At 43.8% G+C, this 72,089-nt stretch overlaps 1 protein-coding gene across 1 annotated transcript; it reads right to left on the reverse strand.

Moving 5' to 3' along the window:
- Positions 1 to 2,521: 2,521 nt before the first annotated feature.
- Positions 2,522 to 10,074, reverse strand: LGALSL (galectin like). Its single transcript, XM_081101361.1, has 5 exons — positions 9,593 to 10,074; positions 8,732 to 8,803; positions 8,500 to 8,588; positions 7,688 to 7,865; positions 2,522 to 5,577 (listed from the first exon to the last, which is right to left on the reverse strand). Exons 1-5 carry the CDS (start codon positions 9,989 to 9,991, stop codon positions 5,434 to 5,436), a joined length of 882 nt encoding a protein of 293 aa, XP_080957487.1. The 5' UTR covers positions 9,992 to 10,074; the 3' UTR covers positions 2,522 to 5,433.
- Positions 10,075 to 72,089: the final 62,015 nt, after the last annotated feature.

Consider the following 72,089-nt stretch of genomic DNA (forward strand, 5'->3'; position numbering starts at 1 on the left):
AAACATCAATGATGAGAGAGAATCATTGATTGGCTGCCTCCTGCACACCCCCCACTGGGGATCAAGCCCACAACCCCGGCATGTGCCCTTGACCCAAATCGAACCCAGAACCTTTCAGTCCGCAGGCTGATGCTCTATCCGCTGAGCCAAACCAGCCAGGGCATATTTCTTAAAGATATACACTCCTGAGACCTACTGTAGGCTACTGAAACAGAATCTTCCAGGGTGAGGCTGGGCTTCTGCCCTGTAAGGAGACTTTCTGGGTGATTCTTAAGCACATAAGGTTTAAACCACCAAATATTGTTGTCTGCTTCACTCATTGATGTATCCAGGTGCCTAGAACGGCAATGGACACAGCTCAATAAATAGCTGTTGAATGAATGAAGGTCCCACGTGCCTGAGGCCTGTGGAGGCTACAGGTAGATATCTTCCACACCATCTAATCCAATGGATGTCATAAAACAAGTGTAATGTGAAGGAGACACCAAAGTTTTGTGCCCCAAAATATGCTTTTTTGGGATATTGACTTTTAAACTGGTTGTTAAGAAACAAAAGACTCAGAACCTTTGACCGTCTCCTTTAACTGCTTGGAACAACCTGCTTCAAGGACGGGAGCATCACTTAGTATCCAAGTATAAACTAAAGAAATCTAGCAAAGCTCGTTAGCTGTGTTTGCCTGTGTCCCATTGTTTCTGGGTGGTCCAGCAACAATTTGTTTACATGTTTTCTCTTTCCCCATCTACCTGTAAATGACCTGCTTTCCATCTGAAATCCCAGAGCCCTGCCTCCTTCTCCTCGGTCCAAAATGGCATATCAACCTCGACTGCTCAGTGCATCTTCCGGTCCCATTCTTATGGCACCCCCCAATGTACATTCATAGACTTTGTCTCCTGTTAATGTTAATCTGTGTCATGTTCATTTGGTTACAAGTCCTGCAGAATTTAGAAGGGGAGAGGAAAATTATTTTCTTCACAAATGTCATATCCCCCAAGGGACCTTCCTACCTAGACTAGGGGAGCGGGGGTGAGGGAAGCTCTCTTATCTCTGCCCAACAGCCTCAGCAAATTGTCTCCACCTTAACAGACCTCTCCCTGCCTGCACTTAACTGCAGAAGCTGTAAGACTAGCCTCACAGCCTTGCATCCTTAAAACTTTTTTTAAAAAAATAAAGGGATTTGCCGAACCGGTTTGGCTCAGTGGATAGAGCATCGGCTTTCGGACTCAGGGGTCCCAGGTTCAGTTCCGGTCAAGGGCATGCACCTTGGTTGTGGGCACATCCCCAGTAGGGGGTGTGCAGAAGGCAGCTGATCGATGTTTCTCTCTCATCGGTGTTTCTGGCTCTCTATCCCTCTCCTTCTCTGTAAAAAATCAATAATATATATATATTTTTTAAAAAACTAAAGGGATTAATAAAACTAATTAAGGAAAAAACAGGATCCTAGATCCCGCATGTAAATACTAGTATCTCTCTGCTCACCACCCAAAACTGAAGCTAGGCAAACTTCTCTAAGCCATATTTCACTTGCAGGTAGAACAGTCAAGAGATTGTATCCTTCACAATCATTCAAACCACAGGAGAGGACAAGCGAAATGCAGTCTTGCTTTTGCATATACTGTGCTAAGACTGCATTTTACTATTTATTAAGAACCCACTGTATCCTTAACAGGTAAGAGGTTTAAAAAACTGGTAAATCTATACAATGGAATGCGACTCCGTAATAACAAAGAAAAACCATTGATACACAAAACATGAATCTCAAATGCATTATGCTAATGGGAAAGTATGTAACCTCAAAAGATTACACATACTCTAGGATCCTCTTATGACATCCAGGAAAAGGCAAAACTAAAGGAAGGGGGAATGAATCAGTGGTTGTCTAATCAGGGTTAGGAGTAGGGGACAAGTTTTACTACAAAGATATAGCACAAGAGAATTTTGGGGGGTGATGGAACAATTCTGTATTCTGTTTGAGGTGGGAACTGCATGAACCTATGCATGTGTTAAAACTCATAGAACTGTACCCCACCCCAAACAGTTAATTTACTGAATGTAAATTATATTTAAAAAGAATCCGCCCAGCCCGCATGGCTCAGTGGTTGAGCTTCGACCTATCAGCCAGCAGGTTACGGTTTGATTCCTAGTCAGGGCATATGCCTGGGTTGTGGGTTCAATCCCCAGTAGGGGGTGTGCAGGAGGCAGCCAATTGATGATTCTCTCTCATCATTGATGTTTCCATCTCTCTCTCTCTCCCTGTCCCTTACTCTCTGAAATCAATAAAAATATATTATTTAAAAAAAAAGAAAAGAAAAAGAATCCCTAGCCTACACAACATAAACTCATTAGGTCTCTGAGGACCCTGAGACAATTTCCTTCCTTGATCAATCAGTTTGTCAATGTGGGACATACAGAAACACGTGGTCTTGGAGTATGAGTGTGAAACTGAGGGAACACTGTTATTCACATCTATGGTCAGTATATCACAACGGGAGCCAAATTTAGCATGTGACCAATTGGAAGCCACTTAGTAGAAAATTCCTTTATTATAGTGCAAATAACTTTCAGCAGTGACATAATAATGTAGGAACACATTTAGCACATTTTACACCACGCAGTAAATAAGAAAGTGTTTCTTTGAAAATAATTCATCAGAGGGACATTATTTCATTAATGCCAGAAAACGCCAAGGCTGTTTCCCTCTTTTTGGATATTTTCTTTTTAATACAAATGAAAGGATTTGCCACTTTAACAAATCGCCATCAATTCTAAGAGTGATTTTTGAATTGAGGCTGGCAAGATTTAAAATGGGGTTTCAAGTAAAAAAAAAACAACAAAAAAAAGAATTTTAAGACAATTTTGGGTTAGCCCAGTAGAAGTCATTTCTATTAACTTGTAAGTATATACAAACATTCACTCCAATTTTGATGCAGAAATGGACAGATTGTCTACAGCCTGCCTTTATTCCCCGAGAGCCTGATTGTTCATTACACTCCTTGGTTTTGGTCACATTGCGAAATGAGGACTCTGGTCAGAAATAACTCCTCGCATACCCAAGTGCTTTCGTGTGAAGCTTTAAATTGCACTTTCCATACTGAATTCCCACCTTGGGCCTCACATGGCCCTGAGAGAACATGAACAGTTTCCAGTTTACAGCTGGAGTAGGCCCCTGCTAATTTACCTACAGCTGAACCAAACTCTCACATCCTTTAGAGTAATTCCAATAGGCTTAACCAAAACCTCAGAGAGAAACGAAAGGTTAACAGCCTGTCTTTACATTACACTGCCTAAGGGCTTGGCTGCTAACCAGTTAGCCGACAGGTAGAGAGTACAGTGTCCACTCCAATCAGTTACACTCCCAACGCCTCTGGTTTCTGCTGAATTATGCAGTGGGTGGGAACGGATGGCCACTCAAAGGAAACCTCCCGTGGGTTCTTCCACCACAAGGAGAATAAAAACCCAACACATATCCTTCAGGACCATGAGAAATTAATCACAGGCTTGAAAATACCTGGAGCCACAGACAGCCCTCTTGGCTGATTAAGTCAGCTGGTCCATACAGCTTTTCAATGCTCAGCCAGTCTTGTTGGGTAAAGGATCTTCTTATATAACACAATGGAACTGTGCTACACCGTTTCAAAGGTTAGAAGAATCCAAATACATCGCCTATAAAAAAGTCACCATTTTAGTTTTCTTTTTCTTAGACTTTGGTACTGAAACACTGTCTACATTCTCGACACGTGGAAATGACGTGGCCACTTCAGTGCCTCTGCATGTTGTGTAAAAAAAACTCAAAAGCAAAGCAGGACAAGGACGTGTCATAACCAGACATGGTATGCTGTACAAACAAAACCTAAATTATACATAAATACACCCCCACCCTAGCACCCCTTCCCCCCCACCCCGTTCTACCTGACCAAGCAATGCCAAAGGTCCTTCTCTCCAGGGCCAATGGGGTTTGGGAAATTCAGCACCCAGGACGCCAACCATTCCTTGCCTCTCGATGACATTGATGGTAGTGCAGGCTCCTCCTGGAGAGGCACTGCTGTTTGATCAGTTCCACAAGTGCAGGGAGACTCCTACAGCTTAATTGGGAAGCATGCGTCCTATTGGTTGGACTCAAAGACCTGGAGTTCTGGGAGTTAACCTTTCAGATAAGCTAATTGGATCATTTCCTAATCTGGATCCTGTCTTATCCTAGTATCTCAGCAGAGCCAACAAAGCAGGAACCGTCCTCTACTCTGCAGCTACAAAGGCATTGCTTGGGGATGCTGGTGAGGGCCATGTAATAAAAGAGATGCAATGAGCTAATAGCTGTAGGTGATATAAATTATTTGCAAGTAAGTTATTTGGGGCCAGCGGCTCCTGCTTTACATTGCATTCCAGAATCATTTTCATATTATACCCTTAAAAGTTTATATAATAGTCATTTAAAAACTGTCTATGCAATCACCTCTTATATGTTGTCCATTAGTTTAATAGCAACTTAAGGAGCCATTATGTAAATCTAGGAAAAAGTAGCTAGTCAGTCTTAAGGAAGCCAATACTGTGTTAATTCACAGGAAGGAGAAAAAGCGATGTAAATAGAATTTTACATGAATTGTCAATAACTCCAAAACCAGTTTTACCAAAATGTTGCAGTCTTTCCAAAAGCACTTACAGCAATTTATATCAAGAGGTCCTAAATATAGGGGTCTGGAGGATATGACTCAATTGTTTAAGGTAGAAATTCACCTGTTACATGATTGTAATATGTATCGTTCCCCCCTTGGACCTAAAATGTTTGTACATTCAAAAGTTCCTAACTTGTTGTTCTTGAGATATTAATCATTTTCTAATACATATGTTGAGCATAAATAAATATGAGAAAGCTTTAAAAATCTGAATTAACATTATCCTGTGCAAAAAAACCAAAACAAAATTAAAAAAAACACAAAACCCCCCAAAACAAAAAAACAACCACACAAACCTTGAACAACCTACATTCTATGTTAATACCCTGACTAAAATGTTGGTTGTGCTACGCAATTCCACTTCAGTGCAGAAATGAGTTGATTTCGGTGTACCGTCTTTGTTGTTAAGTCTTTAGCACTTTTTGTTTCTAAACATCACCTTGCTTTGAAAAGATGAATAACTCGCTACCAAATCACAAATCATCACAAATCCATTTCAGTTTAGGTCTGAATAAAATCCAGCATAAATGTTATTACTTTGTTCTGGGAATAATGGCTCGGTGTCTTTGTTCCGACAGCTTCCTAAGGGCAAACCTTGGTTAAGTTGTCATTTGGGTTTCAACTGCAAAGAAGAGACAGTGAAGCTTGCCTTTTGCTTTTGTTTTCTTTTTAAGTCTCCAGATGTTGTTAAGACACTTCTTCCAGACCAACAGTCAGATAGTTGTGGCACCTGATTCGATTTGAAATGGAGGTGGTTGAAATAACATCAGCCAAGCTTAGTGATCTGGAGGTCCCCGTTTATCTTTATGGTGTCAATTGCAGATAACGTTTGAACTCGGTGGTAAAAATCAAAAAGTTGATGTCCATCCACAAACACTCTGAAACGTGGGTGCTCGCAGAGAATTTCCACCTGGAAGAAACAGAATAATCAATCTTAGTTCCCAATTTCAATGAATCCTGCTAGGGAAAACAAACAGACAGTCTTTCACTTTAGAGCAGTGGTTCTCAACTTTCCTAATGCTGCGACCCCTTAATACAGTTCCTTATGTTGTAGTGACCTCCGATTTCATTGTTACAAATTGAACATAATTAAAGCATAGTGATTAATCACAAAAACAATATGTAATTATATATGTGTTTTCTGATCGTCTTAGGCAACTCCTGTGAAAGGGTCGTTCGACCCCCAGATGGGTCGCGACCCACAGGTTGAGAACCGCTGCTTTAGAGCAAGAACGGCAACATCTTCAGTGGTTCTCACATGTTGTAGTGCATCGGAATATAATACAAAACGTTTGTTAGAACACAGATTGCTGGGCCTCACCTCCAAAATTTTAATTTTAGTAGGTCTAATGTGTTTTCTAAAAAAAATCTACATTTCCACCAAGTTCCAAGGGGATGCTGTTTTTGCTGGAAGGAGGAACACACTTTGTCAACCACTGCTCTACACTATGTAATATCCTTTAAAGATTTAAAATTGCTCATGCTTTAACACTCCAGAGAGCATAGCTTTATTGATATGGCACTGAATGCCTCCACTGTCCTCCCCCTGAACAATCTATCCCACCTTCAGAGGAGCCTCTCATAAGGCAGAACTGGTATGCATTAGTAGCATGTAATAATAGTCTAGAGTAGACACTCCAACCCAGTAAACACTAAAGCAAAGAGGTTACAGAGTAATTACCATTGGACCAAGGATGTATAATTAACAAGGCTTTGGTAAGACAAACAGAAATACTGATTCCATATGGTAAAAGGTTTTCTTCCTCTCTTCCTTAAGCAATTCACCATAGAATTTAATCATTGGTTCTATGCTATGTATTTATTAAAAGCAATGGTATTCACCATGCAAGGAGAGACTCCATATGTGATGTTAGTCACATTTAATTCGTATTATTACCAAACTTATGTCACCAAGGAGGGCCAACATCATTTCAATTTTGTTGTTGGGAAGCATTATATTCCTCTTGGCAGTCAGGAGCTTTGCTTACTCACACTCCTGAGCTATGCATTAAGATTCATAATTAAGAAACTGTCAGAATCACGAGTAGCCGAAGGGGTCATTACCATTTTAGAGAAAGGGAAGGGCAGGGATCATGGGTGGGGGTGCCTTTCCCAGACTATGATTAGAAGGCAACAATCTCAATGCGACCACTGATATGAAAAGTCTTGGATTCTTATGTTTCCCCCCAGAACATAACTACTTCTTCATAAGGCCCTTATAAATTTCTAGATGAAGAGCAAAGGTAGGTAGTTCTGCTTTGTTAGGAGTATATGCCACATAGAGCTTTCAACTGAGTTGTCATTATTGTGATTTTTGTTAACAAGGTATAATGGGGACAACTTCATCAGCAGGTCTCACATTTTAGTAAGTCCTTTCTTGACACATTACTGACTTGCATCTCTTGGTGTTGTCCTTCATAGAGGAAGGTGCTGCTAATGCATCTTAATTGGATGGGAAGTTAGGGCTGAGCTTCCGGCTTGCTAGATAGTGAGGAGCAAATCTATACTCATCCAGCTCCAAGGGAAAGATTTGTCAGTCACACAGCCTGTGACAAAGACACGGACTGAGGCTACTTAACCCATAGGGGGAAACAAAGACATAGCCAGGCCTTGAAATTCCAACCACTATATTCTTTAGAGAGTTATAACTAATAAGATTTAGTGCTTCTTAAAGGTTGAGAAAAAAATGAGGACAACTCATATTTATTAATCAATCAACTATTTTTGGGACAGGTATCTATTATATACTTAATACTATGTGAAGCACTACATAGAAGAGTATTCTTAACAATCAGGACACATAAATATGGATTCACTTACTAAATGTATTAGCTAAGAGCTACCATGGCGAATATTAATTCAAATCAGCACACAGTTCTTTTGATCTTTTTTCACCATCGGGTGACAAATTTCCTGGACATGCAAAAATTCTGGCTGCTTAAAGCGTTCTTGGCAACACCAGAGGAGGAAAACATCCTCACCCTGCCAGGGGCTGGAGCTGGAGCACTCGAGGTACTCACCCTGAATGGCTGGTCTGGGATGAATGGAAAGTAAGGGATCGCTGATTGTTCCTCGCCCCTTTCGCCAGATATACAAGAATTTCTGAGTAGCTGCCGGTCTGTGAACACAGCTTTGAGTTCAATTGCCACATCAGCTGGAGGATCTTCTGAGTCACCACAGGTCAAGCTGATGGCAAAACTGGTAAGAAAATCGTCTCATTTATTCCAGGTTGGACATAACAACATTTAACAATGACCCAGGATCCCACATTTTCTCCTTCTTCTCGGGATTTGTCTGCTTTTCATGGGACACTACTCTTTTATCCAGGTGAGACTAGCTATCGAGAAGTAGGATTATAATGAAGCCAGTTATTTTGTTACATAAAGGAGGCTCTGGTGGAGTTGAAAATGATTCACATTGGGGATTTCAGATACCCCAAACCATTCACACATCTTTTATCTTAATCCATTTCAGAATTCTCAAACACAGCCCCCAAAACTGATCAGGGGAAATAATATCTTGTAAACTTGGTTCTCATTTATATTGATAGTTCTCACTCCAAGCACCATGTTTTAAAACTACAAAAAAACAAAGTCCTTTCTTTGCCTCCAAAAGGGTCAAAGAAAAAATGATGTGGGCCTATATTTATAATCTCTAGATATAAATAGCTGTCTGGAGAAATGATGGCTGGGATTCATACACATTCTTTTCATGGGAACATGGTACTTTCTTGGCACTTCCAACTAGCAACACTGGCCACAGGGAGAGGAAGAGGAGGAGCAGTGCATAGGAGGGGGCAGGGCCTTGTCACTGCCTGATAGCTCTGCCTTACCTCTCAGGGTTGAGGTCAACGATGCCCATCACTAACACCTTCTTGCCTGGTCTCATGCCACCTTTAATATGCCCACAAAATGGAACTATCTGCAAGGGGAAACAGGAAGTTTACAGCCTGCAAGGGAAGAGCCAAGCCCTCAGATCCTGAGGACCTGACCCATTAGAAAATGCAATTAGAAAGGAAGAGGGTACCGGCAGAGACACAGAGCCCAGAAAAAAAAATCATTTACCAGTCGTGGGAAGTACACGTCGGCTTGCACTGGAGAGCCCAAGGAGTTGTTTAAATGTCCATCATCTAGTTTCTAAAAATAGAAGCACATAGATTGGCTTTTTAAAGGCTCTTGTTTTGGGGAGTGGGAGTTCGGGAAGAACCTACACAAATCTGGAGGAATCCAGCAGCCCTTACAGAATACTGGCAGCGTCTGCAGATGCTGCCGCCTCACAGTCCATTGAATAACCGCATAAATCCTCGGAACAAAACCCGTTCTTTCCACCTGGTAGCTAAGCCTCTAAAGATCCCCGGACCCTTCAGATCTAGATCCAAATCAAGGTCGTGGCACACCGGGAAGCCAGAGCCCAGCCCCGGAGGAGGGTAGGCCCCTCTCTAACCCAGAACGCATCTGGACGCGCGGTCTCCCAGGCCTGTCCTCCCGGACGTGGCTGGAGCGCAGCAGCCGCGCTCAACTTCTCCCGGGAGCCACTGGCGCCGACCCATTTCCAAGGGGGAATCCCCGGTCGGGGGCGGACGCGGGGTGCGCGCGCCCCGATACACTCACGCACGCGCACCCTCACACGTGCAACGTGCACACACCTGGCCGGGGGCTGCACGGCACGGAGGGGGCTGTCGGTGACCCCCATCCCGCCGTCCGCCCAACACCCTCCCGGGTCCAGCGGCCCCCAGCCCGGGGCACCCCTGGCGCCCCCAAGCCGGCCGCGCACGGCGGCTCCTGCTAACAGGTACCGGGCACCTTCCCACGCCGGGGGCGCCGGGCTGGGCCCCAGCTCCTCTCCGCCGCAGCTCGGCGGGAGCGGGGGCGCGGCGTGGGGGGCCGCGGGAACGGGGCGCCTCGCGTGCGCCCCGCCACACTCACCACTACGGCATCACTGTCGGCCACCGATCCCGCCATCTTCTTGCAGAGCGCGGCGGGTGCGCGGCTGGAGGCCGGTGGCGGGGGACGTGGGCCGCGGCGCGCGGGCGGGGATCCCGGGGCGGTCCTGCGCCGGGCGGGGGCGCGGGTCCGAGGATGACTCGGGCGCGCACACCCACGCGGGCACGCGCGCGCACGCCGGGGCCCCCGCGCCGACCTGGCAGGCAGGCCCGGGCGGTGGGGGAGGGAAGGGAGAGGCGGCGCCGGCCCCGAGGTCGGAGGTGGCCGCGGCTGCCCGGACGGCGACTGGCCAGTCGAGCTGCTTTCTGCCTCCGGGTGCTGCTGTCGCTGCGCGAAGAGGAAAGGTGCCAAGAGCCGCACGGCGCCGGCCCTGGGCGGCATTTAAAGGCCGCCGGGGTCCGGCTCGGGAACCGGGAACAGGGCGGGGACCCGGCTGGGCTGCCACGGCTTGCTCAGCTTGCCCTGCCCCTTGGCCATTGGACAGTGGCAAGAGGCTGGGGCGGGAGGGACGGGCCTGTGCGTACCGGTTAGGGCTCGCGGGAGGGCCAGGGCCTGGTCGGCCCTCCCAGGAGTGAGGGTGGGTGGGGCTGGGGGCGATGGCGAAGTGAGGGGGCTTGCCAGGTGACAGGTGCTTGTGACATCCCGCCCCTCCCTTCCAGCCAGCCCCCTTCTTTCTCGGCCACGTCCTGGGGCAGGTGGGACAGTGGAGGCCAGGTCAAGGGAAGACTGGGTTTGGGGGTATTATTCCAGAACTCGAGATTTCTTTCAGAGAATTCCAAAGTGGGAGGAGAGAGCCCTTGGGCTCTCTGGGGTAGAAAGATAATGAAAGGTCTCCAGGTTTGCATACGTAAATATTGGGCCCGGAAGCCAGAGGCAGGAGGATTCTCAGTAGGCTCTTTATATCCCAGGAGATTAGCTACAGAGCAGGCCTCTCTCCTGGGGAACCTGGGGCTCTTTCAGGCCGGGGTCTGGCTCAGTTTTACCAAAAAGCCTCCATTGGGTCCTGTTTTTGTATGAGACACCTGCCCGGTCCAGGTTAGTACATTGTCACTGAAAATCTTTGTAGGAGTCATTTCCAGGGGGTGCATCCCTCTTTATTCTAAGGCACAAATTCCTTTATGGCATTTCCACATGAGTATGATTATGTAACTTCTCAGATTAAGCTGTATCAACATACCTCTATTAGGTGACATCTTGGTTTAAACATTCCATTGTGTGAATCATCAGGGTGTTGACACTAATAAGCTGAGAGCATGTGTGACCTGCTGCAATCCCAGAGGGGCCCTCACTGCTGCTGGCTGTGTGGCCTGGAACATCACTGCGGCTTTTGTGTCTTAGCTTTCCCTTTGCGGACCAGAGCTAATTGTGGTAATCTCAGCCCAGTCGGAAGAAGTACCTGCACACGCCTGTAAGCCACAGTCATCTGTGTGTTCTCTGAGTTAGACACTGAAGTGCTGCACCGTTGTGGCTTACATTTTTGCACTTGTTTACCAATCATATGTTATTGATTACTTTAAAATATTAGGCAGTAATAGAAAACTATTGACATTTTGAAAGCGGATTCAGTATATCTCAATTTCTGAGAGTCTGGTATCATTGAAGTTGTCCTTAGCTAAGCTAAGAGGGATCTAATACATCATGATGGGTAAAGAGTGCCCAGGTTCAAATCCTGGCTCTGCCAGTGACTAGCTGGGTGATTTTGGACAAGTTACTCAACTTCCCCATGACTCTGTTTCTTCATCTGTGAATCAGAGATGACAGTAATGGTGATGAAGATAGTGCCTATCTCGTTTATTGGGGAGATTAAATAAAGTGGTTCCTGTATCTTCCTTAGAGTAGTTAGTACCTGACACATAGTAAGCACTTGCTCCAAAAATATTGAGTGCCTGCATGTGCCAGGCACTGGGGATCCGGCAGGGACTTTTTTGTTGAGCTTACATTCTAGTGGGAAAGGCAGTCAATAAATAAATATATAATACATCAGCTGGTAAACATTTTAGAAAAAATAGTAAAGCAAGTAAGGTGGGAGAGAGAGAGATAGGAGGTGAGACATAGGGTTGTCAGGGAGGCCACCTATGGAAGAGTTTGAGAAGATTCCTAATGCTAAGGAGGGAATCATTTGGATGTCTGGAAGAAGTTGCTGGCATAGGGAACTATAAGGGCAAAGTCCCCAGGGTGATGTATATGGGTGCAGCTGGAGAGCAACGACTAAAGAGATAAGTAACTAGAAATGGACGAGGCCAGTGGTTCTCAACCTTCCTAATGCCGCGACCCTTGAATACAGTTCCTCATGTTGTGGTGACTCCCAACCATAAAATTATTTTCGTTGCTACTTCATAACTGTAATGTTGCTACTGTTATGAATCGTAATGTAAATATCTGATATGCAGGATGTATTTAGGCGACCCCTGTGAAAGGGTCGTTCGACCCCCAAAGGGGCCGCGATCCACAGGTTGAGAACCGCTGGACTAGGCCATGTAGACCATGTGAAGATGGCTTTTACTCAGGAGAGCTGGGAAGACATTGGAGAGGTTTCTCAGCAAAGGAGAGACATAGTTGGCCATCTGTTTAGATGCATCCCTCTTGGCTGTTGTGTGGAGTGACTAGTCTTTGTGGGAAGAGTGGTATGTGGGAGGCAGGGCAGACGCAGGCCTTAGAAGGCTCCTGCATCAGCCCAAGCGATTTACAATGCCGACTTTGACACGGAGGAAGTGGTGAAGATGTGAGAAGCCGTGCGCCCTTGCTAAGTCCTAGCTGTTGTCATTAGGTAGCACTGAGGGTTCATATCAACTCCTAAGCCTCAGTTTCCTCACCACAAAATTAAGGGGTTGGGCTCATTCATTATTCCTTCTTGGCTCTTACAAAATTCTGGTTTCTGAAATGCTGTGTAAGTAGCATCTACATTTACTAGTAAATGGGTGGAGAATGGGTGCTGCTGAGTAAAAATAACCTTGGGTTCAATCTTTTGATAAATGGTTTTGTGGGGGTGAAGAATAACCCTTTTATTTCTTTGGTAAAATAGAGTTGCCGATATTTGGATTGCTTCCGATGAGTTCCTTACATTTTGGGAATGTAAAGAATAGGAAAGTGCTGAACCTGCCCCGAATGGAAAAGTTTGAACATGGAAAATTGCCTTTTATTCCAAAAATACTCCATTCCTTCTCAGTCTATAGAACGGTTCATCTTGAATATGGAGAGCAGACAGGAAGCCTACATGAATATTTTGTTATAATTAAAGCTGAACAGAATGAAAGTACCCCTTACAGGGAAAAGTCATGAGCAGATTAATGAGTTATAGAACTTAACCTTTTTTTTTTTTTTTTTTTAGTTGTATAGTGAAGGCTAGACAAACTTTGTGCTTCAATTATAGGCATTTGTCTCTAAAAAGCATTCACCGAGATTGTGACTGTTTTTATGAAATGGACTGATTACTACTGGAAACTGCTAAAAAGGCTAAAGAAGGGGGAAGGCAGTCAAATAGATGAGATTAGCACTAAAAAGAAAGCATGAACAGGTTTTTCAAAATAGACTGCCAAATGACCTTCCCAGATAAAAAGAGGAGAGCACTTCCTTTTTCCTTCCTATTTAATATGTTTTATTCAAATGTATACATACAGAATGTCTTACATTGGGAGGAGAATACAGCACTGACATCAATTCAGCAGCCATTCTATGTATTGCTATGTGCTATGATACCATGGACCGAAAAGATATTTGGGGATATACAACACCGTCCTGGAGGAGTTTACAGCTCACTCTGGGGACCAGGGCAGAATGTAGTGGTGGGTCAGATAATAAAGGCTTCAGACCTGTAGCCGGAGCACTGGAGTGAGGGGTAGGGGTTGGAGGAGGTAGGGCAGTTGGAGGATTAAGGCCGAAGGCAGCTTTCTGGAGGAGACAGATATCTGTGACCACATGCATACCAGCATCTTCCACAGTCCCAGAGAAGCAAGTCTTCGAAGACCTCATTGTAGCTCATTGTCTGAATTCTGAACCTACTCCTTTCATATCCTGACCAGCATCTTCCACAGTCTCAGAGAAGCAAGTCTTCGAAGACCTCATTGTAGCTCATCGTCTGAATTCTGAACCTACTCCTTTCATATCCTGGCAACCGGCTGAACCCTGCTCCCAGAGACAGCTTTTTGTCTCTTGCCCTGGTCCAGGCAGACTTGTGCGTCCTTCCCTTGTCCTGGTCACTATGTTCTTAGGCTTCCACTGGGCCCCGATCTCCTAGACCTGACTTTGACCTTCAGACCACCCATTTTCTATCTCTGTGTATATACTGTATACACAGTGGCGAGAGCTGGGGTTCTCAACCTCAACACTATTGACACTGTAGGCTGGGGAATTCTTTGTTGTGGGCGGTGCCCTGTACATTATAGGATGTTGAGCAGTAGATGCCAGTAGTATCCCCCTTCCCAGTGTGACAACAAAAAAATGTCCTCAGACACTAACAAATGTCAGGGGAGAGGGGAGGCAGAGAACCAATTATCTAGAAGGTGCTTTAAATGCCCATTATTCACATTGATATGAGATATGAAACTCATCTATTCTAATCTAGAGTAGAAACTTGCACATCAGAAACACCTCCCTTTTTATTTGACATCTCCTTGTTTCCTGACACTGCAGGAGCACTTCACCAACCTTCCACAGAGAACCCCCCAAAGGAAGGAGGACCCCTGTGCATGCCATGTCTTTGTAATACCGAGACATTTGTGTGAATACTGCATCCTGTTCCACAGTATTGCCATGTTTATTTTTGGCATAAACATAATGTTCTCTCCACACCCTTGAATGCAGTAAAATGAAAGCATCCCAAACATTTACCTCCTTTATCCTGTGGTTTGATTCCCTCCCCACCCCAGGCCCCACAGGGTGGTTGCAGCACACGTTGAGGAATAGGGCGCTGCAGTTTTATAGGCCAGTTTCCATAATCGTTTTTGTCAGGCCTGTCTCTGCTCATGATAAATATTCATGTAGGCAGCAAAATATACAAACTCAGCACTCTAGTTAGGTAGGAGGGCAAACGTTTGTCAAGTGATTTTTCTGTCTTTCAATTCATGATTAAAGTCCTTAATTGTTTTGGGAACTATGGTCATGGTTATCAAATAATTATGTTGGACACACACAAAAATTTGTGTTGTAGCAAAGTAATTAGGGGGCAGCCATAAAACTTGGCAGACAATGCCAGTTCCTAACATTTCATTATTTTCAGTTTATTTATAAGGAAACTAGAACCAGCCTCCCGCTTGTGTTTTAATTACTCAGCACAGGCAGGATTGATTTCAGAAAACCTCCACACTAAAGAGTAATGAGCCCTTCCCAGGAGGAGTCCAGGCTTCAAAGGTATGCGCTGCTTCCGGCCCCAGGGACGCCCCTGTGGGCCCTTCAGTGTGACTGAGACAGCCATGGAGGGCACCCCGTCCTGAGAGAGCTCGCTCCTGTGAAAGGTGACAAGAGCCCTCGATGATGGGGAAGCAGAAAGGACACTGCTCCCAGCTTTTAGAACTGGTGACATGAGTGGAAGATATTTTAAGATTCTTTCAGAAGGGCTTTGTGCCTCTAATGAGAGCCAAGGACATACTTCTGCGCCTTCTCTCATCTTTAGGCAATTCCAACAGGCAGATCTGCTCTTCCACCAGCCCTTTACCAGTAAGGCATGGGACTGGCCTGGGTGGCGGTGCCCCAGGCCTAATTTCGCTTTTCTCATTATCCTTAACAGTTTCTGTTTTCATTTGCTGCTTCATAGTCCTCCTTTTTATTGTCTCTGTGATTTTATGTTCTTGTTGTCAAGTGGCATAAAGGATTTCTTAGTTTTGGAGTTTCATGGAAACTTGCTGGGTGGAAGGAGACCAAGATTTAGATCTAGCAGTCATTTGGAAATCCTGAGTAATGTGGAGGAAAACTCAGGAGGCCTGCTGCCAGGTGGTAATTTGATTTTTAGATGTACCACGTTTGGGTGACTTAAAAGGTGAATGACACAGAGTAGGGATTAGCACCGCACAGCTTCTGCACGAACCGCCAGCCAGGAGAGACCTGGGAACTTAAACTTGGCCTCCAAATGTGACTAACCAAAGTGATTGAGAGAAGACAAAGTTCATTTATTTATTTACTTTCTTAAAAAACAGCAACAGCCATACATACACTTGAACTTAAAGTACTTGCCCTCCATTAAGACATGAGTTTTTTAGGGGTATCTCTACCCTTCTCATATTATATTTTCCTCCCTGCACACTGCCTCTCCCATCTGACAATATTCAGAATGGGTCTAAGAGCTCCCCCACCAACATAGCAACATAGCCCAGAAAATAAAAATGACATGTTTTGAATTCAGAGGCTGGTTCCATACCACCTCCAATCAGATCACATGTTTTCTTATCTAAATTTAGTTTATCTGATCACATTGATTGTAGGCCTGAATTGTTCAAATGATGAACTTATCTAATAGAGAAAGATTACGTTAAAGAAATGTTTTAAATTGCAGAAGAAGTTCAAATTGGAAGTCTATATTAATTAGCGTCCTTACATTTCATTCATTCATAACTTGGCCTTGCTTGGCTCGGCGCTGCTTCCAAAGCTACCAATTAGTTGGAATTCTATAAATTCAGGAGGGTTTGGCTGGGCACGACTTTTCCAGATTGCCTGATATGTGTGTGTGTGTGTGTGTGTGTGTGTGTGTGTGTGAAGGCAGGGTAGAGTAGGGAGGGAGGGAAAAGCAATCCTCATTTTAATTACCAGGAATAAACAAAAGTAACTTGGGGAGAGGAAGCAAATTAGCTGCCGGTGCTTGTTTTTGATCCCATCGACTTAATGTCAGGGAAAACTCCATCAACAGGAGAGAAGAAGCTCTTACCTTTTTTTTGAGATGACTGAGGCAGAGATACAAGTATTAACTCTCCGTCCTTTAAAGCTTTCTCTGCTAACAGTTGCTCTCCTTGACACCAATTTGGAATCTTTCCACACTTAACTGGGTTCCTGGCCCATTCTGCCCACCTTACACATCAGTCCAATGGCACTTAACGTAATGATACCAGATAGCTCATTTCCCCCCGTAATCCCCGCTTTTCCCCTGGACAGGCTGGCCCCCTTCATTCCTGGCCCTTCAGACTCCTCCCTACTTCTTCCATTAGCTCTGCACTCTCCTCCACAGCTTGTCTTTGGTAAGTCAGTTCTCAGTCTGAAAGGGAAAATTAAAAACAAGCATGTCCCATTTACATATGGTTCTTTGGCAGGAGTTCCTGTCTTTGCTGAGGCCACCATTGACAGACTGATGCCACACCCAGGAGAGGCCAAAAAATGGTTCCCATTTCAAGCCAAAGTGATATAGCTACCAATTATTCTAGAGAAGCTATGACTAAGGGTTGGCTTAGAAGATTTATACAGATTATCCAATGCCAGGCGATAAGCTATAAATAGAAATAAGAAGGAATGAGCTTAGTGAGATGAGAGTAGGGGTACAATTTCTGAGTATGGGCAGAATGATGTTTTCTTCAGGTCTAGAGATGATTTTAATCAATGTTTATTCTTAGTGCCCTGAGAGCAACTCATTAAACCAGCCACAGGTTGGCCCAAAAGCCCTTAGACATGTTTACACAATGCTAACATAGAGCATCACCCAGGAATCTGAGAGTACCCACATATTTTAGTAAATTGTAATTCAGTTCCCTTCAATGTTGAGCTTGTGTTTAGTCAGTGTAATCTTTTAAGAACATGAATTGTGTAATGTCAACTCTCAAAATCATTTGGTTCTCATGGTAGTTAGAATGAAGCCCTAATTTATTCCATGGCTTTTAAGGCCCTCCAGAATCGGGCCCCATCTCTCAACTTCACCTGGGTACCACATTCTCCCTGGCTTACTACTGTTCAGCCCAGACTGGCCTCCCTGGCGTTCTTACAACAGCCAAGCACACTCATTTCATTTGCTGTTCCACATGCCTGAAACTTGCTTCCCCAGGCACTTTTCTGGTTTCTCACCTTTAATTTCTTAAATCAAGTGTCTTGCGAGAGGCCTTCCTTAATATAGGCCCTAGCCAGGGCTCTTTACTGTGTGGTCATCTTCTCCACAGTATTTACCTCATCTCTAATTGTCTCATTTATTACCTGGTGTGGCCTTTCCACACCAGAGAGTAAGAGCCCCGAGAGCAGGATCTTGTCTTTCTTCTTTGTGACTGTGAGAAGTGAAGATTTATTGACTGAATGAAGGAGTTGATGAATAATGCTCAGCCACAGATCTGCAGGTGAAGAGCTGTGGAGGACTCCAGGGTCCCAAGGCCACTCGTTTTCCTCCTGTGACACAGCCTGAGACCAGGCAATCCTTGGGTTGACATGGGAAGACTCTGAGAAGTCTGGATTCTAGATGCTGTAGGGGTTATATGTGCGTTCTCATTAGACATTAGCCAAAGTTGTTGAACCTAAATTTAAAATGTTAGAAAACGCCCTTGTTAGTGATGAGAAATTGAATTGGTGAGATCAAGCACAGAAAAGATGAAAGTGAGGGGGAAAGCCCAAAGCACAAGCACAGCAATACAGTGGCTGCATTAGTGGTATTACTGTTTCCTCATCCCGATTAGTAGAGTCAGAGACTCTTTAAAGTAACCCAATATTGAACATTAGCTAGAATATCTTCTCTAAGTGGGATGAGTAATGAAGGTGCTGTCTTTCTAGATTACCTATTTAATCGTATTTAACAAGATTTACATAGTGTTCACTGTGCTCCAGGTACTTCTCCAAATAGTTGACAGTGCCTTCGCAGGTTAAGGTCTCGGCAAGCAGTAGTTGGGACAGACCTTGGGGTATGTAGTAGGGACTACCACCTTTGAAGAGAAGGGAGAGAAAGCAGTGAGAAGTCCAACTGCGATGCAGGCTCAACGAAGTCTCTGCCGACCTGGCAGGAAGCCTGAGGGGAGCGCTGCCTGTCAGCGTGTTCTGCACCAGACCCGAATCGCTCGCCTTCACACACCCACCTTGCTCAGTCACAAACCTGGGCTTCCCCAGGAAGGGCTTGGCCTCAGGCAGCAAGTTCGCCCTTGAAGGGGAGTCAGGGCAGTGCACCTCTCTGTCTACTCAAATATTAACTCACCCAACCCTCATGACAACCTTATGAGGCAAGTCCTTTTAAGTCCATTTTACAGAGTAGGAAACTGGCATAGAGAAATTGGGTAATTTGCTAATACTAGGTCATAGGAGAGCTGAGATCTGACCCAGGCAGTGTGGCTCCAGGATGAGAGCTCTTCACTCGGCAGTTATGCTGTGTTGGCTATTACTTCATAGAGAGGGTTGAGGATAGCCTGATAATAATAATAAAAAAAAACAATATTGGCTTTGCACTTTGACATTGTAAAGTGCTTTCACATGAGTGTTTTAGTTTTTTATTTGGTGCATGCGTGTGTGTGTGTGTGTGTGTGTGTGTGTGTGTGGTGTGCATGCCTCACTTTGTGTTGGTGCCTTTATTAAGAATAACATCAAAAGGTGATAATTTGGGATTGTCTACTGCATTCAAATATTAATCCTGCCTGTAAAAATGTAAGAATCAGGAGTAGATGCTAAGGGGCAATGACTAGGCTTGAATTCCTGCACATGACGAAAGAAGGGCTCCTTCGGAGTTTAGGGCAAGGAGCTAGTAGGTGGAAGAAAGGCTATAAAATGTAGGACAAGGCCAACCAGTCCTGTGCTCTGCCTGTCACAGGACTGAGATGTTAAATAAAAGGGCCCAAGGGAAAAGCAGGAGGCACCATGGAAAGAAGGGAAAGGAGGGAGAAGAGGGTTCATCAGTGTGAGCAGGGTGGCCCTGGACACTCTTCCGAGGGTCTCTAAGATAGCACGACACCGAGGGACCAGAGGGCACAAGAGGAGGTAAAAGGTAGGGGCCCAGCCTTCTCCTCAGAGGGGGATGGGTGGATGGGTGGACTTGGACAGAAGTGGGGAGGAAGGAGGAAATCCAGTGAGAGCAGAACATTTTTTCATCACTATTTCTGGAACTATACATTTTTTAAAATATTTTTTATTGATTTTTTACAGAGAGGAAGGGAGAGGGACAGAGAGTTAGAAACATTGATGAGAGAGAAACATCGATCAGCTGCCTCCTGCACACCTCCCACTGGGGATGTGCCCACAACCAAGGTACATGCCCTTGACCGGAATCGAACCTGGGACCTTTCAGTCCGCAGGCTGATGCTCTATCCACTGAGCCAAACCGGTGCTGGCTGGAACTATACATTTAAAAAATCTTTAAAGATACCTTAAAACCGCTTCCTATATTATGGAATTAGACTTCTTATTTCTAAAGATCAGGCTTAGGTAAGGAGGAAATCCAAGGATGGCAAGTTTTATTTTGGATGATTCAGAATACACATTTCCTCCTATTTTGCAATGCTATTGTTGTCTAGAAGAGTTCATGCAATACAAGTCATTATCTTTAAGAGCTTTAGCTCTAGAGGGATGAACTGGTTTTACATTCTTTTTCTGGAGTTTGGTGAAATCCCCTCTTTGAGTTCAATTGAGAAATTCTGTTTTAATCCCTCACTACCCTTATTTGTATATGAAAATATGCTCCAAAAGGCTGGTATAAAAATCTTGGTAGGAAGTGCTCTCTGCAAAAATAGTCAGCAGGGATAAAATTCCGCAACATGACATGTAAACTTCCCAGCAGAGCAAATGTGTCCTGTGAGCCAGAGGGATTAAAGGATTCTACTTGGGATCTGAATAAAGGTCATTCTTGCTACTGAACTGATTATGTCACCATCACTGACCCTTATGTTAACAGGTCCTTTCCCTTGTCACATATTCTATTACATTCTCTTATGGATATTTCAACACGATTTGCCCCTATTCATACCACATAAAGCCATCTTAGAATCTTGCCCTATAAACCCACAGAATAACAATTCTCTAATTCACAAAGCAAAGCAAATATGAAGATGTTAAAATCTAATTTAAACTACAAGAGGACTCATGATGCCACATATAGATCTTGGTTAGAGAAGCTACTCAAACTGATTTATTACACTAAACCAAATGGGGAGAGTGAGAAGAGACATTCCTGTGTCTGGAACACAGAATGTTACTAATGCCATCCTCCTGAAAATGAGCATGCTTTCAGTGAAACATAGATATTTCCTGGAGTAAATGGTTTTTGTATTTGGGGTGGGAGACCAACAAATTTTTTCTAAACTCTAGGACTCAATTGAAGAATCTTTTCCCAAACATGACAGGCTTATGAAGGCAGAAGCAGCAGTAAGTGTGGAGGGCACTGCCTAGGGGCAGGGACTGGAGCAATGGTAGAAGGGAGGGGAATCCTTCAGGCACCCTGTTGACCCTTTGCCAATTCTGACCTGTCTTTCTGTAGTCATTTTTTCAGCTGGTTATAGTGCATGGGACCCAGTGAAAATAAGCCTTATTTCAGAGAGCACTCAAAAGGTGGGTTGTTTCAGGACTTTAAAGTGCCTATATTCAATCCTTAGACACTGCCTTTGGAATCCATCTCAGCTTCTAGACATTTATCTCTTCCAAGAGCTGGACTCAGCATTAAAAAGGGCATTATTCATAGAATGCTATGAGTAACAGAAATATCAGGACACATTCTTGTGAAAATCAAAGCATTTGAGTACTTAGAGGTGAAATTCCTGGATTATAAGATATGCACATCCAATCGTTTTATAGATACTGCCAAGTTTCTGTCCAGTGTGGCTCATTTTCCTATTCCCACGTGTGATGCATCGCCACAAAGCTGAACCAACCCTAAGACAAACTCATTTTCCCCTTCTAAATAACAAAGACAAAAAGGCAACACCCAAGTCACCAAAATTCAGTCTCTAAAAGATGTTTGGTCACAGATCTAAAATGAATTCGATGTGCACTTGATATGCACCCTGGTTCCTGTGCTTCTCCCCTGTGATGCGGGCCACACACATACTCTTCAGCCTGCTGGTGCCCTAGAATTAACTGTACACTTCTTCCGTGAGACGACATTCAAGCCACACAAAGACAGCAAGGTCGGCGAGGCCTGGAAGGGAAAGCGAGCCCGGCTCATAAAACCAAGAGGCACTTACGATTTAACAAGATTAACAAGAGCTGTTGAAAAGAGTGGCCCGGCCTGAGTCACCAGGGAAGGATGCCAGCTCAGTTCTCTTGGCTTTGCTGTCACACCACACGAGCGGAAAGCTCTAGAAAGCCTTGCATGAAACTGCAATAAAGCTTTTTGGAAAATGATTGTATCTTTAATGATCATTTCTCTTACACCTTTGTGGGAAGAAATGAGTCATTCTTTTTGCTGTTAATCCTCACCCAAGGATATTTTTCCATTGACTTTTAAAATATATACAGATTTATATTGATTTCAGAGAAGGGAGAGAGAGAGGGAGGGAGAGAGTGAGAGAGAGAGAGAGAGAGAGAGAGAGAGAGAGAGAGAGAGAGAGAGAAAGAGAGAAAGAGAAACATCAATGATGAGAGAGAATCATTAATCGACTGCCTCCTGCACGCCCCACACTGGGGGTTGAGCTGGCAACCCGGGCATATGCTCTGACCCGGAACCGAACCGTGACCTTCTGGTTCATAGGTTGATGCTCACCCACTGAGCCATACCAGCTGGGCAAAATTGACTTTTTAAAAAAATATGTTTTTATTGATTTTAGAGAAGAAGGGAGAGGGATAGAGAGACAGAAAAATCGATGAGAGAGACACATTGATAGGCTGCTTCCTGCACACCCCCACTGGGGAACCAGCCTGCCCTAACTGAGAATCAAACAGGTGACCTGTTGGTTCCTGGGTTGACACCCAACTGCTGGATCACACCGGTTGGGCTCCATTGACTTTTAGAGAGTGGAAGGGAGGGGGAGAGACAGAGAGAGAAACATTGATGTGAGAGAGACATCCATTGGTTGCCTCCTGTACACACCCTGACCAGGGCCAGGGATCAAGCCTGCAATGGAGGTATGTGCCCTTGACTGGAGTTGAACCCAGTACCCTTCAGTCTGAGAGACGTCACTCTATCCACTGAGCCAAACCGACTATGTAGGGCAAGTCTTTTTTTTTCACTGTTATTTGTTGTTAACATTTCTTCTGTCTGCCTTATTGGGAAGGTCAAGTCTGAAGCTGCACAAGTTCTTAAATCCAAGTTGTTAAATACATAGTAAACTCACACTGCACTCTTTTGGAAATAGTTCTACTAAAAAACTGTAGTGCATTTAGCAACAGCAAGCTGAGGAAGACAATCCTTCCCTCTTCAAGCTGTGTGTAAAGGCATGAATTAATGGAACTCTCTAAAATACTTGTCACTCAAATGTCTATCAATGCTTTTGTCCCTGGGCAAAAGCAATTCTTCCAGACCAGCTTTTATGACAACTGCAGTTTTCAGAACACATTATGATTTATATCTCATATGCTGAAAGTTGGCTTTAAATGCTTACTAACTAGATCTTAAGAATATTGGGCCATCCCTGGGTAAGCAATTTGTTAAATGTTGTATATATAGAAGGGACTCCCAAAGTTATGCCTGATATATATGTACATTGCAGTTCAGGCAGGCACATAGAGCACCGACATTTGTTTAGCTGCCTGATTTTGGGGTTACATCCATATAGAAGCTATGGCTGCCAGTGTAGGTAGGTTGGTGTTTCCATGATGTCTGACACTTCATGTATAAAATGAGGATTATATTGTCTCCAAGCTATAGGTAAGTATCTAATGTAATACCATGTAAAATGGTATATATATATTATACTTCATTATATATTATTTTAGTGAGGTGTCCTTTGACTCCATTAGAAATTAGTTGTATCGACAAAATAAGTGAAAAAGATAAATAATTAACCATAATTCTATTATCTTAAAAATCAAATCTTTTATTTTAATTGTTCCATTTTAGCATCACTACAATTTCAAAAGCCTTTGAACTTAGCATTGTACTCTAACAATCATCTCTCATTGTTACTTAATTTGCTTATTTATCTTTTTATTTACTCAACAATTTTCTAATCAGTGGACATTTAACTTGTTTCTAATATGGTTTTTTGCCTATTTAAAATTATGATCTAATTAACTTAAACATTAATATTGTCCTTTAGTTTTTATAAATTGTTTCCTCTTGAATGATCAGCAGCAGAATTATTGAGTCAAAAGGTATGAATGATTTTAAAAATAAACTTGTTAACAAAGTATAAGTGTACCAGACTCTCTGTGTCCTCACATGAACTGGTAATCTCATTATTTTTTATATTTTTGCCAGGGAACTGACTTACAGGAGAAAAGTTTATTGTTGCTTAATTTGCCTTCTTAAAAAAATATATTTTTATTGATTTCAGAGAGGAAAGGAGAGGAAGAGAGAGATAGAAACATCAATGATGAGAGAGAATAATTATTGGCTGCCTCCTGCATATCCCCCACATTGGGGATCGAGCTCCCAACCTAGGCATGTGCCCTGATGGGGAATCAAACCATGACCTTCTGGTTCAGAGGTCGATGTTCAACAACTGAGCCACACTGCCTGGGCTAATTTGTCTTTTGATCAAAAATAAAACTAAATTTTGAATATTTTTCCATATGTTTGCCTTATTGATTGAATCTCTTCATGGGGAAAAAAAAGTCCTGTTGATATTAGTACAAAGGTAAACTTGTTGATGACACAATTGTTCACTTTTAAAAATTAAAGGCTTATCTATGGCAAATGGTATGGTGGGTCCTCAAAAAGTTAAAAATGTAACTATCTTATGACCCAGTAATCCCACTTCTGGGCATTTATCTAAAGAAATCCAAAACAGGAATTCAAAAGAATATGTGCACTCCTATGTTCATTCCAACATTATTTACAATAGCCAAGATATAGAAGCAACCCAAGTGCCTCTCAATAGACAAATGGATTAAAAAGCTGTGGTGCATATATGCAATGGACTATTACTTGGCCATAAGAGAATGAAATCTTACCATTTGCAACAGCATGGATGGACCTAGCGAGTATTATTCTCAGTGAAATAAGTCAGTCAGAGAAAGACAAATACCATGTGATTTCACTTAAATATGGAATCTAAAGAACAAAATAAACAAAATTGAAACAGACACATAGATACAGAGACCAAAATGGCAATTGCCAGAGGGAAGGAGAGTGGGGGACTGGGTGAAAAAGGTAAAGGGATTAAGAAAGCACACATTGGTACTTACAGAATAGTCATGGCGATGTAGAGTATAGCATAGGCAATATAGTCAACAGTACTGTGATAACGATATATGGTGCCAGGTGGGTGCTAGAAATATCAGGAGGAAACACTTTGTAAAGTATATGATTATCTAACCACTCTGCTGTATACCTGAAATCAATACAAAGTATGTAATACTAAAAGTAAACTGCAATTGAAAAATATAAAAATACATTAAAAATTTCTAAAGCTCATGGAGTTGCCCTTGGAATGGTGAAAGAAAATGAAGAAATGGGTAGGATATTCTGTCAGTCAAGGTCTTCGTCTTGACCATGGTGAGGAGCATTTACTAAAGGGAATATTTACAAAGGCATGGCAATGTTAAGAGAAGCTAACAAGGGCTGGCACAGTGCCCAGGGCTAGCAATAACGTGCCGTTTCTAGACCTGAAGTGTTAGAGAGAGGGCCCAGGCAATAAAACCCAGCGCAATAGATATAGGAAAGGGCTCCCTCAAAGGAGCTTCAGCCTTTGAAAGAGAGACATAGTCAACCTGTAGTTACCTGGGAGGGAGGGAACAGGCTATGAATATCCTGACCTTGATGATTTCTCTGATTTCCTGGGGTGCCTCCCATTGGCTGCACCCAACTGTCAGAGGGAAATCAATGTAATCCATAAAGGTCAGTCTCCTGAAGCCCCGAGCAGGATAAAAAGAGAGGTGAATGTATTTGAAAGAACAAATGGAAAATATTCAGCACAGATATTCTGGCATCATGATATTTTAGAGTGGCTGGGTAATCTGAGCCTTCACAAATTAATTCAAGATTTTGGATCTAAGGTCTCCCTTAATTCACCTTTTGAGTATTATTAGAAAGCTATTTAATTTACATAATTTAGTCTTCAACTAGAAACAAAACAGAATGTTAATGTCATTACTTGATCTTTTTTTAAGGAATCTAGATAGTAGAATTTACTCCTTGCTTGAAGTAAATTTTATTGTGTCAGAATTTCAAAAGCAAGTGAGAAAGAAGCATTACAAATCTCAGAAGTCAGTAAGAAGTCAAAGGGATACACAAAGGGGAAATAGTCCAGGAATGTTAAGAATGACAGGGATTATAGTAAGTTTACCCCAGACTTTCTGATTCAATGGGTTGGGTGGGTCTTGGAAATCTGTACTTGTAACAAGGACTCCAAATCATTCCTATGGAGCCAGCCGACTGTCATTTGGAGCAATTGAACAACATGGGCTTTTAGAAAGAAGCTTCACAATCTACAGTCTCAAAGACGCTAATGAACTCAACCCAAATGGAAATACCAACTTGAAGACGATAAAACAACTCATTGGGTCCCTTGCTTTGAGAGCCAGTGTTTGGAGCCACAACTGCATGTGACAGCTAATAGCAATGATGATCCTAACACTGGGCACCTCCTACAGGCCAAGCCCTGTGACAAGTATTTAACCTGCGTTATCTCACTGAAGCCTCTCAACAACCTCATGAGGTACTATGAGTATCCACATTTTATAGAAGAGAACATTTAGGCTCATAAAGATTAAACATATGAACCTCGGGCTCAGAGGTTCCTAGTCTGTCTGCCTTCTTATCTCTATATTTCAGAGTTTTCTTATATCTGTTTTATTCAGAGTTTTTAGTAGTATCTAGTGGGAGAGATAGAGACACGTATGTCTACTTCATTTTCTTGGAGGCAGAAGTACTTTATAATAATTTATAAATAAAAAGGGTCATATTTCCCTCTAACAGAGTTACTATTCTCATGCCTCCATAACTCCCGAGTCTTTGACCATTTATATAAATATTTGTAGGAAGTTATAATCACAGTTCATAGCATTATGATGGAGTGCTTAAGACCCTGGGTTTTGGCCTGAGTTCCAACTCCACAACTGACTGACTGTGATCTTGTGTAAAGACCATGTGGGGACCCTGGACTTCGACCTCCTCCTGCAGCACCCCTTCCCTCTTGCTGAGGAAAAGGCTCAAGTCAATTAAGCCCCCCCCCCCCATCCCATCCCCAGAACTAGAAAAAGAAGAGCAAAGCAAGCACAAGGAATACAATAGTAAAGGCAACAGCAGTAATCATGATATTGGAAATGGAAAGACAATAGAGAAAATCAACACAACAAAGAGCTTTTTTTATTCAAAGGGATTGATAAAATTGGCAAAGGTCTATTAAGACTGACAAGAGAAAAAAGAGATGGAAGATACAGGACCACGTGGGGGAGACAGCAAGAACGAAGCCGTACACAGACCAAGGAGTGAGGCTCCAGGGAAAACCAAACCTGCTAATACCTTGACCTTGGACCTCTAGCTTCTAGCACTGTGAGAAAACAAATTTCTGTTGTTTAAGCCACCCAGTCTGTGGTATTTTATGACAACCCTAGCAAATGACTACACCTGCCATCTGACGGGGTCTCCCATCAACAATGGAAAAGACACCTTCCTATGCCCAGTAAACTTGGAGGAACTCTACCACCCAGGACAGACTCCTTCGACAACAGCCCAGGTCCCTTGTAAGCCCCTCCACAACAGAGGGTCCTCCTTGGCCCCAAGAGGGGTGGGGATAGTGTGGAAGGGGAGACCCAACAGAGGGACTTGGGTGGGGCTGGGCTATGGTGAAAACCTTCCTGGTCACAGGTGCAGAAGTTCCTCACGGTGGACAGAGCTGCATCTCTAGATTATGATTAACCTGCCTGCAACGTGGTGGGGCCTCTGGGAGACAAGGGCGAGGGGAAATTGGTGTCTTCTCATAGGATTCACAAGTTCTGTCCGTTCACTTGGTGGGGATGTGCCTTGTCTCACCAGACTCAGGTGGCCTGGAGGGGCAGGTTATGAAATGACAAGTGACCAGCACCGCTCCTGGCAACAGCCATCCATAGTGAGACCGAAGGGTTTGCCTTCCTGAGGAGTCCCAGGAAGCCCTCCCTGGGTGGAGGATCCAGCGAAAGCCTGGCCTCCTGGGTCATGTGGTTCAGGGGCTCACAGGCAGCGCTCGCAGGCATCAGGGCGAAGGGTGGCCTCTGAGGGTGGGGAAGTGAGACATCTGGGTGAAGAGAGGGGCTCTGTGGTGGCCTGTCTTTCCTCACTGTGCTCTGAGCCTCAGCTTCCACAGCAACTTTATCCTTGGAGTTTTTAGATCTGGATGTGGAGCTCAAATTGAAAAATAAACGATGAGATTGTGTATGTGACAGCAAAAGGGAGCCCATGGTTTTATGCATGGGGATGGGCGGAAGCAACAGATTGCTTCCTTTAAATTTTTTTACTTAAGTCAAAACAACAGTTGCACAGGTGAGGAAGGGAGGGAAAGAAGGAGGGAGAGAAGAGAGGAGAGGAGAGGAGAGGAGAGGAGAGAGAGAGAGAGAGAGAGAGAGAGAGAGAGAGAGAGAGAAGAAATACTGGAGCCAAAGTCTTAACCAATGTAGATATTTCTAAAACTCAAGGAGAGGCACCGTGAGGGTTTCCTTAGCACTGAGACCAGAGGAAAAGGCTCCAGCCTGGAGAGGAGAATACAGTTCCTCCTTTCAGCTAATCCCCAGCTTCGTTGCCCATAAAGTGGAGAGGCTGTATTAAATGATTGCAAAATATTATAAATGTAGAATTTGCACTTTTGCTTAGATTATTAAAGTGTTTAAATTAAAACCTATCTCAAGGTTCCGCCTCCTAAAGTTTAGATGGCTGTATATGTATATCAGTGTACGTGTGTGCATATGTAGTGTGTATGTATAGTGTGTATATAGTTGTGGGTATGTATAGTGTGTGGTATAGGTGTATATGTGCAGTGTGTATATGTGTTGTGTGTGGCATATGTGTGCAATGGATATGTGTTGTGTATGTGGGTTGTGTGTATAGTATATGCACTATTTACTCTTGCTATCCAGAGCAACCTCCCACATTGCCCCATCCATGCTGGATTTCTGGATCCTTCAGAAATCCTTCCTCCTACACCCAGCCAAATAAACAAGAACACATGTGGAAAGCCTTTCTTATTTCAGTGTCCCTTGAGATGCAGCCAAACAGCTGGAATTATATGCTTTGTAGAGAGCCAGGGACGTGGCATGGCAACAGGAAATTCAGTTTGTATTCAGAAGCCAAATTCCTTTTCCCAGACCTGAGAGGGCAAGAGAGGGTAGAGGCTGTGTTGTCTCTTGCTGGCAGCTAAAGGTGTGTGTGTGTGTGTGTGTGTGTGTGTGTGTGTATGTGTGTCTAGGGGTGTCTTTCATTAAAATCTCCGTGTTCCCCGATTTACACCTGCATTTACCTCTCAGGCTCCAATTTTAAAGTCAACCTCTTCTTTTCGCTGCATCTCTTTTTCTGGTTCTATTGCTCCTCACTTATCGCTCCAGCCCCCTTGCTCTCTCTTTTTACTATGGACAGTAGCTCAGAGTTTTGATCTGCTGCACGGAGGGAGCCCCAGGTCAAAGCAGGGAAGACTAGGATGCTGCACGGTTGCTAGGACGCTGGGCCTCGGAGTTTTCAATACTTCTACTTCCACCTTCCTGGTTATGGAAGGTTTCCTCTTGATTCTGGGGACTCCAGAGCCGCCAGGTCCACAGCTTGCCGTTCCACATCTGTTCCAGTCATGTATTGCTGCTGAACAAATCACCCCCAAATTAAGTGGCTTGAAACAACATTCATTTATTTCACCTTTGAGTCTGTGATTTGGGCAGGGCTCTTCTCCCACATGGATCCTGCTGAGGTGGCTTGAAGGTGAGGGGTGACTCCAGAACTGAGGGCTGAAGTCATCAGAAGCTTCTTTACTCATATGTCTGGTGTTTGTTGCTGGTTCTTGGCTGGGACTTGAGCTGAGACTGTCAGCTTGAACACCTACATGTAGCTTTTCTATGTGACAGGTGTTCTCACTGCATGGTGGCTGGGTTCCAAAAGTGAATGTCACAAGAGACAAGGTGAAAGTACATGTTATTTTTATGACTTAGTCTCAGAACCATTTAGCACCACTTCCGCCATACTCTCTTGGCTGAGGCAGGTACATAGTTCTGTCCAAGTCCAAAGGGGGTGACATGGACTCCACTACTCAATGAGAGGAGAGTTAAATGTCACATTGCAGGAATAATATTTGTAGCGTGTGTATGTATGTGTGTATGTAGTGTTCTACATGTACTACACTGTAGTAATGTAGAGTACATGTATACACTCTTATAGTCCTATTGGTTTAAATTTATAGACCGAGACAGAATTTGTAATAAGGATTGTTATCACATGGGTGCTAAAGCTTGCAATTTTGCTCTAAGAATATTTTGCAGAATGGCCTCAAGATGGACCCCAAGATTTCTACCCCCTGATGTACACACCTGGATAATTTCCCTCTATTATGTGTGTGGGGCCTGTGAACACGATGGGTGTTTGGATGACATGAGTTAGATAAGGGGTTTTGCAAATGTAATTAAGGTCCCTAATCAGTTACTTTGGGTTAATCAAAAGGGAGGTCACCTTTGGTGAGCCTGAAATAATCAGGTGAGTCTCTAAAGGAAGGTTCCGGTCTGCCCTCCAGAGAGAGATTCTCTTGCTGCTTTGAAGAAGAAAACTGCCCTGTTGAGAGAAGACCAAGTGGCCACAATATGAGGGTGGCTTCTAGGAGCCAAGAGCAACCCCCAAACAACAGCCAGCAAGAGCATGGGAACTTTAGTTCTTCAACTGCAAGAGAATTCTCTGGCAATTTGAACTTGAACTTGGAAGAACTCCAGATGAGGACACAGGCTGGCTGATATCTTGATTTTAGCTGTGAGACCCTGAGCTGAGAGCCCAGCTACTCCAGACCAATAGGAATTGCAAGATGATAAATAGGTATTGTTTCAGCCACCACGTTAGCGGTGATGTGTTAGGCAGCCATAGAAAACTAACACAAGTCAGAACCATGAGCTACACTGGCAAGAAAACTACACTGAGTAATTGGAGAAGTACAAGGCAGATCCAGTGGCAAGACTGTGCACATGCTTTAAGGCCCAGCTCAAATGTCACCTTTAAGATCTCTGTGGATTCCCTTCAGCTAGAAGTAATCTCCTGCGTCTGAAACCGTATAGTTTTGTTTGTACTTCTGTGGTGGTACTTCTCAGATTCTACTTGTATTTACCAGTGTACTTGTTTTGTCTCCATGAGTGGATTGTGAGGTCCTCTGGATGAAAATGTTGTCCCATTTATTTTTCTAGCACCGAAGTACTTAGCACAATTCTTTGCATATCAACCAATGTTTACCGATAATTTACTAGGTCATTTTCTCAATGATAGAACTTCAACTTTTATTTGTTGAGGCAGTTTGAGAATACATTTTGATATAAGGCAGATCAAGAGATGATCTTCATTATTATTTTAAGGGTGCTAGTTTAAAATATCAAAACTAGCTAAGCATTTGGGTCCTCATTTGCAGTCAGCGAGAAAATCTCTGTCATTTGAGATTCTGAAATTAATCCTATGAATGTTTATCCAATAGATTCTAGTTCCCAGACACTGAAACTCTCTGCCAAGACAGAATCACAGATCTGAGTGATCTTTATTCTTACCCTTAAAACGGAGAAAAGCATTTCCTAAACCACTTGGACAAGTTGCCCTGTAGCTGTTACCTCTAGAAGCAGGACCATTAGGTTTACAAAGGTAGGGGTGACATTTCTTCTTGGAGTACTAAATCCAAGTTTACTTAGAGCAGCAGTTCTCAACCTGTGGGTCTCGACCCCTTTGGGAATTGAACGACCCTTTCACAGGGGTCGCCTAAGACCATCGGAAAACACAAATATAATTACATATTGTTTTTGTGATTAATCACTATGCTTTAATTATGTTCAATTTGTAACAATAAAATTGGGGGTCACCCCAACATGAGGAGAATGTAAAGGCAACAGCAACCTGGAAAGCTCAAACTCAGATCAGTTCATTCTATTACTTATTTTGGGATCTATTTTCTCTTCATGTGATAATACATGACCCTGTATTAAAGGGTCATGGCATTAGGAAGGTTGAGAAGCACTGACTTAGAGAGACAAGTAGCTTTTAGCTCCTCTTTTGAATTTAGTTTTGGAACACTGAACATAGAAGAAGCAGAAAGGCCACAGAACAGAACATAGACATGCTTTTAGGATGGTAATACCTTTGTAACTAAAGAAGCCAGCAACTCCTGGAGGCTGGTTGGTTTGAGCCCCAGGAAACCCCTCATGTCTCGGGGAGCCCCACACAGAATTGTGCCTGAGGACCTGCACACCATAGGAAACCGTTTCTGCAAGCTCAATTATTAATAACAAAAAGCATTGCCATTCGTAATCTTCCTTATAGATCTTATAAAAATAAAATGACCTGGAGGGCCATGAGCTCTTCGGGGGACCTGGTTATTACCCAGGTCCATGATTATGTGCTTTAGGGGAGCACCAACTGATTACTCCAGGCTCAAAAACCTCTTTCGAGGACTTCCTGGTCTGGACCTCATATAATAGTGAGTAAGAACATTTATATTATTTCTGAGAATTTTCAGAGTTTCATATACATTATCTCACTTTACCTGGGGGTTAGGTAAAGACTGCCCTTTCCTAATTTGGGCTACTAGAGGCCGGTGAAGTTCAGGGGCCATAATTGTTAAGGCCTCAAATGGCACCCACTTTGTCTGTGTGTCCTGTTCTGGTTGTCATTCTCATGAGGCCCCAGACTTCTGGAGCCAACAGATCAGATCACCAGTCGTTAGCGTCAAGATGGTATTAAAGGCCTGCGTCAGAAATTAATCACACCAGCAATATTCTCTGGCTCGCCCTGTGATTATCCCCATGGCCAATGACGAAACTGGATGTGACAGGTCCAAATTTTACATTTCATATGGGGGACAAATAAACATTTGTGAAATCTACTGGGAATTATTTTCAAAAAATCCTGGTATGTGACCTGTGGTCTATTTGCTGTTTAGACTCTAGACAATTCTTGGGGTTCACTGGGTATTTATCCTTATAACCTGGAGGGAGGTGGGACTAAGGTAAGAGGCTAAGAAGTGAGCTGGTATCTGGCACTCCCTCCCCCTGTTTTATTGGGAGGTGGTGGGGGCACTAAGTGGAAGGAGGGATTGTAGGATTTGGGGAGTAAGAAGGCCGGGGTAAGTTAGGCTGATTCATCTCTGCCTTAGCTTCACTTGGAGAGATTTTCAAAAACACCGATTTCTAGACCCAGCTGTAATGAAACCATCTCTGGGGATTGGGCCCTGTAATCTGCATTTCAAACCACCAGGTAATTTTGATGCGCTTATTGGTTTGCAAGTCGCTGGAATAACAACAAACTAAAAGCATCTGTATAAAGAGCCCTGGACTAGGAGTCAGGGCCCTGTGTTTAAATTCTGCCACCAGCTTGCTGTATGATCTTGTGAAGATAGTTTTTGCTCTCTGGATCTCAGTTTCCTCGTCTATAAAATGAATGGTGGACCCAAGAACTGCACCAGCACCCACATTATAATTCAAAGGCTGTCTATGACACAAATTTCTCACGCCACTTAGGGATTCTGTGAAGATCTCTTTGTAGGTGCAGGGAGGAAAGGCGGTGGGAAAGAGAGGCATGAGTGTGAGAGGCAGGTGGGGAAAGAACCCCAAGCAAGTAGCCTCTCCTTCAAGGTGGGTCCTGGTTTGTGGAGGGGTCTTCTTTAAGAAAAAGGATATAAAATTGCCATTAAAATTAAATATAAAAGTAAATATTTAGAGTGATAAATCACAAACTACCTCTTTTATGAAAAATATCATAAATACAGAATCCAGAAAAATAACATAATATTTTTATTAATTTGTTTCCTGACACACCTTTATACTACTTCCCCCCTCCCCCAAGCTTTGCTCTGCATACACTGATTTTCTCTTCATGTGATAATAATTTTGTACTATCATTTTCTTTGCAGAGAACAGAAAGCCAGTAATTCAGTAATTCCTCTAATGTGTTTAAAACTTGTTTTTCTAAGCTGTTGATAATTCAGTAAAGTTTCTTTCTACTTCACAACTCATTATTAGTAATGTATGTATTTTTAGAATTGTAGTCAAGTCTGGGGAAACCGTAATTGAGTTTCTTTAATACCAAAGCTGTGAGAGTTGGAAGAATCTTTCCCTACATTAGCTTTTGGCTTTAAAATTCTATTCCTGGTGTGTGTATTTTTCTCCATGACCTGACTAGTTCTGGTGCTGGGAGCCCAGACCACATTCATAGCACAACAACCCCTCTGTGCCTTCAATCAGGACACTTGGTGAGCTGGCAGAATGGGCTGTTGAAGCCATTGCTACATTGGGGTGGCTGACTATCACTGAACTGCACATGGAAATGGCCACAAATATTCACTTAAGCCCACATCAAACGTATCCCCAACTTGAATTCTCCTTAGCCAGATTCCCCAATGCCCACGACCACTCCAGGGCTGCCTGACCTGGGAGATGCATGATAGAGGAGGAGGGAGAGTGGAGAGAGGCTGTAATCTGAAACTGTAACTGTTAGAAATACAGTTGGCCCTCAAACAACATGGGGGTTAGAGGTATCAACCCGCACAGTCGAAAATCTGCATATAACTTTTGACTCCCCCAAAACTTAACTACTAATAGCCTATTGTTGACTGGAAGCTTTCCAATAATATAAACAATTGATTAACACATAATTTGTAAGTTATGCATATTATATACTGTATTCTTAAAATAAAGTAAGCTAGAGAAGAGAAAATGTTATTAAGAAAATCATAATAAAGAAAATACTTTTACAGTATTGCATTGGTTATTGATACTGTAGGTTTATGTCATCTTGTTTGCAAGATGAATTGTTTTTCAGTACTTACATCAGTATTGTCTTATATGATACGAAACACTGTAGATGCTATGTGTATTACTAATACTAAACATGAAAAATGAAAAGATATGTAAAAAATTTCTATTTATTTACAGGTATACTGATCCATGCATTGATAATAAAGGAGCAGCAATATGATTGTTTTATGGTAGCTCACTGTAGTTGGTGAAATTGCTTCATGGTAGCCTAGCTTATACACTAATAAATTAACTGTTATAAAACTTTTACCGCATACAATATTACAGTTATATTCATAATACAGTATTGGAAACATTTTTTTAATCACATGCCTATGATGGTAGGCTAATATTCAGTTCCTTCAATAATTAGAGAGAGGCATACTTTACAGTAATGTAATTCTTTAAAAGCAAAGTTATAAAACAAAGTTAAAAAACTAACACATTTTATATTAAACTAGAGGCCTGGTGCACGAAATTCCTCTGAAGGGGGGTCCCTCAGCCCAGCCTGCATCCTCTCGCAATCCGGGACCCCTCAGGGGATGTTGGGCCTAAACCAGCAGTCAGATATCCCTCTCACAATCTGGGACGCTGCATGCACCGGTGACCATACTTTTCATACAGGTGAAAGGCATCTTGCTATTATATGGGCAGCTACATTCTTCTGCCCTGATTATAAAAAGCAGTACATAACATGATCCTTCTGAGGCAGTAGTACCATTTTCCACATCTTATGGGTGGAAAAACTGAAGCAGAGAGAAGTAATTGGCTTTGTCACATAGTTATAAGTGTCAGAATCAGGGCTGACCACAAAATGTGCAAGGCAGAGTCCATGCATGTCATTGCTGCATCATCCTGTTGTTTCAGTGTCAGAGTAGCCTTGCCAGGTTTTAATTTTTAAATCTAAGAGACTGTTTCCAATATATAGGGTAGGGTCCCTAGGCCTGGCCAGTGATCAGGGCCATCTGTGGGGTGACCCACTGGCACCCACCTTGGCTGGCAGCCTGGCGCCACCCACTGGCCAGCCCCACTCCTTGATTGCCACTGCTGGTTGCCTCCCTCTTTGGGGGGGAGGGGGGAAGGAGGGCGTGCCATAGCAACCGGTCGATTTGCATATTGTGGTTTTATTATATAGGACTAGAGGCCCAGTGCATGAAATTCGTGCACCGATAGGGTCCCTAGTGACTGCCAGTTGCCGGTCAGGGCCTCCCTTCCCCCGCTGCTGGCTGCTGGCTGGGGCCTTCCTTCATTCCGCACCGCCCCCTGGTAGTCAGCATACGTCATAGTGAGCAATTGAATTCCGGGTTGGTCAAACTCCCAAGGGGACACTTTGCATATTAGGCTTTTATATATAGAGATATCTCTCACCTTATACCTATATAAGGATAGGCTACCCACTTTTATATACATTTTACACACGGTGATGAAATGATGATGATACATGATGAATTCTTACTCAATGATGATGATGATAACACAAACACATCTTATATATTTCTTGCCAATAATTATTAGATTTTTACACAAAGACACACACATGCACAACAGACATTAACTGTACAGCATGGTGATTATTTACTGTTTATTAAGTGGAAGTGGATCATCATAAAGGTCTCCATCCTCATCATCTTCACATTGAGTAAGCTGAGGAAGAGAGGGTTGGTCTTGCTCTCTCAGGGGTAGCAGAGACAAAAGAGGTGGAGGAGGGGAACAGGGAGGCAGGAGAGGCAGGCACACTTGGTATAATTTTACAAAAACACATCATAATTTCTGTCTGATTTTTTTTTGCTTTTCATCCCTCTAAAAGTGGTTCTAAATGGTACCAATTCTTCCACCATTGGTTTAGTTTCAGTGCCGATATCATAGAAGGGTCCATGTCATAAAAGAAGTTAAAAGCAGTCTTGAATAACCGAAACCCTTCTGCCAGATTGTTCAATCAACATCAACTTGTTTTCTGGCACTGCTTCTTCTAGATCTTCCTCCTCATTGTTTGGCCCTTGTTTGGAAGCACTCATCACCATCAGGTTATCTTCTGTAAAGTCCTTTGGCATGGTGTCTATTAGCTCTTGAATTTCTCCAAGATCCATATCTTGCAACCATTTGTTTTCCCACTTTTATTATCATTTTTTTTTGCTGTATTCACAATCCCTTTCATGACTTCCTTGATTGTCTCTCTGTCATTAATCCTGTGAAGTCATACACAACATCTGCATATAGTTTCCTCTAGCAGGAATTTATTGTTTCAGGCTTGATGGCTTTTATAGTTTTTTCAATAACAATGATGGCATCTATAATGATGTAATCCTTTCAGACTTTCATGATGTTCTCTCTATTGGGGTTCTCTTTCATAGTCTTGACATTTTTTTCCCATAGAATACTGTGTGGAATTAGCCTTGAGGGTCCTCATGACCCCCTGAATTAGAGACATTGTGTTTGGGAGCAAGTAGACCACTTCGATGCCTTTGGTATTGAACTCATGGGGTTCTGGGTTGCCGGGGCATTGGCTAATATCAAAAGAACTTTAAAGGCAGTCTCTTAACTGGCAAGGTACTTCCTGAGTTCTGGGATAAACCATCAGTGGAACCAATCCAGCAAAAGCGTTCTCACTGTCCAGGCTTTCTTGTTGTACAACAAAAAGACTGGCAGCTGGCATTTATCTCTTCCCTTCTATGCTCAGAGGTTAGGTAGCAGCTTTATAGATGAGAGCCATTCTGATCATAAGCCCCACTGCATTTGAGCAAAACAGTAGAGTTAGCCTATCCCTTCCTGCCTTAAATCCTGGTGTTTGCTTCTCTTCTGTACTAATTAATGTCCTTTGTGGTATTTTTTCCTCAGAATAGGGAACTTTTGTCTGCATTAAAAACTTGTTCAGGAAGATATCCATTCTTTTCAATGATTTTCTTTTTCTTTTTTTTTAAATATATTTTTTATTGATTTCAGTGAGGGAGAGGGAGAGAAAGATAGAAATATCAATGATGAGAGAGAATTATTGATTGGCTGCCTCCTGCACACCCCCACTGGGGATGAGCCCACAACCGGGCATGTGCCCTTGACTGGAATCGAACTGGGGACCCTTCAGCCTGAAGGCTGACGCTCTATCCACTGAGCCAAATCAGCTAGGGCTGCAGTGATTTTTTTTTAAATGGTGTCTGGGAACTCGTCTGTTGCCTCTTGGTCAGCAGAAGCTGCTTATCTTGATATTTTTTAAAGCAAAATCTCTTTCTAAAAGTATTCAACCATCTTTTGCTGGCACTAAATTCTCCAGCTTTTGATCCTTTACCTTCCTTCTGCTTTGTAATATAGTGACTTTGCTTTTTCTCAAATCATATTGGGGTCTATAGACATGCCTTTCTTATGGGAATCCTGCACCAACATAAAAGCTGCATTTTCAATATGCGGAAAAAAGGGAATTTAGCAACAAGTGCAAGATTGTCATGCCTGCTGGCGTAGCTGCAGCGACGGCTTCACAAATTTCCCTTTTTTACAATGGTCCTTATCATGGATTCATTTACCGTGGAATGGCTGGCAACTGCACCCGCAGGCCTCAATCTTTGGTACATAGCAAGCAATTCAACTTTTCTTGTCATGTCATGACTTTTCTCTGCTTCTTGGGAGCCCTTCCAGCATAACCAGTGGCACTTAGTATGGGTCTCATGGTGTTATTCGAGGTTTACGGTATTAAACTAACCACAATGAGAAATATATGAGAGCCACACGAGATCACTTTTTACCATGATAGGCAACTTGCTGGAGAGACAAACGGCTCACTTGGAGATGATTAGCTTCACATGACATTTTAAGTGGCTACTCACAACACTTGAGCTCATAGCAACAGCAACGGGGGTAGCGATGAAAGCATTACAGTATGTGCTACAGTTAGTTTTATGCAGCTTTGATTTAATGCTGCATCTTTACTTTGGTTTATATTTCTCTTGACTGAAAATGGAGCCATGTATGACCTGTAAATGTTTTTGTCTGTAAGTTTTGATAAATTTTAACTTTTTATAGTAGATTTGTGACTATTTTACAGGAGTAAATGATAAAATAGACTAATATCTACATATGTTTTGTGCATTCATGATATACCTAACTTTTTCTTAAATTTTCAATATTTCTTGGCTATATGGTTTGCCTGTGAGTTTTTCCAAATTGTTGATTGAAAATAATCCATGTAGAGAGGGGTGGTGAGGGGTAGTGGAAGAGGGTATAGGGGGATAAATGGTGATGGAGAGAGACTTGACTTGCAGTGGTGAACACCCAATACAGTGTACAGATGATGTGTTGTGGAATTGTGCACCTGAAACCTGTATAATTTTGTTAACCAATGTCAACCCAATAAATTCAAGAAAAAGGAAAAAACATAAGTGGATCCACCCACCACAGCCTGCCAGTTGGTGGCCTGGACCTCTCTCTTTGGGGCGATCATGGAACCCCCCTATTGACTGCCCCACCGGCCGGTGGCCTGGGCCTCCCTCTGCGGGGTGATCATGGGGCGATGGCCAGGCCCCTGACCAATTGCTTCCCACCTGCCTTGGCTGGCCTGGCGCCAGTGGGGGTCATAATGTAGTCATAGGGAAGGTCGTTTGGTCTAATTAGCATATTATGCTTTTATTATTATAGATATTTTATTATATATAATGTATGTTGTATAATATATGTTACAGGTAGACTTAGTGACTTGTACATTATATATATATATCTCCATTACACATTACATATTATATATTAATAACATCATATATTGTACTATATACATATACTGTATACACACATACATATTGTCAATTTTACAAAGCTATATGGCCATGTGAACCCATTGCTAGGGCCCTTCGAGAGCCATGGAGGCCAGTGCAAGGAGAGTCCCTGGATCTTAAAGCTTCATGGGCTTTACAGTGGATCAGCTCTGCTCTGATGCTGGGACAGAGTCCAGGGTCGATTGTGGGAATCATGGGCCTGAGATTATTCCCCTGAGGGTGCTGAGTGTTTTGAAAGTTTTGGGAACCTACTTTTATGGTGAAGTGCTATGACCATGGCAGTGTGCAGGTGTGGGGTTCATCTGTAGTCTTTCCCTCTCTTCTCTTCTCTTCCAAATTCACTTTTCAAGAACCTTGCTTATTGACTTGCTAGAGCACCATTTGGAAGAAAGAGAAAAAAACCTACTGAATGCTAATTGTGTTTTTCTCGTTATATTTCTGTGAAGAGAATCATCATTCTCCTGGGCAATGTGCCAGCTTCTGTTGGCTAGGGGAGCAGGAATAGAGGAAGAAGAGCATATAAACCTAGGTTTACATAGGTGAAATGTATACATATGTGTTTCAAGTGTGTATATATTTAGATATTTTAAGTGATTGATATTTATATGTAGATATAATGTGTTAGAATATAAATATAGATTTGTTTGTGTGTGAGTTTATGTCTCAGATCGAATTATGTCATACCCAGCTATAAAAACCTTCCACAGCTCCTTCTTGCTTTATTATAGGATACAGGCCAAACTCTCCTTGGCACGGCCTCCATACCCTCTGGCCTCTCCACCCTTCATGCCAGCTCCCTCCCATCAGGCCTCCTCCCCACCCCCTTCCTCAGGCCCAGACTCTGGGAACCACTCGTCGGCCCTGGGGTGAACCTTGCTCTTTCCCACCTCTCAGCCTTGTGCAGGCTGCTCACTATGACTACAGAACTCCCCCAATCCCCTTCTACCAGGTGTCTGCCTTGGAAACCTCTATTCATTCATCTTGAATAAGCTCATGTCCCTTCTGAGCTAAACCTTTTGTGATCCCAGCACCTAGCACAGTGCGACCAGCACTCAATGAACTTTCATGGGCGCCCCACAGTGAAGTCAGAAGTGCCCTCCCGTCTACCCCAGACCACTCAGCACATTGGTCCCTCCGGAGAGCAGTTCTCAGGTGTGTGCTGTTCCAGGGGACGCCTCTCTCTCCCATGACAACCCTGAGGGCAGGACCTATACCTCTCCTTCATTCTCAGTGCCCTGCACAGGGTCTGGCACCTGGCTGCTACCCAGTGTATGTTTTTGAATGAATGAATAACGGTGTATTTATAGATCACTATCCATGTGACAGATAAGCTGGAAGCAGAGAAACTGAAAGCAAAATGTTGGAGGCATTGCCCAAGAACAATAGTCAGGAGCAGGGAACAAGCTGCCCCCCCACCCCCACCCCACCCCGGCTGACTAGTTCACTGGGGGAAACAGAATTTGATTTGCAGAGACATGGACATCAATTCAGCTCTTCAGGAAGGCAGTGGCTGTTTCTTTTTGGGTCTCCCTCACTGTCATTATCGGTGGCCTGAGGGTATAATAGTGTCATAGATCCTACAAAAACCAGAATAGCAGCACCAGGCAAGTAGGCCAAGGGCCCCTCCCTGAGCCTGAGGGAGGCCCTCTGACCGCCAGCTGCTCCAAAGACATCAGCAGAGAGGTCTACTGCTGCTGGGCCCCGGCCCACCCCTCTGAAGCTTCAGATGGCTCACCCCCTTCCACACACGTGTTGGGGGAAATCCAAAGCCACATTTCCAATGTCTCGCTCCCATTAGCCATCGAATTCTTGTCTGTTTTTCTGGTCTTCCTGATTCCAGATCCGGGCTTCAGGCCTGGTGAGCCCTAGATGCACCTGGGCCAGAAGCTATTGTCATTTTCTGGAACTGAGTAGCCTTTTAATTAATCTCTTTATTATCATATTTGAATGACTTCCTAGTCCTTCTTTCCTTGTATTAAATTCCTAACATCCATCGGTACATAGGATTCACAAGGGCACAGTACTGTGAAGAGTAGCTAGTACCTCGTAGTTACCTTGTTGAATAGAAAATGAATGAATGATGGAGGTATGAATGAATGAACACCTTCTGCTCAAGGAGTGGTGTATTAGAACTAAATGAATGGAAGCTGTAGACACTCCTTTGGTTGCTTTATCAATGAGGATATCTCCCTGTAATCTGGGATGGCTTAAGTCTGGCCCTGTTGCAGTGAGGTCCTAGGGCAGTGATGGCGAACCTATGACACGTGTGTCAGAGGTGACACGCGAACTCACTTTTTTGGTTGATTTTTCTTTGTTAAATGGCATTTAAATATATAAAATAAATATCAAAAATATAAGTCTTTGTTTTGCTATGGTTGCAAATATCAAAAAATTTCTATATGTGACACGGCACCAGAGTTAAGGTAGGGTTTTTCAAAATGCTGACACGCCGAGCTCAAAAGGTTCGCCATCACTGGCCTAGGACTAGAGGAGCTGGTCTAATTATTCTGGCCTAAGGGTTCTAGGACATTGAGGCAGGGGGAGAAGGTAATGGAAGGAGCTGAGGGCAGAGGCGGCTGAAAGGCCTTTTGGAAGTCTCATTGATTGCCCAGTGAAATTTCCTCTGGAAGCTTCCCCCGCATTGGCCCAAAGCCTGTGCCTGCCCGCCCCACAGAGGAAGTTGGCTGTGGTTACACTGTCTGGCTGCGAAGTCAGGAGCAGTGAGGGGGGAGGGCTACTCCATGGGCCCAGGGGTTTAGAGAGGGGGGATCCGAGGTCAAGGAGCCAGGACTCCATGTGGCATCCGGTTTTAAACAACTCTGCTTAGAAATAGAAGAGAACCTCTCAGGAAAGTGGGAGGACTCTGGCAGGCCTCCCAGGGCTGAGGCACGTCCAGTTCCTGCCAACTTGTGACGGAAGTGGGAGATTTGTGGGAAGGGAGGAGGGACAAGGGCATCAAGGGAGTGGACACAACCCAGAAGCATTTTTCTTGGTTAAAAACCCTGCTCTGAAGTAAACATGTTTCTGAACATCAGGATGGTTTTTATTCCCCCAGGCTGTTGTGCACATGGTCTACTTCCTGTGTGTGCAATTATTCCCAGGTGCATGTGTCTGTTCTCAGAGAAGGAATATTAGAAGCTATTTGTGGTCTCTGCCTGAGAATGCTTTGAATAATGGAAAGTAAAAATAAGCTCTACCTCTTTGTGTTTCTGAGGCTAGAACAGGCCTTCTAGAGTCTTTCTTCCAAGACAGGGAGGGAAAAAAAAGTGGGAAACATTTTCTTCCCCGTGGAAGCTCCTTTTCAGCTCAGTAGAGCCGGAAGACCCCTTTCTACTCTGAAATATTACTGAGGACGTCAAATAACTTTTGCTTCGGTGAGTTATATTTACCACAGTAGAACTTAAAACAAAGAATTTAAAAAATTATTAATTCATGTAAAAGCAACAATACATACTAACATAAATAATATGTTCATGAAAAAAATAGCTATATTTTCCAAAGCAAAACAGCTTAGTGGGAAGGGTGGCATCATTTTATAGTTTTGCAAATCTGGCTTCATAGAAGACGGCAGGATTCTCATACCTGCTTCTGTACCCGTGTCTGTGATGGCGCATGTCATGTACCTGCTGGAAAACGCCACCTTTCACTCTCGAGAGAAAAAGGCAAATAGCATCTTAGTATTATTACAAAAATAGTTTTGGCTTAACAGAGTCCCCTGAGAGGGTCTCAGAGGCGCCCAGATGTCCTCAGACCACACTTTGGGAACTGCTGCTCCAGAGAAGACTTCATGCTTCTTTCCCAACAGATGTGTACAAACATGTCCACAGTGGTATTATTTATAACCAAGAAAACTCCAACTCAAATGTTTATAAATAGTCGAACAGATAAATTGTGGTATACTCACAGTTATCAATATTTGCTTAATTATTATATAAAAATAATAAAATGTGATTTCATATTTATAGAGTTCAAAAACACATTAAATATATTATTTAGGGGTAGAAATATGTGGTAAAACCTTAAAGAAGAGCAAGGAGAGTGGTGTCCCTAGGGGAGAGGGGAAGAAGAACATTGCTGAGGGGTAGACATGAAGAGGCAGAGATAGTTGTTTCAGTTATGACGGGCTAGCTATGCTCCAGCAACAAACAACACCTGAGGTCACAATGGCTCAAATACAGCAAAGGTGAGCTGTGGGCAAGCTGATAGGGCCTCCGTCAGTTGGTATGTCTCTGGTAGGTGTGAGAGGGGAGGGGACATGGCAAATCATGCACTGGTTCTTAAAGGCCACCCAGAAGCGGCACTTTTTTGCTTCTGCTTACCCCATTCTATTTGCCAGAGCAAGTCACATGGCCATGTGTAACTTCAAGGGAGTGGGGGAGTACAACCTGATCATGTCCCCTAGAAGGATAGAAGGAGGGACACTAACTAGGGTCATTTGATATTGTTCTATTTCCTAAGTTGAGTGGTGGGTTCACAGGTATTTGCTTAATTATTATATACTATATATTTATAGATAAATAAATGTATGCTTATTATATACTAGAGGCCCAATGCACGAAATTTGTTCAAGGGGCTCGGCCCTTGCAGCCCTGGCTTTGTCTGGAAAGTCTTCCAGAAGGTTGTTTGGCTGTCCAGTCTAATTAGCATATTATGCTTTTATTATTATAGATTACCTATGTGTGTACCTTATTTAAATATATATATATGTGTATATATATATATATATATATATATATATATATATATATATTATAAATTATTGGAACAAAAGAAAGAAAAGAAAGGGGGAAAAGAATAGGCCCTTAAACATGCTGAACTAATTCATGTATTTGCATTTAAAAATATGTAGTGGCCAAGAGAGAAAAAGGTGAGAGCTGAACTGAGAAACATTTGGAATTCTTTGAGCAGCTGTCTTTAAACTGGGATAAGCACATTCCCAGGGTCATGAAGACACTCTAGAGCAGTGGTTCTCAACCTTCCTAATGCCGCGACCCTTTAATACAGTTCCTCATGTTGTGGTGACCCCCAACCATAAAATTATTTTCGTTGCTACTTCATAACTGTAATTTTGCTACTGTTATGAATCGTAATGTAAATATCTGATATGCAGGATGTATTTTCATTGTTACAAATTGAACATAATTAAAGCATAGTGATTAATCACAAAAACAATATGTAGTTACATATGTGTTTTCCGATGGTCTTAGGCGACCCCTTATGAAAGGGTTGTTCAACCCCAAAGGGGTCGCGACCCACAGGTTGAGAACTGCTGCTCTAGAGGGTTGCAATGCAGATGATACTAAAGAAATCAATTTCTAGATGCTCACAGCCAGATGTCCTCTTTACTAAAACTGGTCTCCCCAGAATGCTCCCCTCAGTGGGCTGTTCTCCTTTCCTCTTTAATAAATGTCCTTTTCCTGTGTTTTTCAGAAGGAAGATGTGGCCCATTCTGTCATTTTATTATTTGTAAAAATCTCTGAATTCCATAGAGAGAGTTCAGAGTTCTTGGTTCTAGTCAAGAAAGTAAATTACTCTAAAGATTAGATGACAGATCCTTTTGCAAGTCAGATAGAACCTCATCATTTTAGCAAAGGTGCAGGAGAAACTAATGAACTTTCAATATCTGATGATAAATCACTAATAACCTTGTCATCATGTATAACTTTTGTTCAAAGATTCAAATAATATCACTACAATAACCCCCCTTCATTTTGAGCAAGTTTTCTTAGCACATATTTTTTGAAGTGAAAATTGAAGGTAGAATTGGTGTTGAACCTAGAGAAAGTAATAGCCATACATACATACATACCAAAAAAAAAAAAGAACCAATCATATAATTAGGAAAGGCATTTCCCAGAAAATGTTACTTTTTGGATTATAATCTTATCAAATTGTTCAATAAATGTGCTGATATATCTATGTTATTTTAATGAATTGTGTGTTACTATTAATTGTAATAACAACTAGCTCCAGATGAAAATCTTGTCACACCATAAACTCGTGCTGTTCAATAGGACTTTATGCAATGATGGACATGCTTTCTATTTGTCTGTCAATATGGTCCATAAGCCACATGTGGCCATTAAGAACTTGAAATGTGGCTAGCATGAATGAGGAATTGAATTTTAAATTTTATTTAATGCAAAATTTAAATACTCACATGTGTCCAGTGGCTACAGTATTAGCACAGCTTTAGAACTTTATGGCCACAGAACGGAAGGAAAATTGAATGTGTATGCACTTTTTAAAAACTATATTTTTATTGATTGCAGCAATGAGAAAGAATCATTGATTGGGGATCAAGCCCAAAATCCGGACATGTGCCCTGACGGAGAATCTAACCATGACCTCCTGGCTCACAGGTGTGATGCTCAACCACTGAGCCACAGTGGCCAGGCTGATGTATATACACTTTTAAAAGAACTATGATAAAACAATTAATAAAAGATTTGCATCATAAATTATATTATTTTAAGATAAAGATATAGAGGAGGAAAAATGAAAATTCAAATTCAAAGAGAAAAAGGAATAATGTGATATTTCCAATTGTTAACAGCACATTCATGGTATTTTTCAAAGGATGATGTAGGATATCAATTATTATAACACTTGAATTCTTTGTTTAAACTGTTAAAATATTTTAAAGTTACAAGGACATTTAGTCTCTAACAGCTGTTTAGACTTAAGATGAAAAATATAAACTTAAGATGAAAATTTTTAGATATCAATACAAAAATGTTTGAGGGGAGTGCATAATATTTCAAACGTTTTTTGAGGGTAATGCAAGCAAAATGCTTGAAAACCCCTGAATTTTATGGCATCCACTGTTCCTTTCAACTCTTTAGGTTTTGTGGATATGGTCTAAGAGGCCACTCTAGTGAGTGGGCACTGAATATCATGGGGGAGCACCCTCAAATGTAAAGGTTTACTTATGAAATTTTAACAAAAACAAAATCCAAACAAATTCCACTCCACTCCACTCGGTCTCTCTCTCTCTCTCTCTCTCTCTCTCTCTCTCTCTCTCTCTCACACACACACACACACACACACACACACACACACCCCTCCAACAGACCCTCTGTCCCATTCTACACTGGTGATTCTAGTAAAGGTGGTTCATAAACCACTTTTTTGAGAAACATGAGCTTCGTTAGTAATGTCTGGTGGTCTGGCCAGTGAGAAATCTCTGGACATCAGGGTAGCCTCAAAGAAGATCGTTAAAGATAAAAAAAATTCCATATGAAGTTGTTTGCATTGCCACAGTGTAAATCCCCTTGGCCTGAGCAGCCTGGGCAGTCTGCGGCACACACAAAGGTCTTACACGGGAGTTTGGTTTGGCTGGAATTCAAGACGAGGCCCGAGTTCCACATCTGAGTGCAGACCCGGGACAGTACACACAGATGGCAAAGTGACACAAACTGAAAGAATCCAATGGCAGCGGAAACCAGGAGCCAGGGGTGATCCCAAGAACACGAGTCCACTCTTACCTGCCCCGCCAGGAATATGCAGACACCTGGGCACATTAGCCCTTCCATGGAAGTGGACTTGTGTTTTGAAAGGCAGGGCGATCTCAGCTTGGGTATACCCATTCTAGCATAGCTTCCCTGTAGTGTTGCTCAACTCGTGTGTTAGGAATAGCTCTGCCCATTCCCAGTGGCAGCAAGAGGGCAGGAGGGACAGGGGAGACTGAGCAGGCAGGTCTCTAAATGACCTCAAGTCACCACAACCACCAACCCACTCAGGTGCTGAAGGGAATGGGAAAATCCTCCTATGACCCAGCGAGCGCTTCCAATAAAGGTGAGCACTGACAGCCAGGCAGGAGGCGGGTCATCCTGACAGCAAGTGGCTAGGAGAGCATTGAGATGTTGTGGGAACTGGGATTCCAGATTGGCAGCCTCTGATTGGCAAGGGACAGGTCCCCCTTCCGTAAGGTTTTCCACTCCCCACTGGGCCCTGCTCAGGTCAGGCGGGCTGGAAGGGCGAGAGCTCAGCACTGGCCCTGGGGTCTTGGCACTATTTCAAAGGCTGGCTTCAGATGCTTATCAGCTGGCTCTTGCACAGGGCCTGGGCGGAGATCGCATCAGAGATGTGAAAAATGCCAGGGAAGCCAAAACAACTTTCTTTAAATAGGGCTCAGGCAATAGGCTGGGTGCTTACACTCCACCTTGGCCTTGTGAAGGAAAATGCAAACATTCGCCCAGAGTTGGAGAAGCGGACAGGCACCTTAGAGGAAGACAGAGAACTGACTCCAAGAGACGCCACGACACAGGGAATGCAAAGAAAAGTTGTGATCTGCACGTTTTCTTTTCTTTGAATGCTGTGCTGTTATCTCTGAATGCCCCAGAGCCCGGTGTGTCACATCACACAGTGAATGCCCAGGGCAAGCTAGGGGAGGTCAGAGCCCACAGCAGTGTGGTGACCACTGCCGGAGAATCCTGGAGATTTTCAGCTACAATGAGGAAGAGAGAGGCAATCGTGCATTTAATAAACATTGACATTGAATCCAGGGGTAGGGTAGGGGTGGGAATCTGTAAAGATCAATCATTCTCAATCTTTACTGCAATGTAACTCACATTACCATCACCTGCATGACTCACTCCTATGGGCCTTCCCACATTTTGACACAATTGTCAAATTTATGTGCAATTCCTGGCTCCTTAGGCCTAACTCAATTGCTTCCTCTCCAGCTTAGGAGCACAGGAGGCATGCACATAAGAATATTGTCATTATAAAGTAACCTGAAATTGGCCTAATTCAGCGGTCGCCAACCTTTTGGACCTCATGGACCACTAGTGGCTCGCAGACCACCGGTTGGCGACCGCTGCTCTAATTCATTAAAACCATAAATTCTCTGCAAAATTAAGAATGAGATGAGATTGCACCTCTTTTATCAGTTCCATTAGTTTGGCTCCAGCTTCAGTCCCTCTATTGCAAGGACAAGGAAGGCCTTCTCTCTTTCCCACGGTCACTGTCCTGTGGTGAGCCAAAGAGGTCCAGAGGTGTTCTTATCTGAATGCTTATCTGATACCTGGAGCCACCTCAGAGGCATGCCTTGAGGTTAGGGAGCTCCTCCGTCACTGCCAAATCCAGGGGTCTTGGGTTGCTGCTAAAGTCAGAGGGGCTAGAGTCTGAACAACCAGCTCCCACAATTGTAGTTGCTGCCAGTTTGTAATTCCATGACTCCATTTGAGCCCCAGAGCCTGTCCTGGTTGCTCCTACCTCCTGAGGCTGGAAATCCTCTTGTTGCTAATCCTGGGGTTAGTGGCAGAGCCATCAGCCCTGGTGCAGGTCCCACTGGCAATTGTCTCTTGAGCACAAGACAGGACAATCCCTGCCCCCTTCAATGCTATGCTCAGCTAAGGTTGCTGCCCAACTGGAGCCACAGGGAGTCGCTTCCCCTGGGCCCAAGGGTGCTGAGAAGAGCATGTGGGGACAGGTTCCCATGTCTGCCCTTGGGTGACTGAGGGCCACCGTTCCCTTCTCTCTCTGCATTTCTACACCCAGTTCTCATCACTGAATGGATGATGAGTCTTGAAGGAGATAAGCTCCTTTGGGTTTTCTCAGTAACAGAGTCCTTGGAAGCCATCTCACAGCCAAGGATTCTAACTCAGTCTTTGAGAACTGCTGAACTTGAAGGTGGGCCCTTAGCGCCAACATCTCCTCAGCCCCAAACCAAGCCAAGCTCCGGAACTGTCCCTCATGCCATCCTCAGGGGACCACATTGCAGTGCTAACATCCTGTGACATCAACCATCAGCACTGGCTGCAGGTTGTGTTAGAGTTCCACTCACTGCTGTAACAAATTAAACCCCGATTTAAATGGTTTCACACATTAGAAGTCTACTTATCACTCACAGAAGAGCCCAGCGCCAGATTCCTAGTCAGCAAGTGGCTTTTTGTCATGTGGCTACTTCCACTTGTGGCTGTTCCAGTCTCTGGACCTGGAAATTCTCTGCATCTAACTGGCAGGTGTAGAGAAGTCTCTTCTCCTCCTCCTCCTCCTCCTCCTCCTCCTCCTCCTCCTCCTCCTCCTCCTCCTCCTCCTCCTTCTCCTTCTCTTTCTCTTCCCCCTCCTCCTTCTCCTCTTCTTCCCCCTCCTCCTCCTCTTCCTCCTTTACCTTCTTCTTTGTTGAGGTAAAATATACATAAAATTGACCATTTTAACAGCTTTTAAGTGTACAGTTCAGTGATACCAAGCACATTTACATTGTGCAACCCTCACCACCCATCCAACTCCAGAACTTTCATTTTCCCAAACTGAAACTCACTACCCATTAAACACTAACTCCCTACCCCCTACCCAGCCCCTGGCAACCACCATTCTGCTTTCTGTCTCTTATGAATTTGGCTACTCCAGCTACCTCATATAGGTGGAATATTTGTTTTTGCAATTGACTCATTTCACTTAGCATACTGTCTTCAAGGTTCATCCATGTTGTAGTATGTGTGAGAATTTCATTTATTTTTAAGGTTGAATAATGTTCCATTGTATGTGTAGACAATATTTTGTTTAGTCATTTATCTGTCAGTAAATGCTTGGGTTGTTTCTACCTTTTAGCTATCCACACCCTTCTCCTAATCATCTTGACCTGCAAATGACACGTCATTTCTGATCACACTCTGGAGGAGAAGCTCCTGCATGACCCCACCTACATGCAAGAGGAGCCAGGAGATGGAATCCTGTCTGGACAGCCACTTCAGCCCATGGAAAGTGAAGCACAGTTTGTTGGTGGACAACTAGCTCTCCACCCACCTTTGAATTTCCTGTAACAGTTAGTTACCGTCCATGGCCCAGGAAAAATGTCTTTGCCCCCCAGTTTCAGTTCCTAACAGGACAAAGGTTTTCAGATCTAAATGAACTATCAGTAAATGGCTATACCTAACATTTGTGTGCTCTTTGGCGGTTTTCCATGTCCTTTTCACACGGAGTAGTGGTTCAAGTTCTGATTCTGTCCCTGTGGCTTTCTCTCTGGGTGGTGTTTGTAGAGCCCTTAGAGCTCCAATAAATTCAGTAAACAGTAATTATTAATCTTCACAGCAACACAAGGTCTGCATATTTTCTCATTTGCACAGATGAGGATATTGAACCTCAGGAAGATGAATTAACTTGTTCAAAGTTACCCTGATCATAAATGGTGACTCCATCTCTGTGTCTACTCCCCTCTCCTAGGGAGCTATCATCACGGTTTTGAAAAGGAACTTTGATGTCCTTCAAAAGACACTTTGAGCCCCCAACCAAACTCTGCCTCATGAATGTCCTCCTTGTACGAGAACTGGGGGGCTGTCCTCTCCAGGGACCGAGCTGAGTCCCACTGGAGAATGTGGTAAGGGAGGGAGAAGAGGTCCTGTCATTCAGGAGCTTGTCCTGTGCTCCTGGCCACAAGGAACTTCCCAGGACCCTTGGCAAAACAAAGTAAAGCAAAGCAAAACAAAAAAACCTTTGCTGTTGCTGCCACTATCCAACAGCGTTCACAGAGCCCTCCTTTGTTCCAGGCCCTGGGGATGTAAGTAAGAATAAGAAATGGCCCCTCCCCTCCATAGAGTGCATCATCCAACTAGTGAGACATGTGAACAAATACTCTCATATCATGTGACAGGCAATATAGAGTGATGTACAAAGTGCTTTGGGAATCCAAATGGAGTAATTAATTTTGCCTGACATGTTTTGGCAAGCTACGACAAGAAGGTGACATTTGAGCTGGGTGTAGACAGCTAAGAGAGGATTGGGGGAGAGCTATTTTAGATAGAAGAAACAACAACGTCTCGAAGGTATCAAAGAGTATGGTTGTCTGAGGATAAAGAGTAGGTACAGTGAGGGCAATGTGTGGGTGGATATAGGGTGGGGAAGAGATGAGGTGGGGCCAGAGGTAAAGGGTCATGATTCTGCAGATGATATAGGAAACTTACCCCCCTTTTTAAAAAAAAATTTTTTTTAATTATGACAGACAGACAATATTATATTATTTTCTGGTATACAGCATAGTGATCAGACATATATGTTAGAAGGTGTATTTAACATTATATATGTAATTAGTGATATATAATAGTGATTAGACATTTACATCTTATATAATAAAAGGCTAATATACACATCGAACAAATGGTATAATGACCAGTTGCTATGATGCACACTGACCACCAGGGTGCAGATGCTCAACACAGGAGCTGCCCCCTGGTGGTCAGTGTGCTCCCATAGCGGGAGCACCACTCAGCCAGAAGTGAAGAGCTGGACTCACAGCTTGGCAGAGCCTGAACTCAGGGCTCATGAGCTTCTAGCCTCTCCCACCTCCGCGGCAGCACTAAGGATGTCCGACTGCGTGGAGTGGGCCTAAGCCATCAGTCGGACATCCCCCGAGGGCTCCTGGAATGCAAGAGGGCACAGGCCCGGCTAACAGACCCTCCTGAGTGCATGAATTTCATGCACGGGGCCTCTAGTATCTTTTAAAGAGACAAGGAGATTATTCATTGGGGGCTAATACAACCAGAACCATCTAACACAAAGCTTCCTCTGGCTGGGGTAGACAAAGGGAAACTAAACTGATAAGCCCACTTTATTTTAACCCCACTCATTCCTACAGGGCAGAACCATCCCCACCATCTGGGGGTCATCACTGATGCCACATAACTGTAGGCAAAGAGGCCACCTGAGGACATCCATATTCCTGCAATGACACTTTCCTCTTTGTAGGTGTTGAGGGACTTGTGATAGACTTTCCTCTTTTTAGCGTATAGGGTCAGACTAAGCTGAACCCCAAGTTGGTTATCTGGAAGCCAGGGTCTCTGTCTGACACCTTCAAATACAGAATTGAAGCGTGTGTGTGTGTTGTGTTGTGTGTGTGTGTGTGTGTGTGTGTGTGTGTGTATGGCAGGACCACACCCCTCTTCCCTGGAAACTTGGGTCCACCCCACATGGACATGGGCAGGCCTGGATTTGAAGCTAACTCCTCACCTCTGTGTGACTTCAGGAGACATTAATCTCTCTATCAGCTTTATTATCTGAAAAACACCTCACAGGGTGGCTGTTCTGATTAAGTAACAGCATTTAAATGTAGATCTCCTTCCCTTGACTCTAGAGACCACTGCAGTTACAATGTTGTGGTTGATATATTCTCAGGGTCAAGTACCCTGGGCCTTCATGTGCTACACTCTTCAGGCTTTGCCTGCCTGGAGCTCAGGAATATGCAAAGGAGCTTACCTCAAGCTGCTGAAAGTTCTTCTTTGGCACTTTTCCTCCAGGCCCCTTGATTTAATGGCACTTCAGCCAGCAGAAGTGTGGCAAAGGTCAAAATTGTGTCACAGTTGATCCTGCTACATGGGATGTTACTTGTGGTACATGCTCCCAAGAATTGCTGATGACAGTTTTATAAGTTGTATCATTTTAAATGTAGGGGAGTTTTTTGTTTAGAAGGGCAATGTGGCCAATCCTTTATATATATATATATATATATATATATATATATATATATATATATATATATTTATATATATGTATATGTGTATATATATATTTCAGAGAGGAAGGGAGATAGAAACGTTAATGATGAGAATCATCTATTTGCTGGCTGTCTCCTGCATGCCCCCTACTGTGGAGTATCAAGCCCACAACCCAGGCATGTGCCCTTTAGTTGCAGGCCAACATTCTATCCACTGACCCCAACTGGCTAGGGCCCAATCCTTTTTAGAAGTAATTCTCTTGTATTGTAAATTTTTTCCTGATCTAGACGTTGAGATTTTCAGTAAAGGATGTATTCACTTATGAATGAATACAGGTGTGCTGAGATGCACAGTTTGTGATTAAAATCAGAATACACCCATGATTAATTCCTCTAAACTTATAAAATATCAGAAAGTGAAAACCTTTTTGTGAATCAATTTATCTAACAAGCATTTGCTGAGAATCCACCTGTGCCAACCCTGAAGGCACAGTGAAGAAGGACCTCACAGTCTAGGGCAGCGGTTCTCAACGGTGGGTCGCGACCCCTTTGGCGGTTGAACGACCCTTTCACAGGGGTCGCCTAAGACCATCCTGCATATCAGATATTTACATTACGATTCATAACAGTAGCAACATTACAGTTATAAAGTAGCAACAAAAATAATGTTATGGTTGGGTCACAACATGAGGAACCGTATTTAAAGGGCCAGAAGTTTGAGAACCACTGGTCTAGGGCAAAGACAAGCAGGTACATAGCTCCCTATAGCATAGCATCCCAGTGCCATGCATTGTGTAAACTGTGATTAATTCTAACCTGTTCATACCTAATCAAGATACTGGGCTATATCTGGCTCCCCCTTCTGCAAACTGGTCCTCAAAGGGATCCAGGTCTATTGTGAAAATCACACAATATCATTATGAACCATAAATGACACTGTCAGTTTGATACAAAAATCTAGTCAGGTTAAAAAAATTCAGATTCTCCCACCAACTTGTGTCACTATATTGACAAAAGCTCTAATTATTTCATTTTCCTCTCTAATTTTGTTCACGTCTTCAGAATGACTGCACAACAATATGCTCGCTTGCTTAACTCCTCTGTTCCTGCCAGGTCTGGGGTTGTGGTGGCGTGCAATAGGGGTGGGGTTAGCTGAAGCATTCAAAAGTCAAGGCAAAGCCCTTGATTTGGTTTCATAAGAAACCATGAGTCTAAGCTGATGGTCAACATACCTCAGCACAGCAAACTTTTTGAGAACTAGAATTTATTTTGAAGGAGTGGAGTTGAGGAAATTAAAAAATGACATTGGGAGGCCTAAGGACAAAAGGGTCTTTGGATGAAAGTTACAGAAAAGGGTTTTGGAATAAAAACAATGAAGGGTTTATTATAGTTGGATCCATCTAATACTTGTGGAGGCAGTGGGCTTATTGTGTGGACAGAGGCCAAGCAGTGGTGTGATGACTGTCATGGGTTTGTCAACCGGGTGGAGGGTTAAATCAGATACACTCACGGCTCTTGGGGCTGAACCTAAGTCCTGGCTGTTTTCAGCTCATGGAACAAACCAAACCTGAGCCAGCAACACCACCTCACCTAGACTCCATATTATCATTGCTAAGTTGGAAAGAGGAAGCAATTATCAGAGGCCCCTCTGGCCACTGTGAACGAGCCCCAGACCCACAGCCTAGTAGCTCAAAGATGAGTGAGCACAGTCTTGGGGTTGGGGCTCTAGATCCATCAGCTCTATCTGATGACTTGGAAGTTCCTTCAATCCCCAATATTGGAGACCAGCAAGACTGGTTTGTCTTGTTCTAATTATTATTTAGATGACTATTTGGCTCATTCTTAAGCAAGGCTTGAATCAAGTCAGACCTGTTAATTGAATCAGATTATATAATCATATTTGAGCATTTAAATGCAAACCAATTATGTTAGAGCCTAAACATCTTATACACAAGGAGGGAGTTTTAGTGTTAGGACTGAATGCTAATACACAAAGCCTACCCTTTAAAGTGGAGGGTGGAGCACTCCGGGGCACTCCTGTTTCGATGAAGTTGTTGTAATGGTTATTGCTCTGGGCACATTCTGGGAAGATGATGGAAACAACTCAAGCAAGTATGACATCAATGTTACCCCAGCTCATTGAACCCATTGCATTTGGAACATGTCTCTCTGTAGCATTTGGCTTGGTTTATAAACGCTTTATCAGAGTTTGTAGGAGGCATTTGCAAGGAGGGCTCCCTTGACCTTTCTGGTTATCACTATTCCCTCCTCCTTTCCCTTGACAAACATATGCCACAGGCCATGAGTAGGCATTTAATTCCTCACTTGGACCTCTTTCTAGTTTCCAGTCTTAGCTCCAATGCCTCAAAATCGTGCACTCCTCAAATATTGGCCCCCTCTACAAAGAGAGGAGAGCAGGGGGCAGGCAGTGGAGAAGTCATTGAGGAGCTGATATGGGCACTAGCAACATAACGCAACATATCAGGAACAAGGCACCTGACTCAGGTTTGATGTTTGTCCCTAAACTCTCTAAGACCCATCTAGGCTGCCCAGCTTCAGGGGGGCCTCTAGCCCGCAGGCTCCCTGTATATTCTGCCCTCGCTGCTTGGAAGGTGACAGACCAGATGCCCAGTCTCTGTGTTGAGAACTGACCTGGCAGGCTTTGTAGAGATAGCGCAGCCTGAAAAATAACCAGATGGCATTGCTGGAGATGGCATGATCCCAGAGAAAGCACTTCCTGTTCTCACACTTTGTCTATGTCTCCGACATGAGATCATTAGGCACCTCTGAAAAGGGACATTCTAGGGAAGAGTTTCATCTTCACCACCATCCAGTCTAGGGAAGCCTTGCAAACTCAGAATTTCAAAAGTCAGGGAGGGGCAGCTAACTGGAGGTGAGATCCTTGGGATAAGTTTCATTGTAAACACGTGGCTGAAATGTGTCACAGGTGGGCAGGCATACTAATGTGGCCTGAACACAGCCTCCGGACAAAGGACACTGACTTCATCAAGGTCAAATGAAACAGCAGGTCGATTTTCTTCAAACAGGCTTCATTAGATCCACAGAAGACTAACCTTAAGCTTGATCTTCTAAAAATTCTCTTCTGCTTCTTCTTTTTTCTTTTTTTTTCTTTTTTTGCCAGGAATTCTATTAAACGAGTCTATCTGGAACTGAAGATCTAGCTTTTGAAGGTTAACTATGAAGCCCATGTTTGTCCAGGTCAGCCTTTCAGCCCCTTCCTCCCAGGGCATCTGTGACACAGGTAAGCCCATGACATTGGGTAGGGCTGGCAGGAGTATTAAATTGAGATGGGAATGCGGGTGTTAGCACATTAGAATAAATCTGAGAAACCATTCCAAACCAGTCCTTACACCCTGGGCACTCCACCCTTAAGAAACAGTCAAGATAAGTACTATAGTCTCACCTCTGGGAGGGAAGTACAGGGTAAAGGTCACACCTGCTATGAGCTCTGGTGCATAAGAGGGTGGCTCAGCTAGGCCCAGCTCATCCTCTTGATGGACTTCCATGAACATCACTCTGGAGACCAGGGCGTGCAAAGGGGGAAAGAAGGCGCCATTCCTGCCCTGAGCTCTGGGATGGTGGCTGCAAGCCCCAGGAGGCCTTCAGAGCTGAATGGTGGGGAAGAAAAAGACAAAGCTGGAGGACTCACACTACCTGATATCAATACTTATTATGAAGCTACTGTAATCATGATAAAGTGTTATTTAGGTAAGGATACACAAGTAGATCAATTGAACAGAGCAGAGAGTACAGAGATACAGCCATGCATACACATTTTATTGATTTTTAACAAAGACATCATGGATTTTCAATGGGGAAGAAAAATCTTTTCAACAAATGGTTCTGGAAATAACTGGAGAAACTAAACTGGATAAAAAGAATCTCAATCACTACTTCATACCACACATACATTTTAATTTAAGATGGAACCTAGATGTTTATGTAAAAGCCAAAACTCTAATTGAGCTTCAAGAGAAAAGTTAAAAGAATATCTTCCTGAGTTTAAGCAAAAATTTCTTAGATGGGACATGGAAAACAATAGTTATAAAAAGAAAGATATATTAGACTTCATAAAATTTAAATCTTCTGCTCATTAAAGGGAACCATTAAGAAAATAAATAGGCAAGCTACAGAGTAGGAAAAATATTCACAATGCATGTATCTGACAAAAGATTTATATTCAGAATATATGGAGAATTCTCACAGATCAATAACAAAGATAAACAACCCAATATTTAAAAGATGGGCAAAATATTTAAACAGACAATTTATCAAAGAAGATATATGAATGGCAAGTAAGTACATGAAAAGGTGCTCAATATTAGTCATCAGGGAAAGACACATTAAAATCACAATGTGATACCATTTCAAACCCACTCAAACAGCTAAAATGAAAAGTCCCCAATGTTGGTGAGGTTGTGGAGCAACGTGATTTTTCTTACATCACTGGTTGTAAAAATTGTACATTGAAAAACCATTTAATAATCTTTCATAAAATTAAACATAGACCTACTGCTATTGATTGAATATCTGTGTCCCCCAAAATTCATATTTTGAAATCCCTAGTGTGTTGGTATAGGGAGGTGGGGCTTTGGGGTGGTGGTTAGGTCATAAGGGTGGAGTCCTCATGAATGGGATTAGTGCCCTTATAAAAGAGATCCCAGAGAACTCCCACACTCCTTCCACAGTGAGAAGATAGCCATCTGTAAAACAGGAATCATGCTCTTACCAGACACTAAATCTGCTGGTGACTTGATTGTGGATTTCCCAGCTTCCAGAACTGTGAGAAATAAGTTTCTGTTGTTTATAAGCTACTCAGTCTATGTATTCTATTATAGCAGCTAGAATGGACTGAGACGCTTACCCTATGTATGACAAGCCAGAAGTTCCAGAGAATTAATACCCCCCCCCATTTCCCAAGCCGCAGAGCACCCCTCCACCACAGTACTCAGGTGGGACAACTTTGAGGTGACTGTTCTATTAGACTTCAGAGTTGTCCAGTGGGATTAAGCTCCAGCTGTGCTTGAAAAGGTCCCCTTCATGGATGTTTCTGACTCTAGACTCCTTCTTGAGTCTGGTTGGTCGCCTCTGATGATGGTACCCAGGGAAACTCATGGTTTTCTCGTGTCTAAGTAAGCCAACACGACCACAAATGGACCCTTCAACCGTGGGTCACACTACCAGGAAGGGGAGATCCCCGTGCAGGTTGCACACCATCGCAACACACATCCCAGCACACAGCACAGTGCCAGGCCTGGGGAGACACTTAGTGTTTGTGGAATGCACAGATGTGGATAATGACCTGCCATCTCATGTTCTTGAGAAGTATTAGCACTTTGGGGAGACTTTTCCCTGCAGGTTCACGCTTTAAGCCAGCCAGTGCCCTCAGGAGTGGTCTTTTCTCCTGGTCCACACACCAGAAAGAACTAATTGTTGGGTGTGTATAAAACATCTTGAGTGTCGTGACTAGGAAAGCTGAGTGGTCATGTGAACGAAAAGTTAGGAAAATGTACTCTCATTCCTGAAAATTCATCCAAAAGAAAAAAATATACTCACATAAAGGAGTTAATTACGATGATAGGAACGAGAAAAGAATTTGGGTGGGGGTGAGAGATTCCTTCACATAACACAGAAGAGCAGCCTCTGAGTTCCGCTTGGACCCTCTGTGATGTTTTGCCTGAGAAAGGGGAAGACCGTGCTTGGACACCGCGGAGGAGATGGCAGAGAGTGGAGTGGGGCTGGAGTGGCCTGGGCAAGCCAAGCATCCTGTGTTGGAATTTTCTTCTATGACACCTCAAATCCTCACTTTTTAAATTAAAGTAGAATGCACAATAAACTGCACAAACCAGAGATACACTGTGTGGTATATTTTTTCAAAGTAAACACACCTGTGTAACCATCTCACAGATCAAGATATAGGACATTACCTGAACCCCAAAGCTGCCCTTGTTCCCCTTTCCAGGCATCTCCCCCAACGGTAACTACTATTCTGACACCTATCACCACAGATTAGTTTTGCCTGTTTGAGAACTTTATGTAAGGGGATCACAGTGTTTGTACCATTTTGTGCCTAATGTCTTCCACTCAACATTAGGACCGTGAGCTACATCCATGTTGCTGTGTGAGCAATGGTTTGTTCTTTTTTATTGTTGTGTAGTATTTCACCAAATGATTATTTATGTAGCCAAGACTTCATTTAAGTTACTCCTTTACTGGTTTGATGTGAACAGATGAGAAGTGCCTAATGAGTGTGGAGGCAGAGAGAAGCTTGAGGAAATTCATTGTTAGGCATTCACAGGATTGTAGATGTTTTGAACTCTCAGGGTCCTTGAATTGAACTTTTGGGAAAACTTCAGCTAACTCTGAGGAGAAGGGATGCCTCTGGGGTACAGTAACTATGTGGCAGGCACTCTGTTAAGCATTCAAAACTCTTCAATGAATCCTCATAATGACTCCTCTTGGTATTATTGGCCCATTTTAAAGATGAGAAAACCTAGGCTTTGTGAGGCAAACAACTTTTCCAGCAACTGCAATGGGTATGTAGAAATATGGGGAAGTATAATTAGAAGTGGAAAAAAATTGAATAAATGTGTAGATAAACTGATTATGAATACAAAGACTATAAGGGGTGGCTATATAAAACATTTTTTAAGTTGTTAAAGAGTAATGAAGTTATAGGGGCTTAAAAAGTCTTTCTTTTTTAAAAATATATTTATTGATTTCAGAGAGGAAGGGAGAAGGAGAGAGAGAGAGAAACATCAATGATGAGAATCATTGACCGGCTGCCTCCTGCACACCCCCGACTGGGGATTAAGCCCGCAACCCAGGCATGTGTCCTTGGCTGGAATCGAACCTGGGACCCTTCAATCGCAGGCTGACACTCTATCCACTGAGCCAAGCCAGCCAGGGCAAGTCTTTCACTATTATATTGATCTTTCAATGAAAAAGTGATTTGAAAAACACACTTTGAATCCTTCTTTGTACCTCCCAAACCACCATGCTCAAACCTTTCAGCTCAGTTTGGCCTCCTCACTCTTTCTCTTTCCCAGACTTCAGATCAGATTAGATTGCCTATCTAGTTTCTCCCGCGATCTTACTTTCTCCAAATACACACACGCCCTGTTTTGTGAGATGAGGTCTCTTTGTGGAGTGTCAGCTCTTTGCTTAGGAAGCCTTGCTCTGGTTTGATAATTTTCTGCTGTGTGCTCATAAAAACGACCGGGGCATTTATGGTTGTACATAAATAAAAACATTGCCACCTCGTTGTCTTGGAGATGGGGTCCCTCCTCACCTCCGGCCTGTGAGTCTGGTTTGTGCAGCCTGTGCACTAGTCTTCAGAAGCTCCAACCTCACAGAGATTGGCCCCTTGGCGTGTCCAAGCTGCAGGCAGCAGCATCTGAGGTGGGGGCAGGTGGCTGTGCTGCTGGCAAGCCTCTGCTCTCCAGACTGACTTTGCCCACTGTATCAGTACAGGTATTGATTCGGCTTTTTCATTAAGACCCCAGATAATAGAGGCTTACACCAAGCAGAAGTTGATGTCGTTGTCCTCTAAGCAGTCCAGGACTGGTAGAGGGGCTCCCTCCTGTCAGGGACCCAGGTTCCTTCTATTTCGTTGCTTTACTGAATTTCAGGTATTGCCTTCATCTGTTTTCTCCAAGATGGCTCACCACCATACCTATATCCCAGCCTAAAGTATGGGGGAAAGGAGTAGGAAGTCATGGTCCTCCCTTTAACATCCTGACGAGGTGTTGCCCCCATCCACCCTGGCATAAGGGGTAGGACGCATTGCAGGAACATGGCCACAGAAAGCAGTAGTTAAGCATATGGACTTGGGGTTTAAATTCTGGTTCTACCACTTACAAGCTAATTAACCTTGGATAAATTATTCATCCATTCCATGCCTCCGTTTCTTTACTTGTAAAATGGGGATGATGATGATGATGATGATGATGATAGTACTCTCTCCTAATCATTGCTGAGGCTTAAATGGGCTACTATGTAAAAATGGGAGGTTTTACATTTAGATATAAATTAAATTTATATGTTGTATATAAATTTATATATTAGATGTAAAGCATAAATGGGCTATTATGTGGAAAGTGCTAAGAGCAGTGTCTGCCATACAATGACTACCATGTATACATATATATGTATATATACATATAAATATATACTAGCATAATTATTATGGAAGCATTTAGTGCAACATGAAGTGGTGATGATAGTGGTAGTGATGGTGGTATTGGTGATGGTGTTGATGGTGATGACTATGGTAGTGGTGATGGTGATAGTGTTGTTGGTGAAGGTGGTGATAGTGATGCTGGTGGTGTGACTACTATAAAGAGCTTATGAAGACCAGATTACAGTAAGCTGAGGAATCCTATCTCCCTGACACACGGCCTTGTACTCCAGTGTTGAGCTCATCTGGAGCTCCCAGTGTACCCTGGAGGTACCTACTGGTAATGAGCCCCACCTGGACTACAGCAGATCCTGGTACAGAGCCAAGCCAGGGCTGATGTTGCCAATTCCTGGGCAAAATGACCTCAGTGTGGGCCAAGTGAAACCACTTCTAATTCAAGGAAGATGTCACCAACTCTCTTTAGGGTGCAATATGACATAAGATTTTCCTATTCTTGCCCTCTGCTTTCTGCAACACGGTGGGGTACGAGGGTCTCTGGGTGGGGTGCCAGAAAAGGGGGAAAGAGCAATTGTATTATTTCATGGCTACCAACATCATTTCAATGCTGAGGATTCCCAAATGTATAAATCCAGGCCTTAACTCCCCCAAACTACAGGTTAAGTTGGCCAAGCCTGCCTCCCACTTTCCTGGCTGTCTAATAGTAAGCTCAAACATAACACAGCCCCAAAATAAACACCAACAAGAAAACCCCTATCTCCCCCCAACCCGTTCCCACTGCCCCAGCGCTCTCCCTCCGATACCTTCCCCTCCTGAGTCAATAGCACTATCATTCACTCATTTGCTCAGGCCAAACACCTAGGAATCATCTTTGGTTCCTCGCCCACCCCCCTCCCCCTCTACACCCGATCCATTAGCAAGGCTTTTGGGTTCTACTTTTCAAATGCCATACTTCGTCGATTCTAAGATATACGGTAACATCTATGAATTCAGAACGCATCACGCAATCGATCGCATGCCGTAGTTTAATTAACGATATTTTTCTTCCTTAGTAAAATCTGACTGCCTCCACTAACAGTCTGGTCCAACCCACCCCACACCACATTGCAGGGACCTCCTGACTTATCCCCCTGTTTCTATCTGGCTCCACTTCAGTCTATTCAGCGTGCAGCAGCCAGAGAGATCTTATAAATTATAAATCAGTCCACCCCACTCTGTTGCTCAAAAGGTTTCATCAGCTTCCCATGATACTCGGAATAAATCCCTGCCATGCTTTACTGCAGCACAAGGCCCTACATGACCTGGCTTCTCTCCTCAGACCACTGCCTCCTTTTCTTTCGATGCTCCAGCCACCCCCTGAGCTCATTCTCCTCAGAGGGCCTTTGCATGCTTGTTCCCCCTGGAAAGCCCTTCCACCAGAACACCCTCTGGCTCACTTCCTTCCCTTGACTAATGTTTAGTTTGAATATCCCCCTTCCCTGAGACCTTCCCTGACCATCCTAGCTAAAACAAGAAAGTCACCCTGCCCTCTTTATTTTGCTCTATAGAAATCTATATAAAATCATGTGATTTCCTAGTTTTGGGTGTGTTTTGTTGTGGCGGTGGTGGTTGTTTTTTGCTTACTTGCTTCTCTCTGTCTCCCCTACTACCTGTGGATTCCATAAAAGCAGGTACCTTGCTTATTTCCCCCAGCACTTGACATATATTAGGTGCTCAATAGATACTTGTTGAATGACCGAATGAGTGAGTGAATGAATGAATGAATGAGTGATGATTCAGAAGACTGGTGAGAAGGTTAGATAGCATCATTTCCAGAGGCTCCTGTTTGCCCACTCTTTCTACAGGAAGAAAGAGCCATTGTATCAGCCACCCCTGCTGGGTGGGGTTACAGAAGAGATGTGGGTTGTTTTAATTTAGCTTCAAGGTCAGGCTTTATGACTTTTTAATTTATTCATACCCCACCTCATCCCACACAGGATTAGATGTGGCTTACAGGAAATACACAGTGCATTAGGAGGAGGCAAAAGACCAACCAGAATAGATCATCCAGACAGCAAAGTCTTATACATCCAGGGTATTTGGGTGGCAAGTGTATCTCTGAGTTTGCTGGTGGCCAAAAGCAAAAGGCACAAAACTTCCTACGAAACTAAGGGAGGGTGCAAGAAGGAAAGTGGGACTTTGGCTGATGGGGATTGTAGGTGGCTCTCCGTGGATCTCTTTGGAGGAGCTGGATAGGTGGACCTAGTCTCAGTTTTGGAAGTGGAGAGGAAGGGATGGCTGGGAGGGAGGATTCACTTTGAAATTCCAACTCTGTGAATGGTCACACCTCCGTTCTGTCCAACTCTGCAAGCTGGGCCTCAGCAGACCAGTCGATAGACCCACATTGAGAACCCCAGCCTTGTCATCTCTCCTCTTCTTGTGAGGGGTACATCACCCATATTCCACTCTGTGGATGAGTAAGTTGGAGACATTCAAGGCCGTTACATTTTGCATTATCCCTTGTATTTAAAGGTCTAACCTAAACTTTGTCTGAGCTTAGCCTTTAGTTGGTTCATTGCATTGGAACGTGGCAGACGGCTGGAGTCCAGTTCATTTTGTGAACTTCATTAATTACAGAAGGGCCTTTGTTCCAGGAACAGAGTTACTCCCCAGGATGAGCTGAAATGACGGATCTGGACAGGTCTATTTGGCAATCAGTTGTGAGGCAACTGTGACTGCACCTAGTTTACCGCTTTCTGACTTACCTTAGTTGCATCTCCCTCAACGTGGATACTGCACCAAGGGTGCACAAACCAAGGTGCCACTCCCAGGGCACAGCACCCAAGTGCTGCAGGAGTGACATAGACGTCCTGTATCCTAACCCTCCTCATCACTGTTACCACCCTCTACGGCAGGCTCCAGGCCACAAGTCAGGGTGGCCTGTCTATCTCCTCAAAGGATTGCTCTGCAATGCTAATGGCCTTTCTAAATCCATTTCTCTCTGGAGGTGGGTCTTAAGCCTTGTGGAATAAGGGATTGGCTGCATGAATGAGACTGATCTGGATTTGCCTCTGGGTCCCTCACTCACCCTCCCTGCTGGTTGGTGGTGTCTGCAATCAGGGGGAGGGGGACCTTCTCTTGAAGAAAATCATATTCTAGAAACGCAGTGATTATAGCCTAATGAGTTTAAGAGAAGACAAGATCAGAAGATGTTTTTTCTATGCTTTAGCTATAAAATCCCTACCAATAAATTTAACATGACTAGAGAACAAAGTACTGTTTACATTTTTCTGCACACACCGACTCAGACTCCCATTTGTGGTCATCATCGAGGATGCCAAGAACAACCTTTGAGAGAGGGATTGGCAGCAGGTGGCATGATGGGTGATGCAGGGGCATGAGTAATGGTATAGGCAGTGTTAAATAACGGTAGTAGGGAATAGTGGTAAGAAGATCTATTCTGTTTATTTTTTTAAACTTCATTTAAAAAACCTTCAGTGCAATATTAAAAAGCCAGCTGGTGCAACAATGCTACTGTTTAATTACTAAGGTTCCAACACACCGCGGAACTGTGAGGAGCAGCAGCGTTACTGCCCTTACGGTGGTTGGACTTTATAGGGATCTTCAAGTGCACAGGTTTATTGACCGACAAGAAACATGTACACAAGTCCCTCTTTCCTACCCACGATTCTAAATCTTTAAGGCTAAATCCGACGCAGACCCACACATTTAGTAATGCATCTTAAAATCATACAGTTTCTATAGCCATAGGCCCTCCAAAAAATATTTGCCTGGGACTCTGCACACCCTAAGGGCAGCCCTAGTATCTCCTCTTACCAGTGCCAAGGTTGTTCCTTTGGGTTCCAGAAACAGCTGCCCACAGCCAGGTCCCCAAGTCTCCCATGAAGCCATTCCCCTCATCTCCTGCAACTGGTTCTCAGTATTTGCAAAACCCATTCTGGTGGTGATAGTCCACAGCCAAGGAGTACCTTTCCCCAAGGTCAAGAGAAGTGTCTGCCTCTAGAGGCTAACTCCCCCCCCCCCCCCCCACACACACACCTTTAATATAAACATCATTTCCAGGCTGTTAGTCCCACCATGTACCCACCCTGCTTCCTTTCCTGTCATTCCAATAAAAAAAAAACAACACCTTAAGATTCAGGTGCAGTCTAGCCACCCTGTGTATGGCAATGTGTATCAACAAGCTTTGAAATCAAAATGCTTATCTCAAAAACTGACCACCCTCTTGTAAGACAGATAACCTTGGACAAGCTGCTTAGCTGAAGCTTCAACTTCCTTTTATGTATAAGAAGACGTCCCTTTATTTTGTACAAGTTGGTTTGGAATTAAATGTGCTAACACAGAAGAGCCCAATGCAGTGCCTGGCACTAATGCCACATGGGCAGGGAACATCAGGTTCCTTGTCTTCTCTGTAGCAACAGCAACTTAAATTGCTTCCCAGCAGGTGACATTTGCCTATTTGGTTCATGAAAACCGTGCTTTTCCTGAAGGTGTTTTACACATGCTGGGTCCCTCTGGGTCAGGCTCTGGTGCAAGTGCTGGGTTGCAGGATCAGAGGTATAGTTACAAGTGCTGAGGGAGAACAAACACAGACTGGCTGCTTTTTTTGCTGAAGCCTCCTAAGACAAACAGAAATGTGACTGCTAATTTGGAAGGTTAAATGCGAAGCTCATGAAACATTGAAGCAACTGCTAATGAAGGCCCAGGGAGGAGGAAATCATGCTTTGGGAGACAGACTTTTCTGCTACTAGAGAGGTTCTCCAGGTTCATATTCTCTCCAGGGACAGGGCAGAACGATTACATCTATTGTAACAACAGCTCTCGTGAGTTCAGCCCTTGAAGGTTTACCAAAGCGATTCAACCATACTTGGCCCTACAATTGTCTGAGTCAATAGACAGTGTATTATCTTCATCCCCAAAGAAAACTTGAGCCCTGGTGTCAAAATGCCACTCTTTCTGCCCTACCCTCTGCTCAGCACGAAGTTCATATTGTGTTAATTGGTTGGGAGGAACTGTTTTTCTTCAGTTGTACACTGAGCTCAACAGGATAAGCAGGTAAAACATCCCTGAAGCTATCAGCAGGGAGAAGAGGCCCGTGCTTTGACTCCTTCAGAAGCAAGATGCTCCCTTTCACCAAGACGCCATCGCAAACAAAGTGACACTCTGGTGAGAAGGCACAGTGAGAAATCCATCTGCTTCCTCTCAAGCTTTGAAAGGGGTAACAGGGCGGTCAGCAGATCTTTGCAATGCAAGGAGCCCTGGAGGTTCTTCACTCCGACCTCCCATGCCATGGATGACATCCTGAATACTTTATTGTGTATCTACTAAGAAGAAGATCATTCTTATACATAACCACAAACACCCACTGGAATCAGTAAATAAGATGGCTACATTATAGCCACCTAATTTTTATACAACATTCAGGTTTTGCTGATTGTCTCCAATATGTTCTTTGTAGTAAAAGGATTCAGACCAGGATCATATGTTGCCTTAGTGGTCAAGCCTCTTTAGTCTTCTTCATTCTGGGACAATTCTTCCAACTTTTCCTTGATTTTCACAACCTTGACACTTTTGAAGATCACAGACCATTCATTTTGTAGAATTTGTGTTTGTCTCATGTTTCCACACAAACAGATTCATGTTATGCATCTTGGGTAGTCGTGTCACAATGATGATTCTATGCGCTTGCCATTGCATTTTATCAGATTTCAATTTGTCTCATTACTGGTGATATTAACTTTGATCACTTGATTAAGGGGGTGTTTTCCAGCTTCTACCATATCAATTATTATTTTTCCCTTTGTAATGAATAACTATTTTATAGGGAAATTCATTTATTCATTTATTTATATCAATATGGACTCACAGATTCATACCTTATTAAATCTATAATAATAAAAGCATAATATGCTAATTAGGCCAGATGTCCTTCCAGACATCCTTCCTTCCAGACCAAGCTGCAGCGGGCGGAGGCCAAGGCAGAGATGGCAGAAGTGAATTTCATGCATTGGGCTTCTAGTAGATTATAATTCATTACCACCATTTTTTGGATGCTCAAATTGTTCCAAATAGATCCAGTGGGAGTTCTCTAAAGTGGACTTCTGTGTCGTTTGTCACGTTCCCATCATTCTTTGACTGCCGTTTTGCTCTCTGGGACAAGATTTTCCAGGCTCATGCACTTTCTCTGCTCCAGCCCTAGAATTGACTATTTTCCAAGAAATCCTGATTCCTCTTAGAGAAACCAAGACCTGAGTCATTCTGATTCTTGTCTCCCATCCCTGTAAGACAGCGATTTCCAACCTTTTCATTCTCATGGCACACATAAACTAATTACTAAAATTCTATGGCACACCAAAAAATATATTTTTTGCTGATTTAACAAAAAAAGGTATAATTTTGATTAATTCACACAGGCAGCTATTGTATTGGCCATTCATTCTCTCTCTCTCTCTCTCTCTCTCTCTCTCTCTCTCTCTCTCTCTCTCACACAATCTAAGGGTAAAGAGATCAGTGGCCCTGACTCAATAGTCATGTTTATTTTAAAAATTGCATGTTTTAAAAATTCTTGCAGAATAGCAGCATGTAGCAGCACACCAGTTGAAAATCTCTGCTCTACATGATATAGGAATGGGCCAAAGCCTGGCTGTGAGCTTGGCAGAGCCTGAACTCAGGGCTCATGAGCTTCTAGTCTTGCCGTGGACGAGCAGCCCCAGGCCTTCCTGTGCCACTGGTGAAGCCTCTGGTTGCAGGATGGGACCTAACCAGTAGGACCAGACCAGCTCCAAATCCTCTATCTAACCCCCCACTTCTATCCCTGAGAGGGGCCAAAGGGAGGTCTGCCCACTTGGGGGCTTCAGAGCTAAACCTGAGGGGTTCTAACAACCCAAAACCAAACCCTTCATGCCTGCCTCCTGCAAATAGCTGAGGAGGGAAGTTGCAAAGAGAAAACCAGGAGAAAATGGAAAAGGGAGCATCTGAGATAGAAGTGTGGCTTCGCTGCATTAGACAGACTAAAGCTGGTGAGGACCATTTACCCCAGCAGGTGCTTTCCGCAATCTATGCTCAATCTCTTCTCTGTGCTGGGCACTGCCTCCAGTTGGGCAGCTTACTTCCAGCTCACAGCCTAGCAGAGGAAGACAAAAGGGAGAGAAATATTACATAGAAGAGCAAGAGGGAATTGGAGCCAGGCCTGGCCATGAGCTCCACCTGCCATTTCTTAAGGCTGCAGTAGGGGTGGGGGATCTTCTCAGGCTCATCCCTGTCACCTCCGCAGGAAGAAGCCCCAAAAGAAATGATCTTGTTGGATGGACCGTGTGGTAGGCAAAGGAGAAAGACCAGGCTGAAGGGATGGGCAAACCAGCATTGACAATTCTGTCCAGGCTGATTGGGGCTGCTGTTCATTGAGGATGGAGAATTCGAGAGGGCACATGGGTGTTACTTTCTCAATGGCAGTGATAGGCCATAGGTCCCTGATACTATGAGACCAACCTCAGACAGAAGAGGACGAGATGAACAGGGAAAGATGTTGCCTTTTGAGACTGAAAAGACTAGAACTTTTCTAGGGAGACGAGGGTGAGGAAAATAAAATGGCCAGGTCAGAGGCTAGATTATAGGGAGCTTTTGTATGGATTAGGAAACTGTGCCCCTTCTGGGTACACAGCCCAGTGAGTGAGAGGTGCTGTGTGTTTAGTTTTTATTTTGTTTTAAAAATATTTTTTATTGATTTTTAGAGAGAGAGGAAATGAGGAGAAAGGGAAACATCAGTGTGAGAGTGAAACATGACTGGCTGCCTCCTGCACGTCCCCCACCAGCCCAAAACCAGGACATGTGCCTCCACCAGGAACGGAACCGGCAACCTGTTGGTGCAGAGGCCGATGCTCAACCACTGGGCCACTCTGACCAGGGCAAGGGGTGCTTTTGAGTAAAGAATAAAATGATGTATTCTGTCCCTCACCAGAGTACACAGCTTGGCAAATGGAGCTCTGTCGGAATTTCAGGCTCCACTCATCCCCTCAGCAAGGTGCATTCGTCCCGTAGACAACCCAGGCAGGGTCCCCGTGGTCCCAAGTGTTGGCCGAGTGGTTGTTGAGAAGCTCTGAATTTGCTGCTTTTCCTCCGTGGAGGGAAATATAGCCCCAGGAGCTGTGCCTCTCCTGCAGGTTTTCTCAGCCTGCGTTTGGCTGTGGGGAGAAGTGCCAGGGAAGTTCTGACAGAGGGAGGCGGATCTTCCCCTACTGAGAGCAGGAAGCACCTTCCTGGTTCGTAATGGACAAGACACCCAGGAGTGGAGGAGGAACTCCAGTGAGGACACACCTGGGTGACCCGGGGAGGGAGACTGTACACCTTTAGGAATGAGGAAGAAGGCAGGAGTTAGCATCCCTTTGGGGCCAAGGGAGGAACTCCTTCCCACCAGAGGCGGGACAGCTGTTCTCCTGTGAAAGCTGTGGGGGAGGCAGCTGCATTCCCCAGGCAGCCGGTCACACTCTCTGAGCAGGTGTGGAGGGAGAGTTGAGGTGACTATCAGGCAGGTCCCAGGGCCCTGGGGTGCTTTACTTTCTTACTCCCAACGCCACCACTGTTCCTGTGACATGAGCTGAGGGCTGTGTGTCAGGCTGCCAGCTAGGGCTTATTCAAGCAGGACACTCCGGAGTCTAGATTCTGGCTTTACAACAGGCCTCAAAACCTGGTCACCTGCCTTGGCCCAGCAGACCTTGGCTGAGATCAGTGCTTGGAGGAGAGGGTACAGGAGGTGTGTGTGTGTGGTGAGTGTGTGTGTGTGTGTGTGTGTGTAGGGAATAATGTAGAGCCTCCATAAAGGGAGTCGAGTCTTGTGCACTGTGTATCTTCTCATGAGAGCATCTTTACCTGGAATTCAGGGAACGTGGCTTCTCAGGTGAGATAATCCCTGTGGGAATCACCACCTACTCTCACCTTAGGGTGCTATGGTTTATAGGAGTGGGAGTTATTGAAAAGAGAAAGGGCTTGTGTTCAGTGGCTATCCCAACCATGGGGTGAGGGCTGTGCAGGTGGATGAGAGGGTCCCACCTTCAGTGCGGGCTGTAGCTGTGGTCCCAGGTCTGGCTCTATTGAAGAAAGGAAGGCCCAAGAGAACTTCTTCCTTGTTGCTTTTCGTGTTTCTTTCCCCAAGGATGTTCTCCCTCATCCTTTTACCTGTGTTCCAGGAGCCACCTCTGTTCTTGGTAACTCTAGCTCCTCACAGGCTTGTGATGTGGGAATGAGCAGGCAGAGGCCAAAGTCCCATCTCTGAGAGTGAGGCCCACTGCCAGCCCAGAAGTCACTGCGTGTAGGCAAGGCTGTGGGAGGTGAATGATGGCCTGTGGCCCTGCCCTGCCCTCTGGGATCTCTCCTTCTTCCTTTAGGGCAGGCATGTCAAACTCGTGGCCCACAACGAATATTTTTGCAGCCCAGCCAATATAACGGTATATAAGAAAACATTACTCTTATCATTGCTCTTGTTCTATTTTATACTATACTTTTCTAAATAAACCTAAGTTTCTATGAAAATTGAAGCTTGTGGGGTTTTTTGTTTGTTTTTTTTGCAGCCCACATAAACTTAAACCTTGTTTATTTGGCCCGTGTTAGCCTTTGAGTTTGACATGCTTGCTATAGGGATTTGTTAACCCACAAGTATCCTGTCACCTCAAGTTAAGTCTCCCCAGAGATGTCAGTGGAACTTCACAGCTACACTGTCTAAAGTTTGGTTCCTGGGAGCAGACGCGGAGATGAGGTTTGTGCATACGTGATTAGGAAGGCGGGGCTCCCACAAGAAATCACAAGGGATTGAGGAGCAGACTTGGTAGGTATAGTAGAAGCAGCCAAATATGCTGTGACCTCAGGTGAAGTCCAGCATCAGCCTGTTTCCCTCCCACCCCTCCCCTCACCCAGCTCTTGAGTTGAAATTACACCTTAGCATTTGCACCACCTGCTGCGCTTTCATACTGCATCAGTCCTGGCTCTAGGGGACCTTGGGGGTTTACACCTTCCCAGACACTTCCTGTCCTGCTCCTGAAGGAGAAAGTGGCTCCATTAACCCAAGAGCAGGCCTCTGCGGAAGCCACAGGTGCAGGTTGTTCAAAGCAAAGCACACACAGCTGGGAGGAGGGGTCGAGAGGACGTGGGTAGAGCATCGTCAGAGAATGCGGAGGTGCAGGGGCAGCTAGCACCCCACAGGAACCAGCTGAGACGGGCTGGGCCTGGGAGCGGAAGACTACGGGCCCACATGCTGGTGGCAGAGCGGAGAGACTGGGGACAGTTTGGGCATCCCTGTGGGCAGGCCCTAGAAGTCCTCTCCATATCAAGCTTTTAGTGCAGTGGTTCTCAACCTTGGCTGCACCTTAGAATCACCTGGGAATCTTGTTAAAACCCTGATTTCTGGGCCTCATCCTCCAGAAATTCTATTTCTTTGTTATTATTGATGAGGCCCAGAAATCAGGATTTTAACAAGATTCCCAGGTGATTCTAATGTGCAGCCAAGGTTGAGAACCATTGTTTTAGTGGAACCAGTGGATTTTCATGGCAGAGTTCAAAGCCTTCTTTTCCAGAATATTTCTCCTTCCCTTTCCACTCCTTCTCCTTCCTCTTATTACCTGTCCTTCTGAATTCCTATATCATCTACCATTTGTACCATTCCCAGGGCTGCTTCGATGCCTGGTGTCCTTATGGGGTAGCTCACAGTAGTGGTTATGAGCACAGGTTTTGGAGATGGACTTGGACTTGATGCTTCAGCGTAACCACTTACTGTGTGACCAAAGGCAAGTAACTGAACTTCTCTGAGCTTCCCTTTCCTCTGTAAATTATAATGTAGCACCTACTCCAGGAGTACTATGGTAATTAGAATGGGTGATCCATGTGAACTGCTTAGCCATGTATCGGGCATGGTCTGTGCTCCACATAAATGCAGCTGCTGTTCTGAAATGATTGTTGTCCCACACTATCCTGCATCTCCTTGAGAGCAGGCACCAGGCACCATACATACTGAGTATGTGCTCATAGATGTGTGGGATTTACATGGAAAATTCTGTGCAAGGAGAGAAGATAATGGGTTCAGGCCCCACCACCAGTTTCACAGCAAATATCAGGATTTCCATGCTCCTCACACTGGAGCTACATCCCTGAATTCAGGGCAGAACAACAGACAAGGAAAGTGCCCCCTGTTGCCATCCCACCTTTATACTACCCCAGCACCAGGAGCCTGATGAAGAAGGCCCCCTGCTAGCTCTCTGGGAAGAA

The sequence above is a fragment of the Myotis nattereri genome (assembly GCF_964212035.1).
Source record: "Myotis nattereri genome assembly, chromosome: 10".
In the NCBI taxonomy this organism is placed as follows: Eukaryota; Metazoa; Chordata; class Mammalia; order Chiroptera; family Vespertilionidae; genus Myotis; species Myotis nattereri.

Excerpts from the sequence above, each read along its gene's own strand:
- LGALSL (XM_081101361.1), bottom strand. The coding sequence starts at position 9,991 with ATGCCGCCCAGGGCCGGCGCCGTGCGGCTCTTGGCACCTTTCCTCTTC. Across the intron at positions 8,804-9,592 it reads CCGACAGTGATGCCGTAGTG|AAACTAGATGATGGACATTT; the intron begins GTGAGTGTGGCG and ends TTCTATTTTTAG. Across the intron at positions 5,578-7,687 it reads TCCCAGACCAGCCATTCAGG|GTGGAAATTCTCTGCGAGCA; the intron begins GTGAGTACCTCG and ends TGTTTCTTCCAG.